The sequence below is a fragment of the Saccostrea cucullata genome, unplaced genomic scaffold, assembly GCF_032062105.1.
Source record: "Saccostrea cucullata isolate Sc308-1 unplaced genomic scaffold, CSIRO_AGI_Scuc_v1 ctg6454, whole genome shotgun sequence".
NCBI classification, from domain to species: domain Eukaryota; kingdom Metazoa; phylum Mollusca; class Bivalvia; order Ostreida; family Ostreidae; genus Saccostrea; species Saccostrea cuccullata.
Genome location: NW_026920701.1, coordinates 45,010 through 117,098, shown reverse-complemented (window position 1 = coordinate 117,098; position 72,089 = coordinate 45,010). Strand labels below are relative to the sequence as shown.

At 34.7% G+C, this 72,089-nt stretch overlaps 1 protein-coding gene, 1 long non-coding RNA gene and 1 pseudogene across 2 annotated transcripts; 1 reads left to right on the top strand and 2 right to left on the bottom strand.

The window, feature by feature from the left end:
* The first annotated feature begins 33,253 nt into the window (after positions 1-33,253).
* Positions 33,254-35,502, top strand: LOC134255988 (uncharacterized). The gene is made up of 7 exons (XM_062738588.1): positions 33,254-33,369; positions 33,889-33,971; positions 34,293-34,415; positions 34,521-34,571; positions 34,966-35,063; positions 35,146-35,285; positions 35,386-35,502. Exons 3-7 carry the CDS (start codon positions 34,303-34,305, stop codon positions 35,500-35,502), a joined length of 519 nt encoding a protein of 172 aa, XP_062594572.1. The 5' UTR covers positions 33,254-33,369; positions 33,889-33,971; positions 34,293-34,302.
* Positions 35,503-37,607: 2,105 nt separating this feature from the next.
* LOC134255953 (uncharacterized) lies at positions 37,608-39,464 on the bottom strand. The gene is made up of 4 exons (XR_009989640.1): positions 39,044-39,464; positions 38,760-38,887; positions 38,452-38,626; positions 37,608-38,277 (listed from the first exon to the last, which is right to left on the bottom strand). It is a non-coding gene; the product is annotated as an uncharacterized LOC134255953 (long non-coding RNA).
* A 1,583-nt stretch (positions 39,465-41,047) lies between these two features.
* LOC134255977 (uncharacterized) lies at positions 41,048-42,553 on the bottom strand (annotated as a pseudogene).
* Between the last annotated feature and the right edge of the window lie 29,536 nt (positions 42,554-72,089).

The following is a 72,089-nucleotide window of genomic DNA, read 5'->3' as shown; positions in this document are numbered from 1 at the left end:
TTTTTTGGTATATACAGAAAATACAACCATCGTCATGTATATCAGAGACGAACCTTGTCTTTGAAGACGTATTTAATCACAATTTTCATCAAATTTTTATTTGATATTAAAAAGCCATACCCACTCCTGCTGACTAGGGCCTTGTCATTTTACCACAATCATTTTTCAAAAATGTAGATATTACGATTCTTGTTATATGGGTATTTAAAGGCGTCGGAACCGGGGGGGGAGGCTTACCCCCCCCCCCCCACGTTTCTTAATATAATATAGATATATACATAATATAGGCATTGAAAATTAGGGTTTACCTTTTTTGTTGGTTTAGCCCCCCCCCCCCCCTAACTTTCAAGTTGCTTCCGACGCCTATGGTATTCATTGGTTTAGTAACTTTCACCTATCACCTATTTTAGTATCTTCGCCATACCATTTCCCCAGTAAATCAAGGTTTTTCATATAATCCCGTGCTAATCTGAATGGGTTGGGAGTCCATTCTGAAACCGCGTGTGTTCGATATTGATTGCGTGCTCGATATGTACAACGAGCGGTCAAGTTGAGCTTTATATATGACACAGCTGTGGGAGGAGTTTATTTTTAATCCATGCATTTGATTGGCTGAGGTTCTGTTCTAAGTCAGTAAGATCATATGAAGAGAAATCTTCGTCACGAAGAATTGGCTCCGCTTCGCTCCGCCCATCCTTCACGACGAAGATTTCTCTTCATATGATCTTACTATTACTTAAAAAATATGGTTTAGGTTTGCTTTTTTAAAGTAGGTCAATTTAGAAGGTCAAGGTCAAAGTTGGGTGTACACAGCTTTGGCCAACAGCATTCTTAATTATTCCCTGCATTTTTCAACAAGGAAACCTTCGGTCCCAGTGTTACTGTTAATTTTTGATGTTTTTTTGTCATTTACTTTGCTCTATCCTAATTAATTCATTATTTTTGTATGATGAATTCCTCAAAGCAGAGAGGGGGGATTATCAAGCTTCACTTGATGGAAACGTAAACAATGAACCATTGGCAAGAAAGTTTAATCGTGGAAGCGCTAGAGAGATGACGATGAATACCCTCCAAAACTATCTCATTGCATTTGGACTATTTGGGAAGTTAAGATAAAAGGGTGTGTCTGATAAAAATTGTGGAACTATCTTTTGTCGGGTTACGAAAAGTTTTGGACACAAAAAAAACCGTATGTTGATAGAGGCCTGGGGTGCGAGATCCGCGAAGCTGATCCATATTTTCCAGAAGATGAGAAAATACAAGGATGGTTTCAAACCACTGTAAATTATCCAATCAGAGAGGTTGAGTCGTTAGATGTCTTTTTCCTAATAAATATTTATAAAGAATAAGACAAAGATTAAAAATAAATAAATATGTGCTAAAACTCTGTTCCTGAGTGTTTATTGACTAGTGTTACCTTGTAAAGATCCGCATATAAAAGTCCGTTGCGGTTAATTCTTGAGGAGTATTCAATATTGTCAATAAAAATGAGTAAAATCGCCAAAACTGGGAGCTACCACGTATCCCCGCCATTCATGCATCCCTCCACACTGTTCAGAATATGGATTAAAGAAAAAATGTTCTGAATATGCTTCTCAAACGATTGACCTCAATCTATGCCACAGATATTTTAAAAGATCACCTACATTACATACATGTATTAAAATGTTTTTCTAAGGAAATAAATGGTGAAGCACTCGTCCCTTTTTTACTTGGTCACATGTCTGGTAAAACAAAAATAAATTTGATTTTTGTAACATATAAATTTATGTTTGTATGAATTGAACGCATAAAAATTGTATATTTCAAGTACCTGATGCAATTGACAATAAATGGTACTTGTATATACATGTATCTATTATTCTTTCTATACATGTATCTATTATTCTACAAGTGGTAATCCTACTTATACTCATACTTCTCTTTCTAAGGAAGAAATTCTTCAAAATCACCTGTCAGTTTTGAATACTTTTAATAGTTCACAGAGCCAAAATGAATTTGAACTACCTTATATATATATTGGATTCCGAAACTTCATAAGAATCCTTACAAACAAAGATACATTGCAGGTTCCAGTAAATGTTCAACCAAGCCTCTTTCGTTACTTCTCACTAAAATATTGACAGCAGTGAAGGAAAAACTTCAAGAGTACTGTACAACTATATATTCAAGAAGTGGTGTAAATCAGATGTGGATACTTAAAAATTCTAAAGAACTTTTGGACAATTTGAAATCTCAAGACTTGACAAAAATCAACAGCTTAAAAACTTACGACTTTTCAACTTTATAAACAACAATTCCCCACGACAAATTAAAATCCAGGCTTTTTGATATCATTGACAGCTGCTTCTTCAACAAAAATGGAACTCGTAAATTTACTTACCTCGTCATTGGTCATTTGAAAAATTATTTTGTTAAAACAGATTCTGAATGCACACATAAGTACTCTGAAGTTGACATCAAGAAGATGCTTGAGTTTCTGATTGACAATATCTATGTGGTTTTTGGAGACCAGGTATTCCAACAATCTATTGGAATTCCCATGGGTACAAATTGCGCTCCGTTATTAGCAGACTTATTTTTATATTCATATGAAGCAGAATTTATGCAAAATCTTATTCGTGAAAAGAAGAAAACACTTGCTTTGGCCTTCAACTCGACATTTAGATATATCGACGACGTATTGTCAATTAATAATGATAATTTCCATTCCTACGTCGACACGATATATCCTGGTGAGCTTGAGATAAAAGATACCACAGAGTCCGACACTTCTGCTTCATACTTGGATATTTTACTTGAAAAAGACACTGATGGTAATCTAACAACCAAGCTATATGATAAACGTGATGACTTTAACTTTTCTATTGTCAACTTCCCTTACTTATGCAGCAATATACCTTCATCACCTGCATACGGAGTATATATATCTCAGTTGATTCGATACGCAAGAGCATGCTCTACGTATGAACAATTTCTTAAACGAGGTAAATTATTGACAAGCAAGTTGATGAAACAAGAATATCAACAGTCTCGTTTAAAGTCATCATTTCGTAAATTCTATGGTCGATACAATGACCTTGTCAGCAAATACAATTTATCGTTGAATGAAATACTGACTGACGTTTTTCATACCAATTGTTAGACCATTATTTATACACTGAATTGACGACGGATTTTTTCCGTTATTTCCTGATTATGACAACGAGCACACGGCGGGTGTGACCGGTCTGCAGGGGATGCTCACTCCTCCATGGCACCTGATCCCACCTCTGATGTTTCGGAGGTCCGTTTTTGCTCTGCTCTTATTTTGTATATTGTTTAATGGACGTTGAGATTGAATACTGTTCGTTATTTCCATATCCTTCTTCTATGTCTTTTAAAATAATAATAACAGTAATTTCTTTTTTATGTGTGTGAATTTTTTTTCATCTAAGTAGGTAAAAAGTTCTGAAACTGCATAAGTACATCAAAAAAGTCCTACATGAAAAAAAACATACATCTCAACATCTGTCAATCCTCTGGATTTCCCCACTGCATGCATTCCTTCCTGGAACGTTTTATTTGGGAAAAGCAGCACAAGTTGTCCTGTTTTGAATATCTTAACAAGTTGTCCTGTTGGGAATATCTTGACAAGTTGAGGGTCATCCCGTCAACTATTATGTAGCTGTATTCTCTGGAAAGTATAAATGACAGTACTGAGAGTATTTATAAAGATTTTATTTAAAGGTCCTCCACTTATATATAGCTAATACTCTCATATTATCGAGCATTACTTTTAACAAGCATATAACCTTTAAAAAACTGACCAGGGGTGAAAATGTAATTTAAGATGAAAGATTATATTGGTTTTGGTATGAAGATGATTTAAATGGTTGTACTGGTATTGTCAAACCATTGGTTATTGAACTCGTAAATCATTTCTTTGGAAGAAGTTCTTGCTTTAAGCATGGACCTATGTAGGTCTATTTTTTAAGCAAATTGGTATGAAAATAATGTTAATCAGTAGAAAAATAGAAATTGCAACTTAAATTTCTATTTAATTCGAAATGAAAAAGAAACTTGCTCATAGGGTTCCGGGGCCTCCACCTCCCCTTAAAAGAGAATCTTTTCGTCCGTCTCCTAAATTTTATTAGAATAAAGATAAATGATATTGTTTAAGATTATTCAAACCTTTCAGTCATTATTTCACAATAAACCAACTGCAACACAAATAGTGGTGTAATGAATGCACCTCTCAAGATGTGTGTTATAAAAATTCTTAGTCAATAAAAATGTGAAAACTTTAAAAAATAAACTCTTTGTTATTGCAAGTTGTACAAACGGGCATAACTTGTTGAAATTTATTGAATTATAATTCATTTGTACCATTTACAAGTTGTGAGTTCATGTAGATACTCACTGTTGTGAACGAAAATCAATTCTAACAATATACCTACATACATTCAGAGTGGTGAGGACTGAAGAGTTAAGGGAGATGGAACCTTTCCACGCCGAAACCTCCTCAGTTTGCTGTAAAGACAGAGACCTAGGGAGGGGGGGGGCCAGGTCCACACTGTCCCTCCCCTCCAGTTTGCACGTCACACTGCTGGAGCCCTCCAGGGACTCAATGAGCAGCTCTCTTCGTGTAGAGTTCGGCGACTCAATTATGTCCGATGCCTGAAAATATCTATGAAAAACAAGAGGCCCATGGGCCTTATAGGTCACCTGAGCATTATGCAACAACTTTCCAGTGATTGAATTTGATTCCTGTTTAAATCAAGATGCTATAGCATTCACAATTTTGAAAGAGGCCCCATTGATCAACATAACAATACACTTAGCAGTTGCTTAGTTTGTTTACTTAATACCCATATGCAGGGTAGGGGAACAAAAAATGCATTTCAAGTAATCAGTAACATTCAGCATGATCAGTAATGCCCCAATCACATATGAACCCCTGATCCTTAGGCCTAGATCCACACATTGCACAATTTTTCAAAAGGCCCCCTTGCTTTTCAAAAATATTTGATTAATACCAAGGAGCATATTTCGAACAATTCATCCAGTTTCAGTATATAAGTACAGCCCCCCCCCCCTCCTTTATGGTACCCCTGACCCTGGGGCCTTGAAATTCACAATTCTGGAAGATTAGTACCCTTGCTCATCATAACTATATAGGTAGTTCATCTGCTTAATACCAAGGGTCAGAGAAGAAACTTTCAAAGATTCAATGTATTTTCACTATATAATCAATAGAGCCCCGCCCCATCACTAGAACCCCTGACCCTAGGGCCATAAAATTCACAATTTTGGAAGAGGTATGACTGCTCATCATAACTATGTAATTAGTTTATTTCATTCCTAGGAGCAGAGAAGAAGATTTTCAAAGAATTCATGTATTTTCAATGTATAATCTATAGAGCCCTGGGGCCATAAAATTCACAATTTTGGTAGAGGCACTCTTGCTCATCATAACTATGCACTTATTTAATTTATTTGATACCCAGGGGCAGAGAAGATTTTCAAAGACTTCATGTAATTTCACTATATAATCTATAGAGCCCCCCCCCCCCTACACCAGAACCCCTGACCCTGGGGCCATAGAATCCACAATTTTGGTAGAGGCACTCTTGTTTATCATAACTATGCACTTAGTTTGTTTATTTAATACCCAGGAGCAGAGAAGAAGATTTTCAAAGAATTCATATATTTTCACTATATAATCTATAGAGCCCCCCCCCCCCCCCACTTACACCAGAACCCCTGACCCTGGGGCCATAAAATTCACAATTTTGGTAGAGGCACTCTTGCTCATCAAGGCTATGCACATAGTTAGTTTATTTAATACCCAGGAGCAGAGAAGAAGATTTTCAAAGAATTCATGTAATTTCACTATTATAATCTATAGAGCCCCACCCTTACACCAAAACCCCTGACCCTGGGGTTATAAAATTCACAATTTTGGTAGAGGCACTCTTCCTCATCATAACTATGTACTTAGTAGGTTTATTTAATATTCAATAGCAGAGAAGAAGATTTTCAAAGAAATAATGCATTTCACTATATACTTATTTGGCCCCACCCTAGCACTAGAACCCTAGACCCCGGGGCCATGAATTTCACAGTTTTGATAGAGCACTCAATGCTGATTACAATCATGCAAACAGTTTGACTGCTTGATGTCAAGGAGTAAAGAAGAAGATTTTTAAAGATTGCACTAATTTTAGTGGCTTTTGCCCCACCCCCCCAGGCCCAAGGGGGGCAGGGACCATGAAATTCACAATTTTTGTTCCCCTTTACCCATAGATGCTATATGCCAAATTTGGTTGAAATTGGTTCAGTGGTTTCAGAGAAGAAGCTGAAAATGTTCAAATGTTAACGCACGACGTTAGTGATAGCAATAGGTCACCTGAGTTTACTCAGGTGACCTAAAAAATGTACACCGAGATATTATTCGTGTCATTTTCACTATTCAAAGGCGTAACAACACAAAATATCATTTTTAATTCAAATTTTATATTTCTATCAAACATTTTTATTATGTGATGTTATATAATGCCTTTATGTGTGTTTGTTTATTTGGGTGGCACTCTTCTCAATATATTTACAATTTCCTTATCGATTTTATGTAAATAAAAAAATGCAGTCATTTTACTGCTCAAATTTTATTTCAAAAATCTGTATTTTGTGATGAATTGATTAAAACAATCTTTATGGTCTTTGAATTAAAAGCATAAGTTCAGGATCCCCTTGACTGACACGGTTCAGTTGGACTTAGGAGAATTTCATCCAATGCTGACCCCCAGATGTCAAAAACAAATATATGGAAAAAAAGTATGACAAAACAGACATGCCTCTTGTTGTTGATTATTTTCGGGGGGCGGGGGAATTTTGCCAAAAAACTTTTTTAAGATATGGTAATAAATTGGAAGTAAGCATATTTATAAAAATTAAAGATGCTAACCGATTGTAAAGAATACTATGCACAAAGCCTTTTCTATTTAACAAAGATAAAGAAGATGATAACAGAAAGTTATGATTAAAGTTTAATAACTTCAACAATAACAGAGAAAACTATGGTTTTAAACAAATCGTAACTTAATTATTTTGTATCAATTAGCTAATGTATATTTGTTTGATATTATAGAGACTATGTGCATAGATTCTCCCATTGTTATGTTGTATTTAAGTCAAATATTATTATTCACATATTATGTTAACATCAGGCAGTATTTGAAACGAAAAGAAAAAAAAACATTGTTTACCAAATGCGAAAAACAAAACAGGAAATACCACAATTCAAAAAAAAGCCGGAATAATTTGATAAAAAATAAATATTCCGGAATATTTCGATAGACACACCTGATGTTTATTTCACTTTGAAACACTGTTAAAGGTAATAAGATTGGTTCAAGATAGTGGTTCACTCAAATAACTGTCGGAATTCACCTTTTTTATATTGTACCAGTGGTAAGAAACCCGGGGAATTGAGGCGAGATACTGGGGGTTGTAGATCTGCATAAGAACGAAACTCCTAGTATCCGCTATCAATAGGAACCTGGGGCAAGGTCCACGGTACTTTGTATTAAATAAAGTTACCAGGTCATAATAATTTTAACCACGCTTGTATATAACTTGTGAATAAAGGAATGAAAGTATAACCCAGATAGGTTAAAGGAAAATTGTTGTATTGTAAATATTTAAATCATTAGATCAAATACTCAGATAGAGTAACTCAGTTAGAGTAAGAGGAAAATTTCATCCCCTATAAGAACCCAAACTCAGGGGTACACGTTACAATACATAAAATACTGCATCGGTTTTTGATTTCGGTGAACGGTGTTGCCATGGTTACTAAAAATAGAATTTTCTGTGAAATTCCTTTAAAATACTATTCCTTCTACAGTTTTGGTCTGATTTCGTTATTACGTAACATACAAGTAGACTACACTAAGATACACAAAATAGTGCATTTGTTTTTGATTTTGATGAACGGTGTTGCTATGGTTACTAAAAATAGAATTTTCGTTGAAATTCCTTTAAAACGCTACTCCTCCTACAGTTTTGATTTGATTTCAATATTACTTGGCACACAAGTAGACTACACAAAGATACATAAAATAGTGCATTGGATTTGTTATAAGTACAAACCAGTAAAGCTACAGTCTCGACAGAGACTTCTGGTTTAATTCCTTGCATTTTATGACGACATTTACGAATTATGTAGAGAGAGAAGGTTTTTGATTGATTGGTTGCAACAAGTGGATCTTATCTCCCGTGGGGATCTGGGTTAGAATAGGTCCTCAGTACCCCCTTGCTTGTCGTAAAAGGCGACTAAATGTGGCGGTCCTTCGGATGAGACCGTATAAACCGAGGTCCCGTGTCACAGCAGGTGTGGCACGATAAAGATCCCTCCCTGCTCAATGGCCCTGAGTGCCGAGCATAGGCCTAAATTTGCAGCCCTTCACCGGCAATGGTGACGTCTCCATATCAGTGAAATATTCTGGAGAGGGACGTTAAACAGTATACAATCAATCAATCAATCTAGGAAATTTCAAAGGAGATTGTGAAGTTTGCCATTCAGGTAAATTAAATTTGGTTGAAGACGTCTCTTATAGCTCGGACGGTGTTGTGTGGCGCTGCAGTAATCATAAATGCAATAAGAAAACATCTATAAGAAAAGGATCGTGGTTCTCCGGGACACATTTCTCACTGTCTTGATCCCGTGCCGGATTGGACAAAACAAGATGGCGGGGGAAACAAATCGAAAAAAGGTAGGTATTTGAGATTTCGGTTATTTTCCCCGTTAACCGTCAGATATGCTTCCTCCGAAGATACTGTCGAATACCTAGTAAAATGTTTATCTGTGTGTTTGATTGCCACTTTTCCTATCGTCTCTTAAACTTGAACATTTAACAACTGAAGACTGCAATATTTTTCCGATTGAGTTTGAAGCGGCATGGTGTTGTTTTTTTCTTCGATTTTGACAGTTTTATACATCCAGCAGCCAATGAGTGGCTACCAATTGGTAATTTGGAGTAATTCTGTTTATTTGTTTTAACTCGTTTCGTTACAAAAAAATATTTCGATTTAAAAATTGTTTTGTCCAATCCGGCACGGGATCACGACAGTGTTTATTACTAGAACAGGCCGTAAATCTGAGGATGAGTATAATTTTATAATGATTAATAAATGCTTGCCATACCTTTTCCAATACTCTTTTCTTTTTTTCAGAAATTCCAGTTTGACTATTTTCTTGTTTTGGAGGAAGGGGAGGTCAGAAAATTTGTGACTCATAGTGGGGCAGAGTTTTCCCGCACTCTCACATCATTAAAAAAGAAGACAGACCGTGTCATCCTCCGATGGCACCTTTCCCAGGAAGAGGAGGGAAATCTTCAAGGTGCCAACAGAGGCAGTCATTGCTACTTATTACAATCATCGAATAAAACGAGGGACCATAGTGAGTACTTGTGTACAATTTGTAAATCCTTTTCTTTTAACATGTCGGAGAGAATATTCGAAATCGGGTATTATCCGTGAAATCGCGTAGAATACTCGATATTAGGGTATCGTTGAATCCGCGAAATCGGGTATAGGAGGTGTAATCACCTAATAAAACTTAAACAATGGGATGGCGCATGTTGCCGAGTATCTAGGTACACATCTAGATACACATGTTTTTTTTTAAGGTATCACTAGCCAAGTAAGAATTTGGGCGTCAAGATTAATACGCTCAGGAGAACAAATACCCGTGGAACTCAGTACTCAGGAAAGTGAATTGTGTTAATCATTTATCTCTTCTTGCCAATAATTGCTTTAAGAGTTAAATTTGCACATTTTCAATACGTGTACTTTTCATTTTATTATTTTTTTTTCAGTTGCAAAACCAGAAAGAAATTGAAAGGATTTGATGGGGGAGAGACTCTTCCATGAACTTTAATATGAACTGTATATATATAATATTTTCATAAATATTCAAATTTTGTATATTTGTAGTATTTTTTAAATTATGTTCCATTAATCAATCTTCAAGGTCCACGTACATGTAAGTTTATTTTACCTATGTCTTACAAGAAAATAAAGTGCCGCGCCACAGCAAGATACGCCCGTCAAAAAATACTATTTTCTTGGAACAGATTAGCATGCAAGAAAATCACGTCAACCTGGATTCTAAGATTTCCATGATTTTTCCATTCCTTCAAATATTTATCCATTCCCTGTGATGTAGGCATTAATTAGAATAAATATTACATCATTCTATGCTGGTTGTGTTAGACATTGTCAAATGCCCATCATATTAACCAATATCAAATTGGTCTTAACATCTTAATCTATAAAAACAAACGTTTCAAACAAAATCCTGAGATATAACCAATCCAGAAGTACTGTTCAGTTAGTTCCATACCATCTTAAAACCCTTGTGAAATTAAAGATTGCTAAGAAAAATGCAGATACTTCACAGAACATAATAACAAAAAAAGTCGTATGTAGAGGGACTGGTTCAACTAGGGTATACGGAAAAGTAGTTCCATAAAACCGATTAACATCTTTCAAATTTGATAAGAAATAGTTCCTTTTATAGTAGATAGTGGGAATACTTCAAATAAATCCTTTTAAAAATAGTCCAGAAGAAGTCCCCTTTACAATTTTTTTTTTACAATTTCACATTAAACCTACATTGACATTAAAATGGTCGACAGTTGACACCTCTTACTAATCAACAGTGTCACCACAAAGGTCGACAGGTCGACGGTTGACACCTCTTATTGGTTAACCTACAATGTGATCACAAATGGTCGACAGTTGACACCTCTTATGAATTTTCAAACCAATCTGAGATATAAGGGTTAGTTTTCGAACCCACTTGAGAGATAAGGGTTAGTATTCAAACCAGGCTGAGAGATTAGGTTTAGTACTAGAACCCCCTGCGAGATTAGGGTAAGTTTCGAACCCACTTGAGAGATTAAGGTTAGTTCTCGAATCCACCTGAGAGATTAGGGCTATTTTCAAAACCCACCTGTGAGATTAGGGTTAGTTATCGAACATGATAGATTAGGGCTATTCCTCTATCCAACCTAGGGGTCAACCAGTCGACCTGCCGACCAATCGACTTTTCAACCCGTCGACCTGTCTACCAGTCGACCTGTCAACCCGCCGACCTGTCTGCCCGTCTACCAGCCGACTTGTCGACCTGTTTAACAGTCGACCTGTCAACACGTCGACCTGTCTGCTCATCAACCCGTCGACCTGTCTACCCGTCAACCAGTCTACTTGTCGACCTGTCTACCTGTCAACTTGTCGACCTGTCAACCCGTCTTCTGCTGGAAAACTTCTTCTAATTTCCTTTTTATTATCCAACAACACGCATTAAGTCGAATTAGGCTCATGAATCCGATTATAAAGCAAGTAGCATTAATTCAAATTTGGCGTATGAAAATATTTTTACCGGGAAAACTTCTTCTAATTTCCTTTTTTATTATCCAACAACGCGCACTAATTCGAATTAGGCGCATGAATCCGATTATAAAGCAAGGCGCATTAATTCAAATTTGGCGTATGAAAATATTTTTACCGGGACTACTTGTCCATATATCCTAGTTGAGCCGAGGGACTGATGCAGAGTTTGAGAAGAAGTTCTACAACAAGGAAGTCCTTGTTTAGAACTTGGATGAAATCAAGAAAAAGGACATGCAAAAAGTTGACAGGTCAAATGTCATGACTAAGCTTTCTCCTGATTCCTCTGCTTGCAAGAGACTTGCTTCCAGGACAAAGACAGCGAGAGTATCTTGAAAATTTCCCGTTCAAACAGCTGACAGTATGTCAGAATATATCCCAGTTGTATCCGCCAACAAAAAGGTTAAACTTTTCATGAAAGAAAAAAAGGTCAAAAAAAGGGATAGGAAGGGGAAAATCAAACAAAGAATAACTTTTTATCACTTTACCGTACAAAAATGTTAAATTTTCAATAGAACTATGATTAAATTTAATTAATATCTAGATGTCTCAAATTTCTAAAACAAGCATTAAAATTAATTACTTTCAGGAATTTACAATGATCTTTTAAAATTTCTGAACCATGTGAATATATATATATTTACACATAAGTCTATTTTAATATTTTCATTTAAGAGAACCTTTTCTCTTAAATGAAAATATTTAAATAGACTTGTGTGTAGATATGCATATGCAACACAGAAATATTAAAAGGTAAGTTTCTCATATCAGAGTACCTCATTTCAATGGTTATGGTGTAATGCACAATATTTTCGTTCTGATCTTCAAAACACTGGTTCTATCAAATTGTATCGAGACGAGTACATTTTTTTTAATGTATGAATTTGCGTCAGTGCTTTGATTAGACAAGTAAGGGTGGTTTTTGCTTGACGGTCATGATAGAAAAATAGTTTAAATTGTAACGAGGAGCGTTACAGATGTACTGTTCAGTTAGTTCCATACCAAAACGCTCCTAAACGCTCCCCATATCCCCCTTTTGTCCGAGTAAAGGTCAAAATTCGAAGCCCTTCACCGGCATACGGTGACGTCTCCATATGAGTGAAAAATTCTGGAGAGGGTCGTTAAACAATATACAATCAATCATCAATCCCCCTTTTGTGCCTTATTCCTACTAGGAATTTTTAAACAAGAGGCCCATGGGCCTTATAGGTCACCTGATTATTATGCAACGACTTTCCAGTGATTGAATTTTATTCATGTTTTAAGCCAGTTGCTAAGTTTGGTTTTTTATTACCCATGGGCAGGGTAGTGAACAAAAAATGCAATTCAACTAATCAGTAATATTTAGCAATAATCAGTAGTGCCCCAACCACACATGAACCCCTGACCTTTAAGCCTAGATCCACATATTGCCCAATTTTGATAAGGCATCCTTGCTTTTCAAAAATATTTGTTTAAGACCAAGGGGGCAGATTTCAAACAATTCATTTATTTTCAGTTCACAAGTACAGCCCCGCCCCTCTATGGTACCCCTGACCTTGGAGCCTTGAAATTCACATATCAGGAAGATTAGGGACCTTGCTCATAGCTATTTATAAGTAGTTCATCTGCTTAATACCCAGGAGCAGAAAAGAAAATTTTCAAAGAATTCATATATTTTCACTATTCCCACTAAAATGCTATGCAATTTGATTTTTGTTAAAACGACATCCTCCACCCCCGATAATTATACCCCCCGCTTGAAAAGTGGGAGGGTACATGGCAATCGGCATTTCCGTCCGTCCGTCTGGTACGCTTTAACGCCATCTCTTATCCGCAACTCCCCTCATACAGCTGAAGGAAATTTGATGAAACTTTCACAGATTCTTAATTACATATTGCCATTGTGCGCCTCTTATTTAACTTCTTGATCCGACATATATTTTGGATTTTCCAGATCGAAACATGGACACTGCCATTATTTTCATATGGGAGGCCGGGGTATAATTTAGTGAGCTTATTGCTCACAGTACCTCTAGTTTTGTTAAAGAATAAATAGTGCTCAAAAACAATTTAATACTTAGAATATAATAAACTCTACTACCCCGAATTGGGTATCCATGTTATGCCCCCCTTCCCACCTTTAGCCAAGACGCTTTGCTCTTTGCATTTTGTAAAAAAAAAAATGGATCATCAACAACGTCCCACTAATATTTTGTCAAAAGTGAGGGAGTTGATCCTAATGTTGCGGGTTTGCATCCTTTTGTGGGACGTGAAGACCATGTAAACCAAGGGCCCATGTCCCAATATATGCTGGCACAAAAATATCCCTCACTGATCAATGTCGTCAGTTGTTATTAAAGGAAAGAATGTGCAGCCTTCCGCCGGCAAGTCTTTATATGAGCAACAAATTCTTGAGAGGAACATTAAACAAAATACATTGTACTATCAATATTTAACATGTTTAACGTCCATTGAGAGAATTTATCTATCTCTTGTGAGGTACTACCATAACCACTGAAGTTCCTGTCACAAGGGGATGCTCCGCTTGGCGGTGCCCTTGTTTAAACCTAAAGTAGGGTGAACTGCATTTATTTTGCGTGTCAGTATACGGTTACTAAATAGGCATACTGCACGTGAAAATGGACATTTTGACCGAGGTGTACGGCAATCCTCAAATTACTGGATCTGTCAATTTGTGTTTGAATTTATAAAACAATACGGCTCGGAATATTAACCTAAATTCCTGTACATGTCATTGCGTGTGCTTTGTTATGTTTCAAGCTTATGAAAGTCAAAAGCATTAATTTTTAAGCCCGCTGTGTAAATTTCATTTTGGATTAAAAATCGACGTGCAAAATTCATTTTTTTTTTATTTACGGAAGGCATTCCTTCACTTTAACGTGGATGTGTATTTACTTTTCCCCTCGGTGTAAGGTCATTTATCAAAATTGCCCTTCACTGGCAATGTCGACGTCTCCATATAAGTGAAATATTCTGGAGAGGGACGTTAAACAGTAAACAATCAATAAATCAATCGAACTTGTTCAAATAACCTTGCGAAAATAATGATACATTCGGGTTAAGAGCAAACTCCAGCTGCCTATTACAGACGTCTCAGAAGCACACATTTTCTAACAGTCTATTCATCCAGTAGTTAGAGCGTATGCTCCAGAGACGCGAAGAAAGAAGTTGATCCTTACGTGGAAGTTTCGAATCCCCCAGTGGGACGTGGAGAGAGGTCCTTTGGATGAAATCGTATATACCAAGGTCATGTGTTGCAGTATTTGCTGGCACAAAAAAAAAGATCCCCCCTGCTCTATGGCACTGAGTGTCGAATAGAGGACCAAATTTTCAACGTCTCAACCTGCAAGGGATGGGGTCTCAATAAGAGCGAAAAATTCTTGAAGTGGACTTTAAGATAAAATATTATTAGTCAACACAGGATGAAATGCAAGGTTCTCCAAATTTGGAAACCCGATGATAACATATGGGAATCTTGACATCAGTAGTTTCCATTTCATGGAAACCACAAAGTGGTTCCGACATGGAAACAATGAACATGTGGTTTCCCGTAAGTTTTCCAAGATAGGAAACAATGGAAACATGCCTCAGTGGTTTCCATATAGATACCCGACATGGAAGCCATCAATCTGTAGTTTCCCCCATGTTTCCCAGGAGAAGTCTGATTGCGTCTCGTAAAACTCTTAGAGATCATAAAACCAAAACGGGCTAGAAACTAAACTTTTCAGTAATTCGAAAGGATCGATGTCATTTTGCCCAAAGGTCATAATGTGAATCCATCATTCCTATCAGGCTTTTGGGTGAATACTTCTACACTGTAGATGATCTACACCCCCTTTATCTTCGAAAGTCATTTCAATACCCCGTATTCTTTTAAACAAATGGGGACAACAAAACGAGCCAGTTTACGAACGGGTTGATGAACGTGAGTAAACATGGTAATAATCAAGTCGTGCTGAAAGTATTCATGAAGATGGCAGAGGCTAGTTTTATGTAGACGACATTACCTTGTTATTTACAGGGGCGGATCCAGCAATTTTTGAAAGGGGGGGTTCCAGGGTTGGTCTTCTCTACCCCCCCCCCACCAATACATACTCTAAAGCAAAGGTTCACATTCACAGACTTGTACGGAAAGATCTAAGGTTGTGGTAAATACTATCTTAGTTTTATGTCCTTTTTTAAAAAAAAAAAAAAGCGTACCCCCAGTCCGAACAAAACAACAACAATAAAAAAACACATTTCAAAAACTACGGAAGCCTTAAAATTGAATGAATTTGTATCATTTCCGAAAAGTATAAAGAATTTTCTTGAAGAATTTGAAAATTTTTTTTGGGTGGGATGCAGGTGGGCTTTAAACCAGAGTGGCATGTTAGTTCCTTCAATAGATCTAGATTTATGATAAAAAACGGTACAAATATAGCCAACACAGCCAGAGATAGCTGGAATCCAGTACCAAATTAAACCTCGCATGTTACATATCATATACAATATATATATAAAAATAAGTAGAATATTTTCTACCATTCTTTCATAAAATTAGTATAATAGAGAAGGTGATTGAGGAAACTAAATGTGTGAGAATCTATCTATTAGTATTCAAAAAATAAGTAAAATGTACAAATATATAATCTCGGAAAACGTTTTATCTTGAGTTCTCTCTCTCCATTTGGCGAAAAATAAAGGGGGGGGGGGTTCCAACCCCCGGAACCCCCCCTCTGGATCCGCCAATGATTTAGTTGGATGTTCAATGGAAAATTTTGAAATACCTGTACATGTAACAATGATACTGTTTAGGCCCTTGATACTGTTTAGCCCCTGTTTGATGAATTTGAAGCTTTTAAGAATAAAACATGTTCAACATATACTAATACAGTGAAGTCACCAATTTCGTTGGCAAGCGGTAAATCTAGTTTTCCCAACGGTCACGGATTTCTAGGACTGACCTATGACATAGAATGGAGACCCTTTTGTTCCAACGCTCTGAGAACAGCCGTCATGGTTTAACATGCACCACTTTCCCGCTACACAGACAGTTAGATATCATTCCTTGCGAACTTTAATGAGTTATAGACCGCGTATTTTAGATATAGATTGCGTACTCGAGATGTACAATAAGCTGTCAATTCAGGCATTATATACGACACAGTTATTTCTGATTCATTCATTTGAATTACCTGTTGTAAGTCAGTAAGATATTTTAAAAGACTTGTTCTACATTTGTAGGTGTCTTTTCATGCATGTAAAGTTTCTTGGAAAGTGTAATCCAATTAATTGGTCTGGATGTGGCTTTTTTGGTTTTTTATAATCTTTATTTTAACTCGCACATTTTTATCGAAGTGGTAATGAGCTATAAAACAAAAGAAATATTACACACATCACAAACATATAATAAAATAAATAAAAGAGGAATTATTCAGTATGTGAATTCATTAAAACTCGTACTCCCAAAATATGGCGATGACACACTCGCATCACTCTCGTACACGTTCAAATCAGGGGCGTTAACACAGTGAACGTTATCAGATTTTCCTTTTAAGCATTTTAAATACTTGAGACTTTCTAGAAAGAAGATAAATTCACACTTCGCTCAAAATATGTAGAAAACAACTAGATAAATACTCAAGTAGAATTTTTTTTTACAGTTTTTCTTCTACTGTGCAAATCGAACCATTATCATAGTGTGTCTATCATTGGACTTTGTCCATTACTAATATCATTATCAGATTCCTCGTCTTAAAATGTAATATATGCGACAAAATTTAATTAAATCTAATCTTTCATTGATATTATCACCAGATGTCATAAACTGTGTGTGTTGCTGGTAAATATTGTGCAGTTATGCATGTCTTCAGAACAGTTGTCATACTGGATAGTACTAGCATTGAAGGTTGAGGTAATGATTCAGAATCTGTTTCTAATTAGTACCGTGCATTGAGTCTGTAATCGTAGTTTTCTACCCTTTGTAGGATCCATGATTGCTATCTAAAATTTTTAATGTAAAAAATACTTAAGGACAGATGATACAAACATTTTCTTCTTTGGAAGAAACTTACTATCATGACACAAGTTTAGAAATCAGGATACTTCTTAGGATTTTTTCTTCCAAGAAATAGAAATTGAAGTAGACTTGAAAAATATTGATAATATTTCAATAAAAAAATACAGACAAATCACACTCGGTAAAAGTTTACGAGTGAACACATTTTTCAGAACTTACACTTCTTATACCCTAGGAACTTCCACTCCTTCTTGACAAAGAGTTACTATTCAAGAGCCTAATGATGTTTTCTGCCTTCTCAATGGCGCTGTTCACTTTGGGGGTTAGTACCTCGAGATCCTACTTTCTTTCCTCTATCTCCTTCATGCTATCAACAGTATATGCTCTTCCAAAAAGGCCATGGATCTTCTAAAATTAGTCTTATATTCACTGTACAATTTGTCAATGGTGTTACGTGCTTCTGTTATTATAGGTGTTGGGGTTTTTGACGTAGCGAAAGAGAGCAACTCAGTTTGAATTTTCTCTGATATTATTTTCAATTGAGAATCAAATCATTTGCAATGTAGTTGATATACACCCAGTCCTTTCTCCGAAAGTTTTCTCATCTGTCGCCCGGATTCGTCAAGCTGAGAATCCGAGATCGTCTTGGAATTCTAACGCTGGATCCTCTGCATGATCTAGGGCCACCATACTTTGCACGTGGAATCAATATCTTACTGTTCTGTCGCCGACTTGAATGATTTACAAGTTCCAACAGAAAGTTTACGATTTATTAAATCCGTAAGAGCTACAAATAAACATCAAAGAGTGTGATATCAAAGCAAACTGAAAATACACACATGCGAATACACAGATGAAAGCAATGGCTATTTATCGAAATAATACTATAATAAATTCACTTAAACTGACGAAATGGGATATACAAAGGTTTCTTTAAGTTATTCATACTAATTATTTTCAACGTTAGGGCCGCAAAGTGCAGGAAATATGACAAAAAACGATCGAGACAAAGCTAGTAGAAATTTGGCGCTAGAAACGGAATGCATTCCACTACACGTATGCTATACCCCCGGTGTTGGCGTCCAAGGTTAAAGATTTAGGAGCAAGTCCATCCAAAGTTGCTATAACCCCAACCTGGACCAACATTGCATGGATTATGCATGCATCTAGGGATAGACATTACCAGACTTGCTTCGGATGCTGGATCTGACCTACATTTTGCAGATGAGTGACCAGATTAAAGTTTTTGGAGAAGGTCCATTACCAAGTAATATAAGCCCTACTTGGACCAAACTTGCATGGATGATGCGTCTAGGGAAGGACACTACCAGACTTGCTTCATATGCTGGATTTTACCTACACTTTCCAGGTTAAAATTTTTAGAACAGGTTCATTCCCAAGTAACTATAAGCCCTACCTGAACGAAACTTGGTTGAATTATGCATATAGGAATGGACACTACCAGACTTGATTCGGATGCTGCATCTGACCTACTTTTTAGCTCTATTGGTCAGAGACCAGAAGAGCTTATGCGATTGTAATGCGTCCATCCGTCGTCCGTTCGTCTGTCTGTCTGTAAACAACTTTTCAAAATGCTACTCCTCCTACAGTTTTGATCTAATTTTAATATAACTTGGCACATAAGTAGACTACACTAAGATACATAATTCTGTGTATCGGTTTTTGATTTCAATGAACGATGTTGCCGTTGTTACTAAAAATAGAAATTTTTGTGAAATTCTTTTAAAATGTTACTCCTCCTACAGTTTTAGTTTGATTTCAGTATAACTTGGCACACAAGTGTTTAAATCCCGTGACGAATAAAAATAGCACACTGAATACCGGTTCGTCAGAAATTCGATCACTAACTGGGGGGCTCCAAATGTACACCTTGGTTGTATACTGAAATAAAACAACAGGTTCCAAAGTTCAGCAGGTTGTATTATTTCAATTCCAATTCCTTTTACCCATGGCAATCAAGACAATTATGGCCCTGTAAAATCAATGTACAAAACCAGAGCAATGTATACAATAATCAAGTGTTCATATTATAATACAAAACACTAATCATAAAATAGTCTTTCACTGAAAATACGTATCTGAACGCATTTACTCAATACATTTATATTTTAAACACTTATAAATTTAATTTATGAAGTGATCTCCACTGAACCTATTTAACTATGAAAGTTTAGTGATAAAATAAAACAATTATTTACACTTACATTTACAAATAATATTTAATAAATGACTCACCAAAATTATGGAATTTAGGCTCTCTAAAAATATGGGAAATTTAAATGTTGTGCTGTTCTAAAAGAATTAAACATGCAAGTTTTAACTATTTGAAACTGCAGAAATCTCACCCTGAAACAATTCTCAAACTTCAAAGATAAAAACCAAACAAAAAAGTCAAACATACCATGAATGAAAAATCCGAGGTCCACGAAAGTAAACTAAAATTACAGACACAACCTGCTGGTACCACAGCAATGGACAAGAGTGACCAACACCCCAAATAAATTCAAAACCTGTCTATGGTCACTAGTCATGTGATATGTCCAGACCAATCGCTCAAGAGTTTTGGCGGCAAAATAAATTCAACAAAATTGTAAAATAAATCAACACAGACCCTTTTAATAACTTTGTAATTTTATATATTTGCAAAACTTTTATTTATCTACCTATATTTCATAATTATAAACGCATAAAAATAGAAACACAATTTTAAAGTTACATATACAAAATTCTGCTATGCTATATATAATGTGAAATTTTCAATAACTGTTGTCCATTGATCAATATTGTACTAAAAATTAATGTACTATGGTACCATTTTAATAATTTTGCATCCTAAATTGTAAATACTCACTATAGACTATTTGTTTTTTTAAAGGCTATGTACTTACATGTATCTTCATGTTTGATATTGGATTTTGGAATGTCAATGGTTTAAATTCTAACAAATTAGATGAGGAATTTTTTGAATCACTTTATTTACAATATGATTTAGTTTGTTTTGTGGAAACAATGAACAAAGAGTCTCCAGGAAATCTCCCAGAATACATGCAGCCTATCGTATTGTGTTCTAAAAGAATTTTAAAAAAGTTCTTGTGGTTTATTATTGTATTACAAACCCTTTGTAAGCAAATTTGTCAAGATTGTGAAAGAAAATGACTTTTCTATTTGGTGAAAAATTGATAAAGCAATTGGACTACCATTTGATAAACATCAACTTATATGTAAAAACAGCTTCATCACATTCATAGATGACATTGAACCATTGAGGAAATCCTGGAACAGCCGAGATAACCCGGCCAACATATTTTCCTTCATGAAAATGTGTGGGAAATTTTCCTGTCCACAAACAAGGAACGTCTGTCTTCATCTTGATGTTTTACATCTTTCAGTGTTTTCAGAACAAAGCGGGACAAATATAATTTTCTTGGTGAAATAAAGGTTCTCTTACCAGTGATCATTGACCGCTGAATTAGATTGACTACATTCGTGTTGGCTGTTGGAGTTTGCTATCAATATGCTGAAAATAAAAAAAATAATAATAATTAATATTAATAAAATTATATGAATTTATATAAAATCAGATTTTTTCATTTCTCGAAAACAGTTATTCATTATACAAACTATATTGTTCATGATAATAATTATTTTAAGAAGTAAAAATACTCTTACAGTTACAGTAAAATGTTGAAATACGGATTCATATTCTGAATTTCATCCCGTTTCGTTGAGAACAGAGAAAGTTACAGACATTTAAAGTTTCAGCCAATCAGATTGCAACACACGTGCATGCGCATGTTTTCGTGATAATTCTTATATATCATGCTGTTTATCTTTATAGTGTATGAATATGTTCAAAATTTCAAAGGATATTGTCGAAAAACAAGAAAGATGTTTCAGCCAATCAGAGCAAAGTGCACGTGCATGCGCGTGAGATCTTGCTATTTTGACCATGTCACCATGCAAGTGCGTGCGCGTGCAATACGTTAAATGGGATCCAGTTGATATCATTGTAGTTTTGATAATTCTTGATGAATTTTTTTGATACTGAGCATACTTTTTAAAAAAGTCTTGTAGGAAAATGGAACAAGAGGGGAGTTGGGGAGCGTTTGGGGAACATCTGTAACGATCCCCGTTACAATTAAAACTAGTTGACAATATGTAGTCGATTTATCTAAATGTCGAGTTGAAGGCCACATCAAGTGTTTTCTTTTCACGCATAAGATTTTGCACAAATTATGTTTCATATGAATATAAAAATCGGTTTGCTAATAATGGAGACGAGCGCAAATGGAACCCATGGAATTCCAATAGATTGTTAGAATACCTTGTCTCCAAAAACCACATAGATATTGTCAATCAGAAACGTAAGCATATCTTTGATGTCAAATTCAGAGATCTTGTTAATGGCTATGTATGTCTCTAATTATATTCTATTATCTAAATTGCGGTTTTGTGATATAAAGATAATTCGCAAACTTTTTGATCACCCCTCGTAGACATTTATAGTATTGCACACAAGTCCTTCATTTAGTGGATAACTCTTCAACTCCAGGGAAGAACCCAATAAAGTTCAAACTACATACATGTATGTATGTTGCATATGACCTTAAATTTAGTTTAGGCACTCACTAGACAGTAATTATATCTTGTAATTAGCTTGTAGACTAGTATAAAATTAAGTTTAACTTTCTTAAGATGAGCACCACTTATGTTTACATTTTTGCAGTCAATTTTTTTAAAGAAAAATATTTTGGTTACTTCAATGAACTCGCAAAAATTTATCTACAGTAAAAATATGACTTACCAAAGTGCATCCCTCCACATCATATCAATCCGGATCGTCCTATCCAGGTCATCCATGGATGTGTCAGCCTCCATCATCTCTGATGAACAGCTGAAAGGAGAGTATGAAATATAGAATGAACAGCTGAAAGGAGAGTATGAAAATTAATATGGAATCAACAGCTGAAAGGGGAGTAAGAAATGTAGAATGAACAGCTGAAATGGGAGTAAGAAATGTAGAATGAACAGCTGAACGAGGAGTAAGAAATGTAGAATGAACAGCTGCAAGGGGAGTAAGAAATGTAGAATGAAGGGGGAGAAATGAATATTGAGTACAATAAATCATGTTCGTTCAAGTTCTTATTGCTTGAGGTCAAATTTTATTGCTACCTTTTTTTGAGGTCTGAATCTCCACTTTTTCATCACAGTAGGTTAACATCGTATAGAATAAAGATCATAGTTAAATTTCAATTATTACCTGGTAAGTTTGTTATGACTGAATGCTTAAATATGACACCTGGCACAGCTAACCTGATATGCAGAACAGCTAGCACTGCATGTTGATCATTCACCATTTATAAGAGAGGTACACTGCGATACTTTACTAATTTTCGTGGGGGGTTAATTTTCATTCTTGATTATGAGACAAACATATTTATACCAACCACGAAATGTAAATGTTCATATGCACAACTATATAACTAAAAAGTCCTTCATCCACGAATCAAATCCCCACGAACCAACATTTTTTTCTCGAACCGCGAAAATTTGATCTCACGAAAATACGTGGCTTCACAGTATCTCGAACAATGATTTATCTCGTAAAGGTTGAACTCATCGCAAGTCAGTTGTCTATTTATATTCACCAGCAATATTGACAACAGGGTACATTATATGAACTTAAAAATGTATCCAAATGTTTACTTTGTTGTCTTTGAGAAGAAGTGTTTTAAAGATTTGTCTTATATACTTTAAATATATATATATATATATATATATATATATATATATATATATATATATATATATATATATATATATATATATTATATAAAAGTTTGATCATAAACTAGTGTTGGCAAATCGGTCGATTTTTAGTAACCGGTTACTCGCTTCATCTTCCGATCGAGTACCCGGTTACTCGGATGATTTTGGTAAAAGTATCAATATCTATTATTTATCTTATTTTATACTTATCGGTAGTAGTAATACACAAATATACTGTTTATAGGTACCTAATATTTACAGTACACACATACGATATCGTCAAAGATTTACAATTTTAAAATAAAGAAAATTAATAGGGAATTCGACACACAAAGACAAATAAATACGTCATCGTCAATCACCAGTTTACACTTTCTTTTTCAGCTCCCGAAATATGTCGCAATCAAGGAGAATAATTATTTGCATACTCCATAATTAATAGTTAATATGTGGTGTCTCCAGTAAATCGCTGGTTTCCTAATAATTTAAGCTCAGGGGATTTAACAGATTTTGAATCAGATGTTCTTTTGTTACAACTTCAAGCTTATTATGTCTGCGGCGGCATCTCGTTAAATTATCAAATGCGGTAATTATATAACTCAGGCCTTCAAAATATGTATACCCTAAGCAATCAAAGCTATCAATTATATAAACTGTGAAAACTAATCAAAACAATTTGATTCTCTACAACCATGCACTAGATCAAGTCTAACGGTACCTAAAATTAGGGAAATGTGTAAGTTAGTATACATTTATAAATTATAAAACATTCATTTTCTATGCCTTTACTATGTAGAATTTATTTTATCCAAGTAACCGAATAGCAGTTTTACTAACCGATACTCGTAACGTTCGACGATTAACCGGTTAACCGGGTACTCGTTGCCAACACTATCATAAACCCTTCCCAGAACTTGAATCTTCTCAACTCGAATTTACACTGCCATAAGATGCCTTTATATAAATATGACCAAATATATTATTCTTCAGAAGAAGATTTTTAAAGACCCACCATTCAGTGCTCCAAGTTGGGACAAAAAGTGCTCCACGTTGGGACAAAAATGGTCGCATTTGCGACCAAAAAATTGATTTTGCGACTAGAAATAAAAACAAACGCGCATTTTTGCGATTGTGAAAAGTTAGGCTGGTAACGTCCAATTTTAAGATCGGGATCGAGATTTACGTTTATCAAGATTCTCAATAAAGAAAAATGTTTGAAGACATTTACTTTAATACACTATTAAAGCGTTGCATGGATTTGGATCATGTAATGTTATGACAGGATGCTGTAATAATGACTTACATAAAGTTTTATAGAACCAGGGACATGTTTACATAATGTCCCTGATTGAATGGCATCCAAACTTCGTACACTTTTTTTATAGAACTTGACCTTGTTATTGAAGCATTTAGTCAATTGCTTACATAACACAATGAAGCATGCTAATAAAAAGTGTTTTGGCAATATTATAATGACTGTGTAATGATTGATTGATTGATTGATTGATTAATGTTTTACGCCGAATCGGCAATATTTCAGCCATATATCGGCGAGACTGTGTAATGGTTTAGGTACGTACTACGTAGTAGTAGTACGTAGATATGACAAACAGCTGGTAAAGTACTGTCTCAAAAACTGTCAAATTTGTCATGTTTGTATTTTCATTTGATAAAATCTTATTTATATAAATGATCAAACTACTTGTGTTATTCTATGTACTGTACAACTGTATTTATTAAAAATATTTCTTTCAACCTAGCAAATTGTATCTTAAGTCACAGTAATATGATTGATTGATTGATTGTACACTGTTTAACGTCCCTCACCAGAATATTTCACTGATATGGAGACGTAAGTCACAGTAATAAGTAATATCTTTGATTAAATAAAGACATAATACATACCCTTGTGTAAATTTACTAGTTTTATTCACAAAATGTCCTTTTTTATTGCAAGTGAAATATTTGATAATGGCGACAAGAAATTCTGAAATCGCAACCAAAAAATTTTTTAGGTTACCATTTAGCAACTTAAAAGCAAGTGTGACTTGGAGCACTGCACATATGGTTTTTAGATATTTTGAAAGATGCAAATAATTTTCCATAAAATTTTTAAATTTCTTCCCTTGGAAAAAGGTTTGACCCTTCATCCTTGTTCATATAGACAAAGTTGAATAACAATGGATACTTAATTGTTTCAAATTTGGTTGAAAATGGCCAAGTCTCACTTTGTGGATCTTGAGTTTCAGTTTAAAATGTAAATTAAAAGTTTACAGACAGACGGACAACTAGAAAGATGCCGGAAAAAATGTCAACAGAAAAGCTCTCTTGAGCCTTTGGCTAAAGTTAGATAATAAATAATGTAAACTCCTTTTAAGACTTGTTCGTTTTTTTTTTTGGGGGGGGGGGGTCTGCCACCAATCTCCCAACTCGACACCCCACCCCACCCCCGCCCAGATACCCGCAAGAATCTTAAGGATGATGTATTGTATGTATCAGTTTATTGTGCTACCTACATTGTAATTTGATAAATGTTTACAAGGCATGCATTGCTTCTGTGACTTGGCCATTTTAAAAATGGAGATATTCCAGCATTTCTGTTTTTTTTTTACCTCAATCCTCTCGTCGGCTGCTGTACAAAACTGTCCTCCGTGCAATCCATCCTCGTAGATCATGAAGATAACACGAAAAATGCAGGAAATAATCTGTGTGTATAAACTCTCAGAAATATCGCAGTGTTATCTCGCCAAATCAAATATCAAGTGAATGAGTACCAGTTCACGTGCACAAAACCCAGCGTAAAAGCCTGCTGTGGTCACTGTGCGTGAAAAGGGGGAATAGCAGGGTAGACTGTATAAATAAACAAAAATAGATATGGGTTACCTCATATCAAAAGATATTCTACTTTTAGATTTAATATGTTTAATAGTGTTTATAATGACTTTCTTGAAAAAAAATTGCACTGTCTAATTATGGAACGGATGTTTTGTGAGTCCGTAGCATTAAGGTCACCCAGTCTCCTAACAAACAGTGCACATACCTATGTCCGCAAGACCAACATTAGCCTTGGTCTACACACGTGCGATGGAGTTGTCAAACGCATAGATCTAGCGAGCTCGGAGAAGCACGTTTTGTTTTGCCGAAAAGTTACGATGGCAGGCAAAACTTTTCTTTTCTTAATTTCATCATATGAATACGAATTCTGATTAATAAAAATTATACAATCCCTGTTGAACTATATTTTGTTCTAACATTTGCATCTTTAACAAAATGTGTTGAAAATGGCAGGGTAAGGAAAATCAGGGCCGGGCCGGAAAATTCTAAACGGAAAACCTTTTTTGTTTTGAAAATTACTGAAATATACTAATGTATTCGTCGCATAAATTACTTATATAGTTCAAGTTCTATATAAAATGATATGCTGAACCTCAACACGAACAAATATCCGACCCGGTTCTTGTTTGCTACACATTTTATACCCTGCAGTTGATATTCTTCCTTCTTTCTACTTCGGCGCCATTGTTCTGAATGATTCCGAAAACGAAAAGAAAATCTGATAAACAGAGAAAACGATACACGGAAAAATGTTGCCGACAGTTCTTAAAGAGGCACCACTCTTAGAAAGGCGTGAGGTTGGTTCCCGCTATGAAGAGAATAAGGGCTGGACAGCCGAAAGCATTGATAGGCTTTGCTAGAATTCGCAATGACATACGAACAGATAATACGTTCTATTTCCACTACTGAAGAGTTATAGTTCTTAGTGCGCTCTTTTGTGAAAGTCGCAGAATGTACAAATCTCGGGGGATTTCAGGGACAAACGTAACACTGACATGTACAAAATGGGTTGAATGTCGATGAACATAATCCAATAAAATAAATATGAAATATTTTATTGTTGTGGACATGATTTAAATCAAGAGTAGAGATGACAAGGATATTAATTTACATTTTTTTGTGATCGTATGTATCTATTTGTCGTAAGGTACATTTAAAGAAAATACACATACATCGGAAATGCCGTATTGTTTATTAATGGACGATAACATTAGGATTTTCGCTCTTTTTCACGTGTTTTAGTTCTTCTAGTCTTTAGTTAGAATGTCAAATGCACTCATTGAAACATTTAAAATTGGATTGAGACTGGCATCATTTGTTTTATCCGCAACGCCATGCTGTCCCAGTGTGACGACCAAACGCGCCTCTAATTCTGAAGAGTTTACTAATGGAAACACAACGTATTTAGAAATAGCTGACACTGAGGTACGGATAGTTATTTGATATTCATTTATATATGTACATATGTATGTATGATAAATGTTTATATTCAATTTATGTATAAAATAATTCTAAAATATGGAATGGACCAAATAAAATTATTTAATATTGGATTAAAGTTTGGAAACCCTATATTAAATACAGTGTGATGTTGTGGTGGTATTTTTTTTGTTTCTATGCATCTTATAATGTGTCTTGTTTTTATATACTTATGAATACACAACGACTCTAAAGTCTTCTTCAGCCGGGACACTCCCCGGGCGATGAATAATGTCCTAGTTATTCAAAACAATGCCCAAATTACTTCATTCCTTATCAAGGTGAAAAAGCAAGAGACCTCTTTGAAAATAAGAGGTTAAGAATTTGCTTTTAAAATTCCTTATATCCTGCGAAACATCAATGATTTGCTGGCAGCCACTTTTGCTCAAAGGGACAACCTTGAAAAATCTAAAGAGTAACAGAATGCTTTCATCCGCAATACAATTCTTCTAGTTGGCTTGAAGTACTTTTTCATTGTGTACGATTTTTTTAAATTTTAAATCGAAGAATGTCATTTTTACTGGTGTGGTTTCTTCACTATGGCTGAAAAAATAATTTGATTTTATTTTCATTTATATATTTAGATTATTTATTATCATGTTGACCTGTACAAAGGACTATATTCTGTAATACCCCCTCACAATCTGACGGAGAAATCTCTAAATTTGTTCTAAAACAGGGGGATATCTGGTAACTTCAAAGCACTGAATTTTTTCATAAGCCATGGCGTCATATGTTTGATATGACTAAATTATGATTACATGTATGACTGAATAAATAAAATATAATTATAAAAAAAAAGTTTCTACAGAAATGAAGTGAATGAACAAGGTAAAACAAGAATCTGTGAGCCAATACTCATGTTAATATACACACGTTCAATTATGATACACGGAAAAAATATGAAATTGACGTCAGATTCATATAAAAATGAATTCCACCATATGGCATAAACATTATCATGTTAATATACACACGTTCAATTATGATATTTCATACAGGAAAAATCACCAAAAAAATATGCCACCCTATGGCATGCCTCAGAGAAGATTGTGTTAAAATTTTAAGCATCTGCGATGAGTAGTTGTTGAGAAAAGTGCGACGAACATTTTATGTATGAAACGGACAGACAAACAGGAAGTTGACATTTGATTTGACCAAAAAAGTATCCCAAAGTATGGCATGCCTAAGAGAAAATTGTGTTAAAATTTCAAGCATCCTCGATATATGGGTTGCTGAGAAAAGTGCGACGAAAATTTGTTACGGACAGACACACATGGTTAGAACGGTATACTCCTCTCCTTCGGTGTGGGGGTATACATAGTTGCAGGCAAGAAACAAAAAATACAGTTTGATTTTTTTCGGACTGACAGAGTAACAAGCAACTGGCAAGAACTATTCCAACATCATCAATCAATTATGTTAAGAGGAACTGAATACCTACCAGTAAGAAATCGAGGCCAACATCGAACATGTCAGATATTGATTTTTTGCATCTTCAGACAAAGAGAAAAGTATGACTAAAAGGCATTATCAGAGGCCAAAAATCTCTCAGAAAAATGAATGAAATGCAAAAAAAAAAAATTCTTTCAAAGATAGAGAATGGGTTTTAAAAGCCTCATAGAATCACCATCCCGAACCTCTCCTTGTATTTAAAAACTTTGGGTGTTGAAACAGGAAAATCACATCTTGCTATCACAAACAAACATAATTCTCTCTAGAACAGTAGAAAACAACGACAGCTCTTATAGCAGCTTTCAACATTGGGGGCATAAATCTCAATTCGGCATCAGCAAGAAAAATAAACTTCCTTTTACAACTTTGGGGGAAATATTTCAAACACATTTGAAACTTCTAGCTATTGATGACAAATCAATGGTGGACCATTAACTTCTTACCTATGTCTGTGGCAGATTGACTCAAATTGAGAAGTCAAAGACAGTTTTTGGGAATGTTTCAGTGTTTATATAATATATCAGCCTTTTATAAACTTATAGTTGAAGAATGTAGTTTAAGAATGTATGAGAGAAAGAGGGAGGGTGTGTGTGTGTAACAAGTGGTTTAAAAAGCCTAGTCATAAACAGATGACGAGGATGCTTTCCCCAAATTTTGCATCAAAACACAGCGAGTTTACAAATTTTCTTAAGAAAGAACTAAAGATTAACAAACTAGTGAACTTTGATGACAAACCTGAAAATTTCTTAGCATGGAAAACCAGTTTTAAGTCGGTGATTAAATACTAATAATTAATACATACCTGTCGTTTACAACTTCCAAGCATTCAACTCCTGCAAGTTTGCCATTTTCTTAGGTTTGTATTGATATGCCAAGATGGACATGACTGTTCCTATGGTAGGTGTAGCAGTGTCACTGTCTCTTCTGTGCCCCAAGTAAACATGAAGTGAGTAAAGGACAATGCACCTTCATCTCATCAAGGAAATCATTCCATTGAACTTCTCTCCACTCTTCAATACCTAAACGATCCCCAAACTTCGATTCTCAAAAGAATTCCCATCTCCTCTTAAACAGTTTCTTTCAGTAGAGTGGAGAAAGCTTTCAGGGCTCCTGATCTGGTAATCATAAACAGTTTCCTTTTATACTGCCTTAGTCTCAGGTAAGTAAATGCCTTATTGACATCTAATTCAGGTTTAGTTAACTATAAAATATTGAATATAAAATAAATTGTATATAAAAAATAAAACACACTTACATTTAACTTTGTACTGAACATAGCTCATTCAGTCATAACTTCTGAAATTGATATTTCAAAAAATCACAAATTTGGTAACATCTGAAAAGTTTAAATACAAGCATATATATACATGTACCTTTTATTTTTAGTCTGTACATCTAGTGTATAGGACGTGCTTTCCCCTGTTTCTGACGGTACTTGTTGGTGCTACAAAAAATTATATTGGCTTTAACAATTCATCTAATGTGAATTGATTAATTAAGAGGAATGTGTGAAATTATACATTTTGAAATATGTAAATTAAAGAAAAAGATTCCCACAAAAATTCATTGACAGGCAAAGAAATATTAGATTATTTTGTAGTACTGTAGCTGTAGGGACCCAACCCCTGACCTCGAACTAGCTACAATTATATATACAAAAAAAAATCTGAAATTATGTTAATTTCACAAAGTTTTACCTTTTGTGGAGACACAGTTCGCAACTTTTTAATTTTCCTTGGTGTGATCATAGGACTCCTAAGTTCTTTACCAGGTAGGTTGGTCCATAACTGGCATGAGCTGTCTCTTTGATCTTTTTGAGGGCCTGTGCACTAGCTTCTTGGGATTTAGCAAATGAATAAATGGTCCAACTACATTGTGGGCACAAAAATATCTTTTTCTTCTGCTCTGGGGTAAATTTCACACCCAAGTCTTTTTTGCAAAACATTTTTCACAGTTCTATCTATTCTAACCAATTTAGAAGAGAGGCTTCTCTTATTTCCAGGGTCTTTTAAAGATGAAAATAATTTACCACAGCTTATGCAGTTGTTGGACTCCATTTTATGAGTAATGGTATAAAAATAAAAAGTATATTACAAATTAAAAGCTGTGCATAAGTCAACATACCTGCTATTTGTTCTACTGCCATTACTGATTGAACAGTAATTTTTCTCTGTACTGGGAATGGGAAAGGCTGTTCTTGTTCATCCTACATGTACTATTATAAAACCGTAAATTAAATTTATTTTAAATCATTTGTACAATAATAAAATTATTGGGAATAAATTGACTCAGTAAGATTGTTTAAAATAATGAAAAGAAGACCTACAATGTCTTATAATACATAGATGTACGAGAAAGTCCGTTGGTGTAGGCCTTGGTGCGTGAGGAGACTCACTAGTGAGCGTGGCTTCCATCGTTGTACTAGTACATGTGGATTTTTTCTCAATTGAAGCAGTATCACGGGTCCCAATAGGAAATTTATACAGCCGTTGTTATATCGATACAGTTCGGGGTGGGCCTCACTAGGCCTGCCTTCAACAAAATATTTAGAGTTTATTCTGTCGGGACGAGATGGTTAAAATTCGCAGCGTCTAAGTCCAACCATTTCTTACGGATTTTGGGTGGTTTGAAGAGGGAAATGCGAAAAAATCGACATCGGCCATAAAGCCATATCTACCGCTTTTCCGAGAATCAGTTGTACAGCCTTCAACAACGCAGTAGTAGTGAGGTAGTTAGAATAATCTAACTGTGTCTCGGTACAAGCCCTCACCACAGTTAGAATACGTCCCATATACTTGCAATGTAGCGAATCGGAGCGGATCCGCTCCGAAACGATTTTGAAGAATATAAAATGATTTGCACAGGGAATAACTACCAAAATAATCAAAACAAACCTTTTTGAGATTGCTTATGCCTTTTATCCAAAAAAATAATCCATATAAATAAGAAAATCCAATTAATTTTCTCAACGTTTTTCTCTCGATTCAAATTACCTCCATGTTTACATTCGGAGCTCTCTAGATTGTTCCTAGTAAATGCACTATGCGAGTTATCGCCCGTGTTTCTTTTTGCTACATTACGAATACACGGAACGAATTCTATCGTTAAACCGGGTCCGTAGGACAATATCATTTTAACGATAGAACATTCTATCTAGTAGTGAGGCATATCGAAACAGACAAATTGTTTCTAATGTCAACAATATCACCGGAAGTGATGCGCCCCAGATTTTAATAAAAATCACGTGACTGGCGTACAAAGTAAATGTTGGAATCCTGCTGGAACATGTTATCTCGTAAATGGACTATTGTAGTTGATGATTTGGTCTTTACCTTTTCTATAAGATCTTTGTTCACTGTTGTTGCTGAGGAATGGCATTAAGACTCTTTTAAATGAGTCAATTGACATAGAATGCAATGCTGCAAACTGTGTCTTCTTTTTCTGTCATTGCCCAAAAATGCTATCTTCTCAGGGAAAATGTTTCTAAGAATTTTCATTAATTTTGATTTGTTGCTTTTTTCAAGTATTTTGAAAAACGGAAATAACCTTGGACACGTCCAACGCAGCGCATCCACAAAGTGTACAGCTCATTGCAAAATTCCATGTACACTCTACACCAACGTAATTTGTGTAAAGTGTCAGGAAAAGTTTCATGTACACTCTACATCTAAAGGTGGTATCAAGTAACAAAATGGAAAGAAAATATCTATTTTTTTTTTAAATGTTCCCCCCTCACTGGTACCCTTCTCCTATTTTAATTGGTTCGTAAATCATCCTTGTTTCCTAGTCTCGAAATACAAGACCACGTGATTTCTTTGTGCCCCAACAAGATGCCTCTTCAAACGTACGAGACTTGCACGTAAAAAAAAATGCCGCCAAGATCTTTTGGTAAGTTGAAATCAATTAGCACAAAGCATTATAACTGTATTTTGATTTTTAGATCCGCTGTTTTTATATATAATGATTTATTATCTTTTTGCAGTAAATGAAATTCTAATCGAATATTCCAAACGAATGTATACCTACCGCGAAATGAGCAGTTTACTAAAAAATAAGATATCAAATTAAGGTATGAAATTTAATGTCTTGCATGCATGTACATATAGTACAAAATTACGCTTTTATGAAAAGTTCAGTTGGTTATTTGGTTATATTGAATATGGTTAAACAGATCGAGCTATAAGCATAAAATTAACATGTATTTTATACATAATTATATATTTATATATATTCTATACTAAGTCAAAGTTTTACAAAGAAAAAATATTTACGATAGCGAAAATGCAATTAGGAAAAGGCTTAAAAGACTGGGCGAGCCCAGAAGAAGAGGTCCAACTGCCCATTTAGTTTCGGACGTGAAAAACATTGTAAAGGTAAATATACAAGTAGGTATGTATGTGTGTGTGTGGGGGGGGGGGGGGGTAACGTTACAACGTCATTATTTTAAACTGAATGTAAAAGTCCTAAGATGATAATGAAAGAGCTAACGTTTTATTAGTAGTGTTGCTTTTTTTTTCTTAATTTATTTTCATAAGTGTGTTTATATATAGTTTATCATATTGTGTTTAAAAAAGGTATAAAAAGTGAGACGGTTATTTTTTTAAACGTGATAATTACATACATTTCCACAGCATATACATTGTTTAATGATTCCTATTAACTTGGATGCTTATCAGCATATCTAGTCTGACCCTGCAAGGAAATGTCAACAGAATTTTTAATTGAATTTTCTGAGTAACAACCCGGCACATGAGAGTTAAAGCAATGTGCTATGACTCCTTCGTCATAATGTTGCAATAAAATATTTTTACTTTTTGAAGTATATGTTAGTAATATATACTAGTAAATGTTTAAAAATAAAAATTACTCTATACCAAAATATTTTTTTGTAGTCCACTTCGCAAGATTATCCAAAAACCGTTGGCTACCGATTTTTAACTGGTGTTTTACATCGCGAAGGAATACATGTCCGCAGGTATTTATTTCATTATTTTAAGTCTTAAATACTAGAAAACAGACTACTTTAGAGTATTTTGAAGATATTTGTTGAAATTTTCAATTTAAAATTAATTATGTTGAATGAATATCACTGTTGGGATACATATTACTTCATTTCAATCTATGATGAACAAAATGATAACTACAGTGTATAGAAATCTTGTGGAATCGGGCCCGAATTACCAGAAAACACCACAGTGAAACAATATAATATGTATATAAAGTATTAAGGGGGTGGAAGTGTATATCTCTTAACCAATGAGTATCATGCTAAATCACTTCTTTTGTGTCTGTGCAGAGACACTGTAATGACTGTTTTGAGAGAAGTTGATCCACTTGGAGTAGAGAATCGTCGTCGTCATAGAATTAACAGGAGATTGTACTCAAGCCTAGGACCTAACCATGTGTGGCATGTCGATGGGTGTGTTTTAGAAACATATGCAATGTTTCTAAATATATATGCATTAACCAGTTTGTGCTTTTGATAGATTGTTTTAAACTAAATTTTAAACAATGTTCTTTATAGTTACGACAAACTAAAGCCATACGGGATTTCAATCCATGGTTGCATTGACGGGTAGGTATCTTTTTCTCAAGAGACCTGGCAGATTTTAAGGTTAATAGTATATAATATATAATGTGTCCTTGAAGATGTTGTAAAATATATGTGACAACAACAAAATTCCCCTTCCTTGAATGGTGTTTAGAACTTGTAAGTTGCAAGAACTTGTTTCTAATCCTTTTGTGTTTTAAACAATAAAATTTTTTCAAACTGAAAAAAAACAACAAGTAACCTTTCTTGACTGTCATAAATAGAACGACTGGAAAATTTTTATCAGACCCTCCTCTGCAACATTTAAATTGTCTTCCATGTTGAAGGTAAAAATGTTTAAAAAATTGACTATTGAACAATATATAAAGAATATAGTTTATATTATACATGTAAATGCTCATTAACGACACTATTGCAGATTTTCTCGGCGTTTGATGTGGTTAACTGCGGGTTCAACCAACAGTGACCCTGCAGTTGTTGTTCAGTATTTCATAGGATGTATACGAGCTGTAAACGGTTAGTATGTTAGCGTGTTCATAATTATGAGTTTCATTTTCTGTTTTAATTTTGCATCAAACTAAATGCTTTCAATATTTAGGATTTCCTCTCATACTACAAGCTGATCCTGGAACGGAAAATTCAGATATGGGTGCAATTCAATGCACACTTCGACATGAAGCTGGCGACTGCTTTGCGAGACAGCATAGTTTTAGAGTTGTAAAGTCAACATTTAATCAAGTGTGATTGATTGTATATTGTTTAACGTCCCTCTTGAGAATTTTTCACTCATATGGAGACGTAATATTGGTTTTAAACTTGTTTTGATATATTTTTGCAGAGGATAGAGGCATGGTGGAGCATGTTAAGAAGGCTAAAAAGTGAGTGGTGGATACGTTTCTTTCACGACTTGGAGCTGTTTGGATTATTTCATAGAGGAAATGTGACAAATTTGTGAGTTATTAAAGCATTTGATAATATGCTGCTTACAAATACGTGTATTATTTTAATGCATGCGACACTGTTATCTGAAAACTTCAGAGAGTTCAAACATTACACATTTTGTTTGCTCAGAAGAATATATCAGACCTTTTAAATCCTTACAGGTATAGTCTTCGTTATTGCTTTACGCTGTTATTCAAAAAGAGCTTGATGATTTACTCGAACAATGGAATGACCATTATGTATCTCAAAGCAGACAGGCATCATGCCCAGCTGGAAGGCCTAATATTATACATCAGTTATCAGAAAATGGTACTAAATACTTTCATCCTACTAATTCAGTGTTTTTATTAAGGTCTTCTGTCTTCAGCGGAAGACCATATTGTTTTTCTTAGGTTTCTTTCCCACTATTTAAGGTCTTCCGTCTTCAGCGGAAAACCTTATTGTTATTCTTAGGTTTCTTTTCCACGAAAATAGTCTTATCAAGAATTTCAAAATTTTAACACCTTTTCTACGATAACTTTTTACCAGAAATATTTTGTTAAAACATGTAGAACAAAAGAAGTGTAGAATTACAAGATCTTTCATCTGATATCTCCAAAAAAGGGCTGGCCCCTTAAATGAAGGGCCCACAGGGGCCGAACGTTTTTCTTTATATCTCAAAAAGTATTGTCAAATTGTATTACGTCAAAGAAGCAAAGTTGTTCATAATGTTAAGTTTAATCTATTGGAGTCGTCAAAATACGTCCGTGACGTCACTTCCGGTTTCCGAAAACACGTATTTTTGCCGTTTTTGACAAGTTTTTCTGGGAGCATTAAAATTAATTTTCCGTCAGTCATCGTCACTTCTGGTCAAACCGGAAGTAGCAAAAAATGGATTATTTTTGCATTAATTAACATAGCTTTAGAGGATTCAAACCATTTTTGGGTGTTATTTTTCATTTTTGTTAAAAATGAAAGCTACATCCGGTCAAACGGGACGGAAGACCTACTCGTTGCTTTGTCTTCTTCTTATTTTTTCTTACCGATTTTGTGCACGCGAGTTCTCGGAAACGGCTCAATGGATTTTCATGAAACTTTCAGGTCTGATAAAACATCTAAAAATCTAGTAATAATTTTTTTTTATTTTGATGACGTCACTTCCGGTTCGGAGATTTTCGCGATTTTGTCATTTTTAGAGGGTCACTTTGTCCGGCAATGTTCTCAAAAATCGTTGAAGATAGAGGTATGAAATTTTCAGTGATGATAGAGCAACCTTTGGAGAAGTGAATTCAGTATATCATTTTTACCGGAAGTACGAAACGCCGACGCTCGATATGGCGCGAAAATAGTCCTATCAAGAATTTCAAAATTTTTGACACTTTTTCAAAGATAAATTTTTACCTAGAAATATTTTGTAAAGACATGTAGAACAAAAGAAGTGTAGAATCACACGATCTTTCAAATGATATCTCGAAAAAAGGGCTGGCCCCTAAAATGAAGGGCCTAGAGGAGCCGAAAAGTTTTCCTTTATGTCTCAAAAAGTATTGAGAATTTGTAATACGTCAAAGAAGCAAAGTTGTACAAAATGTCAAGTTTTATCTAATTGGGTCGTCGAAATACGTCCGGCAATGTCACTTCCGGCCCAAACCGGAAGTAGTAAAAAATTGCATATTTTTGCTGTTCTTGACAGGTTTTTGGATATCATATGTCACTGGAAGCTTAAATTTTAATTTTCCGTCCCTCGAAGTTGCCAAAAATGGCTTAATTTTGCAATAATAAACATAAATTTAGAGGATGAAATCATTTTTGGACTTCATTTGTCTTTTTTTCATAAAAGAAAGTTACTTTCGGTCAAACAGGACGGAAGACCTACTCGTTGCTTTGCAACGAGCTCGGCTCTAGTTTGTTTTAATTTTTTTTTTCAATCAACCCACTCCTTGATATCGTTACTGTTCTAGGTAGCACTGATTGTCTGACCAAAACGACAGAAGAAGACTACAGACTTTTCAACACCCTATCAGCAGAAGTGGACCTGATGAATTTGATATATTTGCTCATCAAATGTTTCTGTCAAATAATTGGACAGACGCCGTGGAATGGAAAGAAGCCTTGCATCAATATTGTCAATTAAAAGAATGATTATGTTGACATTTACCATTTTCTTCTTTATTTAATCAAAGTAAAACTATAAAGAAGGCTCAATAACAAACGAAAGAAACAACCTACGATTACATATCTCGCAATCACTGAGTATGCGACTTTTGATTGTGTTCAAATACTAAAAAAAATTGTTAACTTTTGCTTATATTTTGCTTATATTACATATACAACTGAAAATCTTATCCATATCAATTTTGAATTTTTCTCTGTCTTATTAGAAAAGGTTTACATTGTAGTCCAAAATTCCAAGTCAATTGAGAAAAAAATATAAGATATTTGACAAAAATGCAACGTTTTTCATAAAACGTGTCTGTACAAACGAAAAATCCATTAATCAACAAGGAAAACTGGAAAATAATACAGAAATACACTGTCAGTGACAAAAGAACTTTTTTTTCCAATCAATGTTATTGGAGTCCAAAGTAGGTATTTGAGAATGCCCACATGAATCTGTCTATCATGTATTCCTCACTTTTATCTGACAACGGAAGAATTAGTTGATTGATACAGGTTGATGCAGTTGGCAGGTCGCCTGAGAGTTCACTGAAGAGGATACTTGGTTCAATTTCAAAACCAAGAACTGGTTCCTCTTCAGAACCTGTTGCAAAAGCCAAAATCTGGCCAAGCGTTAAGCTTCCTTGTCTTCCAGCTGAAAAAATACACTCTGGCTTTAGGAATGTATAAGCTTAATAAACAGATATTTGGATACAGTTAAAATATGCATGTAAAAGAAATTAATTAGTTCATTGTTACTATTATTAATCTCAAATACCAAATATCTTTTACTCTATTGTCAGATCAAACTGAATTTAATTGTAATTACCTGCAACATTTCTTATGAATCTAATGAAGAAAGAGTATACTCTCTCCTCTTTGGACCTTTTGTTAGTTCCATCCTCGCTGAAGCGTGGCTTTAAAGTGTTTACAAACTTAGACACACTAAGTCTTACACTTTGCTCTCGGAAGAGATATAACAAGGACGGTTTCTGTCTGATGAGCTTTAATACAAATAAAAAAAAGTTAAGGCCTCAATATTTATCATTAGTTTAAACTAAATTTAAAATATTTAACAGCCATATTGAAATCTGTCGTTAGATCAGATAACAATAGCATTAGTTACAAAATCCGAACCTGCCATACTCCTACTCTTTCGAGTCCTTTCCTGAGCAGGGCATACTCTTATGGCTCCGACTGTGGCCAGTTGTCCATAAGAGATCCCAGGAAATTTGCGCATGGCCCATTTTGAAGGGCACTGAGACCTAAAATTATAAATTATCGTATTTGTATTCCAATTTCTTTCAGTGATGGATGGTTTAAGTCCAATCAACGAATTTTATACATGTATTTATCGCAAAGAGTTACTATTGAATAATTGCTAGTGTTAATTTAGTTAAGGAAAATATTCATGTCATTACCTACAATTACTCCTGCAGTATCATAGCTTTGATTTTCAATGAGAGCACCGTTTCGTCGGAGTTTGACTGGTACTCCTGGTTCCAAAATGGAGGACTTTAAGTAGGCCAGAACCAGTCGTAAAAATTCCTTTCTAGGACCACCTAAGTCCTCACTTTGCTCCCCGTGAAAGTTCACTTCTAGCGGAAATCGAATATTGGAAAGCAATTTAACCTCCGAGTTTGTGTCTTCCCATAGGTTGTTACGTCCAACAAATATCGAAGACGTGTCACCTTCAATAATTTCATCCACCTCGCTTATGTCCAATTTTCTTCCCATCAAAAATTTGTCTCTGTAGGTTTTCAAGATTTTTGTGGGCTCCTCAGTTGATCCCCTTTAAAAAAATAAACGGTTTATCGTACATGTATAAATACTTACTGAAACAACCGTATCATTCTACTAGTAAGTCAGTTAGAGGTGATTTCAATATACTTATCCAATTGTTGGTATAAATCCCTGATAAATAAATCCTTGTAATTCTCGTAAATCAATAAAAAGACAGTAAACAATGCACTGATTTATTTACATATACATGTATACATTGATGATGCACAGTACAAACAAAAGTTTTTATATTTATGCTAGCATATGTACTGTCTAAATCCTAGTAAAGCACTCTCGACTTCTGAAAATGTCACACTTATTGTAAACGAATCTTAGCTCCAATAGATGATTATCTGAAACATTAGCTTCAATCTATTAATTAACTAACTCCAACTCTACATATACGAGGGTTGTCCAAAAACTCCGTAGACAAACGTTGTTTTGTAAGAACCTTATGTCATACATTAATGAAACCTCGAATATAGATTAAGCACTCACTAATAAATTTATGGAGGATCATGGAGTAACTACTCAAATTATTCCAATTTAAAAGACATATTTCATTGTCTGGTGTAGGAAGGCGGCGCAATACCCAAAAGTTGCAATTAAAATTTGGTAGTTCATATTTAAAATCTTAAAGAAAAGTAATTCCTACCTCATAATTTTTTGATGGAAATAAAAATTCTTAATATTGCTCTGTTAACTATATTTCCCTCAAGGGTATGTCGTAGACCATCTTTTTTTGGTTCTTATTATGTTTTTGTTATGATAAAAATACGCATACATGTAAAACTAGTACACATTTTAACTTGAACATATTTTAAAGAATTCAGGTATCATATTTAGCTCACTTTAGTCTTCTGCTCAAGTGAGCTTTCCTGATCAAAATTTGTCTGTTGTCTGTCGTCGTTGTTGTCATTGGCGTCTTTGTAAACATTTCCAATTTATGATAAAATTGCCAAGATTTTTTTAAATTTTTGGCCCCCGAGTCGGTGGTTCCTGTTGGATGGGGTACATAACTGGTTATAAAGTGGAAGTGCATTTTGTTACCCTGATCTACCTCTTGGTACAGTATTACGTAACTAGAGTAAGCATGCTAAGTAAATATTTGTAATAAGCAAGCTGTTTCTTTCAAAATTTGAATTTCATGGCCTCTGGTTTAAAACCAAACTCAATTGTTGGAAAGTTGTTACATGATACCCAGGTGCTTATGGGCCCCTTGTTATATATTCTTTATGTAATGACGCACTTTTATTGTGCCTGTTTCGGATTAAGGGAGTTTAATGTGTGAATCTTTTTCCCCACTTAACAGCAAGTGTTGAATAAATTGATTTCGCATCAACCTTTAATGACATCATTGAGAAATCCTGTCAAACATCTAATGACATGAGGGATCCTATTTATATGGTTGTAGGTATGTATTGCTTAATATAGCATTATATATATATAAATAAAATTGCAAATGTAAATTTATGTCATACATTTGTGTTGAAACAAATCAGATGAATTATGTATGATGTATTCACATTGATCAGAAATCTTGTTAATAAAAGATTGAAATCCATGGATTCAATTAAATACCAAGAAATTACCATAAATACCGGTAGTTTAATATTTTTTATGAATTTAATATAAATTTCGTTCTACAATATATACCTGAAATTTGGATCTATTTTAAAAGTACACCAGTCACTGCACTTCGCATGGTCACCAAAAGGTGAGGTACAATCTGTGATAGGCCTTCTTGAACATCATCGCCTGTTCTAGCCCTGGACAGGGTATACATTAAGCATCTGAACAGGAATGAAATTACTAATGATTGCGATTTTAGTTCCTTCCATTTACAGCTAATGCTTAAATCTTTTTAGATATACCCCTTTTTTATATATGACTTTTTTCATCTTTCTTCTGTAGTCCAGGGAAGTCCAACTTTAAAGTAGATAGGGTGAGTCATTGTCAGCATGGATAATTTGTACTGGATGGCCGAAATCTCTCGTTCTATGTAGCATGGACACTGCCATATCTGGCTCCGTCGCCTTGATTGATCCATCCCAGTTTTTTGAACACTGATGGACTGGTATCACGTCCTCTCCATGGTGGTCACAAACACTGCAGCTTTTGCTTCGGATCTCGTACTGCAGGATTTTACCTGTCTGCTTCCCAATCAGTGTCCCATGCCCTGTATCATGAAAATTTTTTTGTTCATATTGAAGAAAAGTCAGGCTGAGCTGCTAACAGATTGAGGTAAGTGGTTATTATGTCATCTGTCACACGGGACATGATTTACTTACAAATTTCGAAAATCTAACAAAAAAAAAGCCAATTGATTTACTTGAAAACATAACTATAAATTAAAGTTGCATGCAGCTGATATTTTTGTTTGCAATTAAGCAATTTTGTTTGCAATTAAGCAATTTTGTTGATAATTTTACACCTATACCTTTATTAAACCTTTTCAGATTCACCTTAGCTGAAAGCTAAAATGTGCTTTTCTTATCACCTTTTGTTCGTCGCCTGTCCGTCTGTAAACTTTTACATTGACAACATCTTCTCAAGAACTACTTGGCCAATTTTTACTTAACTTGGTACAAAGCGTTATTGGGTAAAACGGAGTTATAAGGAATCCAAATATTACATTTATGTATCTAAGGAAAATCTTTGAAAATCTTCTTTTCAACAACCATTGAGCCAGAGAAATTGCAACACATAAAGAAGCATCTTGGGATAGTGTAAATTCTTGAAATCATGACCCTCGAGGTATGGCGGGATCACTTTAGATATTACAGAGGTAGAATCTTGTGAAGAACAGCATGGCCAAGGTTGCTCAAGTGAGCAATGTGACCCTTAGGCCTATTGTTATGTAACCTTTAATTTTTTTTATCATATCTGATAACCGTTATGATATCAAACTGAACCAGCATCATAGCTGCACTCCATTATGTCAGACATCTGTACTTCCTTCTGGAGGGATCTTATGCAGGATTTCATTTCTGGGCCTCCTTTTCTATAATATCGCCTATAATATTATCCTTTTTTGCAATGGTTTTCTGGTTGGTGGGTGGAATATCGCAGGTTGTTAAAAATTCATTGAAGTGGCTTGGTCCCATGCCAGAATTGATCATGCCTGAAAGAAGAAAAATGCAAGACATTTAGCTACAAAATAATTTTTAAAGATGGCCTTAGTACATAAGAAGTTTGAGATGACAAAAGGAGGGGGTGGTTATTATTATTTTTATAGATTGAATCAGTTGCACCTGTCCATATTTACTAAATCGTTCTCAATATTTAAAAATGAGGAAATCTTTTTAGAAATTTACAGAACACTTGTGATTTATAATCACTTCCTAAATGAGACAAGAGAGAGAGAGAGAGAGAGATGATGGGCTTTGCTCTAGTTACTTCGTAGGCCTATTTATAATTCATCCAAATAAGGGTAGGGGAAAGAGGGAGAAAATGGGGTGAAAACCTCTCCGCATACAGTATGTGCTGTTATGCTTTATTCACAGACCTCTTGGAAGAGGCAATGCATTTATAATCACTCATGTCATACTACAAATAATGTGAAAGTAAAATTGAAGGAATCAAGGTGTTTTCTATGGGTTATTTTCTATTTATGTACCCGGTATTTAATGTTTGGTGTTGTGAAACAATCCCATAAAATGTTTTCTTGGCCGTAAATGAATGCTTATTATCAAATAGTGAATATCATAAAGTAGCTACTTTCTTTATATCAATGTCAAGTTTTTAATTTTAAGTAGTATTAACCAAAACTAGATAAATACCTTATTGTTGAAGGTTTCAGAGAGAATCTTCGTGGAGATTTGCTTTTGTGAAAGGCAAATTTTCGAGAAGTTGGCTGGTTTGTCAAGCTCTGTGCATCGGTTGCCAGCGACGTTTGAGATGACGATGCTGTCGTTGTTGAAGCGACTGTTGTCGTCGTTCTTTGACTAACTAGCCTTGAGGCTAATGTTGACATCACGTCTTCATTCAAAATTTCGCTTATGATTTCTCTGGCTTCGTCCATTTGCATCCGTTGGTATCCGTTGAATGCATTCAAAACACTGACTTGAGTGCCTCATCAGCATCGACCCATGTGACCAACAGATTGTTTCAAAGGCTATCAGTCCCATTCTTTGTGATTAATAAAGGGGTATTATAAATTTGTTTAATTGCTAACATCGATGTGTACAGTTGTATTTCCTTGAAGAACCAGCAGGAGCGGGCATCTGCATGATACCTGTCATATGCATTCTTGTTCACTTCGTAGGTGCGCGCAATGGGCGATCGCAGAAAACAGTTTGACATGTCTCTTTTATAGAAAATTAAACAATTTTTTATTTCTAAACAAGGCCCCCCGAGAAGCATGAAAGATAAATTAGTAGATAAAGGCAGTGCATCATCAATAAGTAGATAAAAAAAATATAAAAGCAAATTGCATTAAAGTAAATTAAAGTAAAGTATTTTAATTCTAATACTAGTATATCTATCAGTTATACATTAATCGCAAAATTTGCTTTCATTTGGGTCTTTTAATTTTTTATTTTTTTTATTTTTTAAAGTTGGTGAAAAATAAAAAAAAAACAATATTGATTTTTAAAACCTGGATTTTAATTAAATTGTGTAAATTTATTTAAAATTTAATATGTTGTATTCACATGTAATGCTCTATTCACGTTCTAAGAGTTGTCGTTCTTGCTACTGTACGAACGATAACTCTTAATTGTTTCAAGCATCTGAAGCACACTGACCTGTTTTCTAATAAATATTAATAAAACATGCGTAATGAGGTTTCGTGCTCGATTTGTAAACATGTAGTAATGACATAGCTGTGGGAGGAGTTTATTTTTGATTCATTAATTTTATTTACATGAGGTTCTGTTCTAAGCCAGTAAGAGCATTTTTGCAGGTGTCTTTTCATGTTTCTTGGAAAGTCTAATCAAATTAATTGGCCTGGTTGTGGCATTAATCTTTATTTTAACTCTCACATTGATATCAAAGTAGTAATGTGCTTGAAAAAACTATATTGCACACATTACAAACAAATTACCAATAGAACACAAAGATATCAAAGTAGAGGAAGATACAAAAGAGAAATTATTCATTATGTGAATTCAAATTCAATCAAACTTATACTCACAAAATATGGCGATGCCACACGTGCATAACTCTACAATATGTTCGAGGCGTCAGCACAGTGAATGTTTTCAGATTATGCTTTCAAAGCAGTTTAAATCTTGTAGACTTCCTGGAAAAAAATTCTCACTTCTCTAAAAATCAATAGAAAATAGCTGAATAAATATTCAAAATTTTAAATAGAAATTTTCATCTACTGTGCATGTATTTACTTTTTCTCTTCGTTTTGTTTTATTTTCAATTTAATTAATCCATGATCTTGATCGTGAAGGCACCTTGAAGATTTCAACCCTCTTCCTTGAAATGGTGCCATCAGGGGATACAACGATGACACGACCTGTGTTTATATTTAGTATCGATGTGAGAGTTCTCGAAAATTCTGCCCCAGTATGAGGAACAAACTTTCTGGTCTCTCTTCCCTCCAAAAAAAGAAAATAGTCAAACGGGGATATCTGAAAAAAGAAGGGTATTGGAAAAGGTATGACAAGCATTTATTAATCATTATAAAAATTATACACATAAGTACTCTGAAGCTGACAGCAAGAAGATGCTTGAGTTCCTGATTGACAATATCTATGTGGTTTTTGGAGTTCAGGTATTCCAACAATCTATTGGAATTTCCATGGGCACAAATTGCGCTCCGTTATAAGCAGACTTATTTTTATATTCATATGAAGCAGAATTTATGCAAAATCTTATGCGTGAAAAAAAGAAAACACTCGCTGTGGCCTTCAACTCGACATTTAGATATATCGACGACTTATTGTCAATAATGATAATTTCCATTCCTACGTCGACACGATATATCCTGGTGAGCTTGAGATAAAAGATACCACAGAGTCCGACACTTCTGCTTCATACTTGGATATTTTACATGAAACAGACACTAATGGTAATTTAACAACCAAGCTATGTGATAAACGTGATGACTTTTAACTTTTCTATCGTCAACTTCCCTTACTTATGCAGCAATATACCTTCATCACCTGCAAACGGATTATATATATCTCAGTTGATTCGATACGCAAGAGCATGCTCTATGTATAAACAATTTCTTAAACGAGGTAAATTATTGACAAACAAGTTGATGAACAAGAATATCAACAGTCTCGTTTAAAGTCATCATTTCGTAATTTCTATGGTCGATACAATGACCTTGTCAGCAAATTTAATTTATCATTGAATGAAATGCTGACTGACGTTTTTCATACCAATTGTTAGTCCATTATTTATACACTGAATTTACGACGGATTTTTTCCGTTATTTCCTGATTATGACAACGAGCACAAAGCGGATGTGACCGGTCGGCAGGGGATGCTCACTCCTCCATGGTACCTGATCCCACCTCTGATGTTTCGGAGGTCCGTGTTTGCTCTGCTCTTATTTTGTATGTTGTTTAATGGACGTTGAGATTGAATACTGTTCGTTGTTTCCATGTCCTTCTACTCATCCTCAGATTGTTTATATTCAAAGAAGATGGGTGATTCTCCGAAGTTTGATTCATATATCATCTAATACTACTTAAAGTATACTGAATGTAAAATCTCTACAATTTACAAAAGTCCCACTAAGACAGAAAATATTTGCCTATGAAAGAGCATACACACTCTAAAAGAACAAAAACATCCATGTTTTCATACTTTAACAATTTTTTTAAATATGACTGGGTCTAAGCTAGATCTTTTTGAAAGATAAAAGTTTGCAATTAAATTTACATTTATTGGTTTACAAAAATATGGAGTGAAGACCCACTCTACCTTAAAAGTACATTTTTATGGTATAACATTTGCAGAATTACTTTAAGTCCATGAAGTCAAGGGTCATATCACAAAAATGAAATGCCCATCATCAAAGATGAGCTATGTAGCAGAGTGGAAAGCGTATCAACAAGATGACGAGATGCTTAACTATGTACTTACAAAATCTCCTTCCTCAAAGCTAAATTTTTTTAGAATTGGAGAAATTTTTCCAGCCTTTTGAGTTGTCTTCCATTCCCCCTCCCATGCCTTGTCTAGCCCAGAAGCGTGCAGAGATGCACAACAGATCTTTTCCCTTCCTATTCCTTTTTAATTTCAATAACGTGCTTATCCCAGTTCTCAAAGGGAATAACTCCCCAGTTCTCAAAGGGAATAACTCCTCGACTGACTTTTCTAGCTTTGGATCCAAGCCGAAATTGTTTTGAATTTGCTGTACTAAATTTAGCAATTTCCTGATTAGCATCATCCACTGGTCTCTCCGATTTTCTGTTTTCTCTCTATCATTGCGTGCGCACTTTGGCCAAGTTTGGAGACGAAGAAGCTCTATAATAAAGAGAATCAATGACTGAATAAATATATCTCAACAATATTAAACAAATGTATGTAAACCAAAAAAAGTTAAAATAAATTTGAGAACATTATGTGTCATTAATGTTTTGTCAAAAAGTTTTAAGTATAAAAACAATGGTCCATTAAAATTTTACCGATGGATTTGTCCAATCAGCATATATATTTTGCCGGATATTTTGCAATCATATTCCTCCCAATTGCTTGATAGTAGGAGTCATCTATAGTTGGGTATTTTGGTTGTGTAGAATATTTCGCACTCTTTTAAGGTTTGGTTGAATACTCGGGCACTTTTTTCTCCATATTGTAGAGCCAACTTTAAGGAGAGGTCCGGAAGGCCAACCTTGTCTGATGGAGGAAGTCCATTAGGAAGGACAGCTTAGAACCACAACTTTTTCTTCTGAAACTATGACCATAAAAATATGGACTGAACTATGCTCGCAAAATATATGTCTGACTTAAAGCTATTTTATATTTTATACTGTTGAATACCTCTTGATAAAGGAAATGTCTCATTCTCTAATAATAAATCTGCTTCCTTTGTATCAAAACTGTACTGTGTGCTGGAAGTTGGTAGTGCTGGTAAAGCTGACATTTAAAAATAAGAAATAAGGAACACTTGGATTACTTTAATGTTTCAGTCAATCTCTGTTGAATTGAAACTCGCATCGAAAATGCATTTTTCTTTTATCTCTTATATACTTCATTAAATAATTATTCCTTATACCTTTTGAATTTCATTATAAGTATTTGACTTTTAAGATTTTTCAATTTTAAAAATTGTTTTCTATATTCCTGTTTCATCACCATCCCTTCCACCCCCCTTTCGAAAAAAGATAAGTATATCAAATTTGAAATAAATAAAGAGTTATGTACATTTTACTGCAAACATGGTGCAGATTCGTAATTTTCTCAGCTTTATACAAATTTCAATTACCTGCTTTAATCCATTTAAATAAGCAAGGCACTTGCATCAGAACTCAAATTCTAATTTGGCTAAATAAAATGAAGGTACAGTACGTTAATTAACAAGAATAGATATGGGTTACCCCATATCCAAAGATATTCGACTTTTATACTTAAAATGTTTAAGAGTGTTGAATGACTTTTATAAAAATAAAACTGCACTGTGTAGTTATAGAACTTGTGCAAATTTCGTGAGTCCGTAGCATCAATGTCACCCAGTCTCCTAACCATGTCCTCAAGACCACTTATAAAGCCTTGGTCTACAACCGTGTGATGGAGTTGTCAAACGGACTCCAGCGAACAGAGAAGTAACGATAGCAGACGATACTTTTTTCATAATTAGATCACATGAATACAAATTCTGATTAAAAAAAATTAAACGATTGTCAGTTTAGAAATCCCCGGCCGAGTTCGGGTTTCGTTTCACATTTTATAGGTACTCTCCTTATGTGTATTGTGTCTACACACGTCCAGGAATCTGCACAGGGATTGAAAATTAGTCCGTCATTTATATACATGTATATACTACACACCCAGAACGATTTTTCTTTAAGAAGAAACTATATGAAGATTAACGAACAATTAACTTAATTTTACTACAGTTGTTGATTTAGTATAATCAATTCATCGGTGAAAAAAATATCAACCGAAGAATGACCTAGATATTCTCTGTTATCAAACATGTTTAAATAAAAAAACAAGCTGAGAAGGGAGGAGAGAGCGTAAACCTACATTTCTGTCTACAACTAGTCAATCAGGTCTGAATGTAAAGCCACGTGATCTAGGAGTTCAGCTTTTTCCCAGAGGCGTGACTTATGCTACACCACTTGACATTATTGATATACCCCCTCAGTAGTAATGTACTGTAAACATTCCTTTGATTTCGGTTTTTAAAGAAATACAAAAATAAACAAATAAATAAAATAATTGTATATGGCCAATAACATGTTGTTTTACAATGGTAAGATTTAATGAGTAATCGTTTTTATACAGACAACTATGCTGGCCAAGTCCGGACAAACAGATTTATACGTTAGAATTAATATCATCAATTACTTGACTTTTGTCCTATCTGTAGAAGACTTGTGGTAATGTTAACTATCTTTTTATTTATTTTTTAAAATGTAAATTAATTGAAAGACATGTAGATTGTAGTAATAATATTATAGTTGTTTTTTTTCCATAGAGACATCATCATCAGCCATGTCAATAATCACTCGACCTGTGTCGACAGCTAATGAAGCAGGTATGAAAAATGAAAGTAAGCCTCATGATTTAGGAGGTCAGCTTGACTTATGCTACGTCGCGTGACATTTTGTAGTAAAAGTTGTAGTAAAAGTGTTATTATAATAAACTGTTCATGATCCTTAAATTTTTTAGAAACAACATCAATCCTAACAATAGCAGGAATCACTGTTTAAACAGGTAAATACTTTTAAATGAATTAACTGATTTTAGATACTGATTATCCACAAAATGAGATGATATGTGAATCTCTAAGAGGTAAAAGTAACCATTGAAAGTAATTATGGATTATAAATCCTTTAGATTTTACTTTGAAGAACAATAGTAATTATTGAGCAACGTTGCCATATTGAAATCTTACATTTAAATTTTTTTTAGAATCAGGACGGGGAATTCTAAATGAACTGTTTGCGAAGTTGAATGAACCGTTGGAAGATGAGGAGACACTCTCAGATAAAGCTCCGGGTAATAATGTGGTCAATTGTATTACATTGGGTGTCTGTATTTTGATATTAATTTGTATTTTTTATTCAGTAGAAAACAAATGTCATTTTAAGCGTAAAAGTCTAATAAAAAAGTTAATCATATTAATAAGGCAAATAATTACAGGCAATCTTTCCAGTTTGATTTGGAAAACGAAAAGAAGATATAATATAAAGACTACCTAAAAATTGATAAGAAAATTAACAAGCTAATTCAGAGAATTCGTGTCCCCCGCTCAGGGCAAAAGTCGGATCCCCCTTACTGAATTTGTAGAATTATTAAATGTATACATGTATACTGAAGCAAATAAAATACATGTATATCAATATGCGTATAATGATTTGATTGCTTATTCTTTATTATGTGTATACATAGAAGATTCTTTTTATATTGAATATTTATCAAACTGTTATGATGATTTTATAACCTCATAAATTATTCTTTTCATTTGCTGAATACTATCATAAAAAAAGTTAAAAAACAAAACAAAAAAAAGGATCCGTCCGAGATTCGATCCCACTTGTGAAGCGGGAGACATACCACTGGACCACGGAATCGTTTTTAAATGAAGTCAAGTATATTCAGAAGTGAAGTCACATATATACATGTATATATTCATGTTCGGTATTATCACAATTTCACACAATTCATGGTGTTTGATTTATTTATCCTTTATTAAACAGTTCTAATAGATGTAATAAGAACATAAAGTCCACCGAGAACCTGGTTTATACGCAATTACTCTCCGCATGCCCCTGTGCTAAAAATAGCGACAGGTAATACGATAAATACTAGTAAAACAAACGGGGCGGGGCACTTTGAGAGGGGTGAAGAGAGGTCCTATGGGGTTTTGGTATAAAATTACATTACATAAGCTCAAAATCTTCTTGAAATATCGCCCGGAAATGATAGTGTTACACACAAACAGGACGTATAATTTTACGACCTTGAACTTTGACCTTTTGACCTCAAAATCAATAGGGGTCTTCCTTAGACCACAGGGAGTTGTTATATTTAATTTCATTGCAATAGCTTAAATGGTTCTAGATATATCCTGTGGAAACGAAAGTGTTATAATAGACAAAATTTGCTTATTTATGACCTTGACCTTTTGACCTAAAAATCAATAGGGGTCTTCCTTAGGCCACAGGGAGTTTCATTGCAAAAGCTCAAAGGGTTCTTGAGATATCGTGTGGAAACGAAAGCGTTACAGACAGACAGAAAGACGGACGGACAGACCCAAATTAATATCCCCCACTTTTCAAGCGAGGTACAATAATAAAACTTCAGTTGATTTTTTATAGGGCTCTTAGCATGGGCGGTTGCAACCACCTTTGCGGTTGCAATTCTGCTGTTAAAAAGGTGGATTACGAAAAAGTGTGAGAACTGTGTGAGAGAGGATGATGATGTGCCTACACCCCCCCCCCCCCACCACCAATCCATTGATGAAGATCACTCTTCCTCCTCCTTTACATTCCCTGATCCTGACCTATCTACCATTCACCCCTCCACCCCAACTACCCTGAGAATCGGTTTTTGGCTCACCTAAGCCGAAGGCTTAAGTGAGCCTTTCTTGTCACATGTTGTCGGTCGTCCGTCCGTCTGTAAACTTTTCACATTTTCGACTTCTAAAGAACCACTGGGCCAATTTTGACCAAACATGGTACGAATCATCCTTGGGTTAAGGGGAATATAAATTGTGAAAAAGAAGGGCCAAGTCCCCTCACAAGGGGAGATAATAAAGAAAAGACAAATATAGGGTGGGGTCATTAAAAAATCTTCTCAAGAACCACTGAGCCTGAAAAGCTGAAACTTATGTGGAAGCATTCTGGGGTTGTGAAGATTCTAAATTGTTCAAATCATGACCCCCAGGGATAGGGCGGGGCCACAATGGGGAATCAAATTTTTTCATAGAAATATGTAGGAAAAATCTTTAAAAATCTTCTTCTCAAGAACCACTGGGCCAGAAAAGCTGAAACTGATGTGGAAGCATCCTTAGGTAGTGCGGATTTTAAATTGTAAAAAGCATGACCCCCGGGGATAGGGCGGGGCCATAATGAGGAATCTAAAATTTTACATAGAAATATATATGAAAAATCTTTAAAAATCTTCTTCTCAAGAACAACTGAGCCAGAAAAGCTGAAACTTATGTGGAAGCATCCTGGGGCAGTGTAAATCTTAAATTATTCAAATCATGACCCCTGAGGTTGAGTGGGGCCATAATGGGGAATCAAAGTTTTACATAGAAATATATAGGAAAAGTCATTGAAAGTCTTCTTCTCAAGAACCACTGAGCCAGAAAAACTGAAACTTTTGTGGAAGCATCCCGGGGTAGTGTAGATTCAAAATTGTTCTCATCATGGCCCCCAGGGGTAGGACGGGGCCACAGTGGGGAATCAAAGTTTAACAATGTTGAATCAAAGCATCCTATGGTAGTATAGATTTCAAATCGTTTAAATTATGATCAGTGGGGTAAGGTGGGGTACAATTTTTATTACAAGAGGGAAATCTGGTAAAAAACGGTGTTCAAAGCTTCTCAGGTGAGCGATGTGGCCCATGGGCCTCTTATTAATAATCTTTTTTACAAATTGAAAGTCAAATAACCCTTTGATGCATTAAAATTTCAGTTGTTTTTAATATTTGACTTTTACAATATTGAGATTATGTCATTATCTATTTAACAACATTGAGATTCAATTTTTTAAATAACCGTCCAGTTGTTTTATTTCAGAATGGGTAGAGATTAAGTGAGTTGTCTTTCTTGATTTGAAAGGATTTTAATGTATATTTTTTACCAAAATGTTTAGAGGTAATTTGCTGTTGTTTTCAACGTAAAAAGGTCACAACATAATTTTGTTGCTCTTTTTGGCATAAAAATGTCTGCAAACAATTTAATAGATTTTTTTTACCATAAAATGTTCTCAGATATTTTTGAGGATTTTTTTGGGGGTTTTTTGACAAAAAATGTCTTTAGGTATTTTTGTAGTTTTATTTTTTTGGTGATAGAAAATGTCTTAGTTAGATTTTGAGTTTTTCATTGTCATCTACTCACATGCTGTTAATTTTTTTCATAAAATGTCTTAAGGTGTTTTTAAACATTTTTGTCTGTAAATTTTGTTGATTGATTTTGTTGAAAGAAAATGTCTTAGTTAGATTGTGAGTTTTCCATTTTCATTTGCTTACATGATGTTAAATTCTTTTTCATTAAAAATGTCTTAAGGTGTTTTTATACATTTTTGACTGTAATTTTTTTTGTTGATTTTGTTGCAAGAAAATGCGTTAGTTAGATTGTGAGTTTTTCATTGTCATTTGCTTAAATGCTGTTAAATATAAAGGCAAACCGACTAATATACGAGTATATATGGTATGTCTGTTTACATTTTCTTTATGTACACCTGACTTTTACTTTCAAAAAAAATAATAGGACTGTGATATTTATAACATTATTTCTTTTTAATATACACTGCATGTATAAAGAAAATATAAATCAACAAGTTTTAAACCAGTGATATGTATTAGCACTTAAAGATAAGAATTTACTTTTTAACTTCAACAATAATTATGATTGTTTCCCCACAATAAAATGAGTAGTTATGTGTTTCAATGTTTAGTAATTTGGTAGCTTTCATTTGTAGCTGAATAAATCTCGTTCTTTGTCACCCGGTACATATACCTAGAGACACATGAGACGCAAGGATGCTAAGCTGAAACGAAAGCGCCTGAGAAATGCACAGGCAAGCGTGAAAAGAAAAAGACTGGAACTGAAAGCTGAAAGGCAATATAAGAATGCATCGCAGTCTGTTCTTGAAGGTACATGTGCATGTACATCTATTTAATATTGGCTAATTAATTTTTAGCGGTTTCATTATCTTTAATATATTTTACTCGTACATGTATATTGATACAATCTAAAAAAAAAATTGTTTTTCAAGGAGATACATATAAGCCAAACATCTGTTTAGAGGCTGAAGAGAACATAGACATAGATGATATTGAACTGGATGCCCCTGTTGACAATATCCATACACGACCGTTGGTGTTCTTTGATTTGGAAACGGGGGGATTAGATTTGTTTATTTTTTGAATTTCAGTCCATGTAAAATTTATAGATGTTTGTTAATCATACAATATATCATCAAAATCCTCTTGTTATCCTTACATTGAATATTCCAATATCATAATATCACACATTTTGATTTTTACTATAGGACGAACATCTGATATACTCCAAATTGCAGCAAAGTGCCAAGAAAAGAAGCTCTCAGTTTATGTTTTGCCGACTCGATCCATCAGCAAGGAAGCATCTGAAGCAACCTGTTTGACCTTTGATGGAAATAACCTTTGCTATAAGGGAGACGCAGTGGCTGCAGTTACTCCAGCCGAAGCACTTACCAAGTTTCTGATATCTTTGGAGTCTTTGACCATCCAGTTTAAGTGGGGCATAACATTCAAAACTTTGACCTACCAAATTTGCGACACCATTTGGGAGATTGTGATCTTCTTGAAAGATTTCGTAAAAATGTAACTGGATTTTTAGACATTCTAAAGATTTCCAAGAAATAACTGAAAGATGTCCAGCTTCCTAACTACAAACAACAGACACTAGTTCACAGTCTATTAGGAGAGGAATATGAGGTCCATAATGCGATGGAAGATGTGACTGCATTAGAAAAATCAATATTACTTTAATTTAAGTTTGTCAGAAAGTGCAGTGTCTGAAAATGTTTTTTATTTGTTATATTACACATGTAAAGAGTAATATTTTTCTAAAGCATGTTAACGATTTCTCTTCTCGTGTCTACAGCCTTTTCATGCTTATCAAATTTTATTATTATTTTTTTATACATCTTAAATATCTAATAGATTTTGGAAGCATAACAACATGAACAAACTACCGGTAGATGGATTTTCTTTAGCAGTGAACATGGTGAATCGAATAAAGCTCAGCAACATTATTTTTCGTCATTGATGTGTTGATTTTTAACAATGAGAAGAAGAGAATAAATAGTTCAAATATCTCAAAAATTTGGATAAATGTTGAAGAACATAATCATGTTAATTAAAAGAATATCTCAAAAATGAACGTAAATGTTTAGCCTGGGTGCATTATTAGTGTGTTGGGAGGCAAATGTTTTTATTTAAGTGTGACCGTGTGAAATGAACATATTTTGAGTGATAATTATATTTTCTGATCCAGTGCTTAAAATAACATAATTATAGACCTTGACCGCTAGACATTTGATGCCACCTGTACTTGACAGTCTCGTTTAAAGTCATCATTTCGTAAATTCTATGGTCGATACAATGACCTTGTCAGCAAATACAATTTATTAATTGAATGAAATGCTGACTGACGTTTTTCATACCAATTGTTAGTCCATTATTTATACACTGAATTGACCACGGATTTTTTCCATTATTTCCTGATTATGACAACGAGCACACGGCGGGTGTGACCGGTCGGCAGGGGATGCTCACTCCTCCATGGCACCTGATCCCACCTCTGATGTTTCGGAGGTCCGTGTTTGCTCTGCTCTTATTTTGTATATTTGTTTAATGGACGTTGAGATTGAATACTGTTCGTTATTTCCATATCCTTCTTGAGTTAGATTGTAAATTATTTTCCAATTATGTCAATTATGCATTAATGCCTTTCACTAACTCTTCATTATAATTGTTCTTTCATTATTGTTATAAGTTGGTTGTTCTGTACACGATCTTCAGTTGGAAACTGGACCTTGCACTGTCCACGCCGACATACCGATCGTGTAGTAAACACCAAGTTTGGACTGTTAATAAATAATTTAACGAAGCAACGACTTGTGTATTTCTACCGGGTATATTTGGTGGAGAATTCTAAGGGTAATCTACCCAAGGCTACTGCATATACTTTGTAGTAGTTAATATAGATCCCAGTAATCTCATACAGCTGAGCGAGTTCGCTACCCTTCGTACCAGAATTCCCCTAATCATTGACATGTTTCCATTTGTTCATGCATGGATGCAACCAGTCCAACTGCGCTTCACCTTGCAACACTGTGGACTAAGACACGGATGGACCGTCTGAACGCACTGACTTTATCATGTGGGAGAAGAGGACACTATGCAAGGATGTGTAAAACCAGGAATTCCCGTACCATCTGTGCTGTCTCTTCAGTACCGACGCGCTCAGTTGCAACGCAGACTGACAAAACACATACAGTGCGAACTTCAAGGAAATCAAAGAGGAAGCAAACCACAGACCGCGAAAGAATAATAAAATTTTGGACATGCCGCAAAATCGTAAAGAAAATTCTACAGTGAATGAAATGCCATTTTCATTTGTCAGCGTTATTGAAATTCATAAGGAAACTTTGGAGACCCAAGTTAAAAAATTCAGGGACCAGGCAGCATCTAACAAATCCGACGCCCAGTATTACCAAAACAAATGGTTGCATGAGCGGCAAGCGTCTCTAGCGCGGCTCTTAGATAAAGACCAGAATATCAAAGAACTCCATAAAAAAAATATCTGCTTTACAAAAAGACCTCGAGGAATCGAAAAAGGTGATCGATGACTTCCAGAACGACACCAAAAAGAAACAGGAGGAGATAAAATCACTCCGGAAATTGTGTCAATTCTGATAGATATGCAATCAGGGTAGGTTTAAATGATACTTAATGCAATGCTAATTGAAATGAGAAAATTAAGCAGTTTCATTTTTTCAGAAATTCACAGGGCAAATAAAGGCCATAAGTGAACCTTGTTCTTTCACACAGATGACTAATTTTGAATGTGATTTATATGTATTGTAGCACTTATAAAGGAACTTTTATATCTCCTGCTTGCTACCTGGAATTATATAACCGCTTTACTTCTGTACCTATGGATGAGCGTTAGGAAGTACAAGTGGTCTATAGGTGCAAGGTATCATTTCATGTATCACAATCATATATATCCTAAAATTGCTAATATGAATATCATATTAACCTTTAAACCCTATATGTTATAGTATCCGAACACCTGCATCGCTATTTGAGGGTTATAAGAAAAGTTTGCGAACAGTGATTTACTGAAATCTTCTTGATTTATGGAAAATCTATTGTGCAGTGTGTGAAGAATGTTCAATGTCTAATTATAACCTATCTTTTGTTGATTACTATCTGCACGTAGAAAATGTCCATTTGCAAAAAAGTATCATGATTTATGAGATATGTTTTATCAAAATAATATACCTGTATATTTTAAGGATCAGCAGAAAGCACAAACTCTTATATATTTATCAGAAAATAGGTTAAGTTTAACTGACTAGCTTAATCGACTTCATAAAAATGACTCACTCACAATATAACTTGTCCTTAAACAACACTCGTACATAGTAAATGTGTATATGCAATTAGTAAACATATGAAAAAGCTTGAGTGTCTTTCATTGTCTAATTATGTAACCTCTATGTTCTCAAAACTTTCAAATTTGGTATATCATGCTCTATTTCAAGAAGAAGCATTTATTTGAGAATGTTTCAAAATTATCTCATTGATTATAAGTAGCCTTTTCTTAATCATTCAACAAGTAAACCCTACGAGCATGGTATGTAACTGTGTTAAACTATCTTTATCGATAGTTAAAAAAAGACCTTCAGGAGCACACCATGCAAACGACTCAAACAAGCCATAATGTGCGGGACCAGTCCCGGCTGGGACGCGGGAGACTGTTTTGTAGCAGAACTACAGGACACAAACAATTCAGGAGGAGACCTTATGAACACTAGGAGTGTAAATACAATGTATTAATCCTCTGAATCAGTCTACCCTGTAGTGATTTAATTGTTGCAATTACGCTTACAATTTAAAGTGATTGGAACTTTAGTTCACTCTAAAGGTACTACATGTAAGTGCTAAAACCTTTTTTTCACTATTGACACTTAAGTTAAAGTAATAACCAATATTACTTGTGTCGTCAATTTAAGACTAGAGTATAATTTTATACTTGTATACCTTATTCGTATGCCTTTCAAAAATTTGGCATAAATATTCATAGGTCTCTTCATAAGAATAAGGCGTATCTAAAACCACATGGTATTCCTGGCTTCAGTTAAATTGTCCAAGGACAACCCGTCGCAGCATGTTTCCTCGAATACAACGAACAGTCCTTTAATATATGGAATTTTTAGACTCTCCACGAAGTTTTTAACATTAACTTCCCTTTTAAAATGGTAGGTTGTTTTAATAAACGGGAAAATTTAGAAAAATCCTAACAGATCTCAAATTTCTTGACTTCAGATGAAAAATGCGTACAAAACATGAGAGTCGCTCGCAGAAATAATACTTAATTTATCCTTGTACAACATCAATAGTCACGAATACTCTGCACTTTACAAAGGCTTAAAATTCATACCAACCCCACAAAAAAGAAGTATCAAAAAAGTTATTTTGAATGACTTTGCAAACTCAGATGCAAGTATCACTATGATAAGGGAGAAAACTCCCCTATACATCCTTTCAGAAAACCTTCGGGTCACAAACCCCCACTGGCTTGTAATACTGTAGAAAAATACATTAATAAAACGAAATTAGAACTAACATCTATTCCAATCAGGAAAATACACAACTGAATTAGAAGAGAAGTCCTTAATTCTCGGAGACACAATAATAATATTGTTTTTAAAAAAGACGAAAAAAGCAACACAATTTTAATTATGGGCAAAGACATTTATCTCAGGGGCATTGCGCCAACTGCGATCCAAATAAGAAGGGGGGGGGTGGTACATTTGTGTTATAGATGTTTACAGTGTTTTTTTTAAATTTTTTTTAAAGGGATGGACTTTGACGACTTGACTCTAGGTTTACTCGTCGATGACCATGATATAGATATAGCATGAAATGGAAATTTAAGAAGACATCCGTCTTCAGGTCTTATGCTACATGTGGTCCTTCATCTTCTTAACAATCTGTAGATTCTGGAAAGAATGAAGAGTTCTTCTCTTCTGGCATGTCTCGCCCAGTTGACGGATGTCCTCCGGCGCTTACGTTCAGTACTCAGGCCAAGTTCCAACGGCACTGGACGGAAAAGCATCTGCCGGAGATTGTTTCTTATGCCTATCCAGTCGCCAAGTGCAATATCTCCTGCCGTAGACGATACGATATGAAGATGCATCTTCTTAGAGTCCATGGGACCAACAAGGAATTTGTAGAAAGTCTACTTGTATGCCAAGTTATATTGAAATCGGACCAAAACTGTAGGAGGAGTAACATATTGAATGTTTTTCCACAGAAATTTCTATTTTTAGTTACTAGGGCAACACCGTTCATCCAAATCAAAAACCGATGCACTATTTTATGAATCTTAGTGTGCGAAATTATAATAAATTCAAACCAAAACTGCAAGAGTAGCGTTTTGAAAAAAATGTTTACAGACAGACAGACAGACAGACGACGGACACCTTACTATCGCATAAGCTCTTTTGATCTCTGACCAGTAAAGCTAAAAAAGCTAGAAATACTGATTTGAATTCGTGATTACTATGACAATTAGCGAACCTAGCCACCCAAACAGATATTTTCGGTGGAGGAATTTTTAGAAATTGTTTTACCTATTTCATTTGATATCTCTTTTTTATCCGTTATAATTTGATTTCGAACATTGAGATGTTGATATTTTTCAGGACCTTTACCTTTAATTTTTCTAATTGCATTCCAGACCTTATTGATAGGAGTGTGAGAATTAAGGCTGGAAACGAATTTTTTCCAAGATTTTTTGTTTATTAAAGGATGAAGGGGGAATTAATTTATACCTAATTCTGCAACTTCGTTCTTTCTTTTGTAACTTTATCATATTCAAATATGCCCAAAGTTTCCAACTCGGGATTATGAATCTATAGAATAATGATATTTTCTTTCACATGCAGGCAAGAGACTCGGAGGTTGTCACAGGTTGCCAAAGTGCAGCCGAATATAGAGGGGCTATCGGGAGCAAAATATGTATATGGAGAGGTTGTTTTAATTTTCATGTTATTAACTCTCGATTCCCGCCTACATTTTGGAACCATTTAATTCAATATAAATAGCAATTTGGCCATAAAATCTTTGTTTAATGCAAAGAACAGTTCAATGGTAATTGACAAATCGTCTTAATACAAGCGCTAACTAGTAAATTATCCATTATTCCAGCTCTTGAAATAAGGGGGGTAGATGATTTTTTCCGGAGTTTCAAGCATCACCGTGTTTTGAAATAGTCTTGGATAGGATTAAATGTTCCTTATATCTTTTCTTATGTTTTGGGCAAATTAATAAAACATAAATATATCAATTAAATGTAATGTTTCAGTTGTATATCGTTTTGAAATTGGTGGAAAATAAGCATTTTTATCGTTTTTTGTCAATAAACATATGTTCCACCCCGTGTCACACAAAAAGCTTTGGTATGAATTTGTGCAACAACATTCCATAGTACCTGTTAAAATGATTTTTTGTGACACGGGGTGGAAAGATGTTTTAAAAATATTTTCCGTTTTCCGTTGATTTCTTTAGTGAAAAACACAATTTTTGCCAAAATTTAAGAGTTATTTCTCTTTGATTTCCCAAAAAAGTAATGTTTTATGAAAATTCAAATAATTATCTATAATAAAATATTAAAAATTCATCAAATATGTTAACTTTTAGAAATTGACTTTGAGGTAGGCGGGAGAACAATACTATCGTTCGCAGTTCTTCCGAGAACTGATATGACCTACCATGCATGGTCTATCAAACATGTAGCTGAGAAGTTCATCCCAACAAAGACAGACAGAACCAATCAGATGAAGAGATAAATGACATAGAAACAACAAGAGGCCTTAAAAGCATCTAGGGACAACGAGTATCGAAGGATAAGGGAATTGGAGGCGCAAATAGACCAACAGCCTCAACCCGTGGCGCAACCCAAACAAGTTTGAGAATCAACGCCTAGAATTCCTGTCCCGCAAATGGATGATTTTGACGGCAGCACACCGATGTCGAAATGGTGGACGACCTTTATGGTTTACATAGCCCTAAAGTCCATCACAGAGGCCAAAGCCATCAAACTTTTACCATTTAATTTGAAGGGAATCGGCCTTAATTTTTTTACACACTTAGACACAATGTCCAAAACATCACTAACCCGCATCAGGGATGCCTTCTTTTTTTGGTTCCGCCCGACAGTCCCCATTAGCCAAGGCTTAATGCAGAGGAAACCTTGGAAAAATACTTTATCCGAGTACGGAAATTGGCTGCTGACAGTTTCATAGACGAAGACAGCATCACTTAGTTGGCTAAAGAGGGTCTCCTTCAGAAATTAAGAGTGATCGTGATACCACAGATTCCGAAGTCTCTGGAAGACCTCAGAATACATGTATATTCACGACATTGAGACATCCATTATAAATATTATGATTCATTTTACATGTATATGTATAAAGACAATCAGTGAACAAACTAACATAGAAAAAAAACCAATCAGTGAACAAACTAACATAGAAAAAAAAACAGGAAAGGTAAAATAAAGAAAATTGTACAAAAGAGAAAAATATAATGAACAAAAAACAAAACGAGCAAATTACAGAGGGGAGACAAAATACAATTAAGTACCGGTTTGGAAGTGCTTATAACAAATAAAAATTACATCTATATGTTTCTTTTGCGTTTCTTTTCTCTTCTTTTGTATATTCCTTTATTATCACTATTTGTTTTGTACCTTAACCTAAATGTAGGGAGAGGGCTAAAATAGGCTGCGTCCGCTGCCCGAAGCTATTCACGATTACATCTGGAAATGAAATATTGTTTAAACTAGAAAACTGACCAGTCAGCAAGGGCCCCGCCATAGGGTAGAATTAAAAGGGTGCAGCTTACGGAATGATTAAAAAATGTTCGAAGAATACTAGTAAGTAAGTCCTGTAACAGTAAACGTCTGAAGTAAAAAAAAAGGGTAAATTATAAGTCCAGCTGTTTCAACAAAACTGTTATATGACAGATTTTTTTATTATTATTATTATTATTTTAATACATATTTTGACATATAGATACACATTTTAGATAATGTTCAGAATGATGATTTTCTTGATTAATAATTTGAAAAAAAGACTGTTTTAATATAAAAGTTGTTGTGAAATATACATGTACGGTAGATCACATAATTTTTGCAATTATTTTACCTTATTTTCACAACATTGTCATTGACTCTTTTTTAAATAGACACATTTTTCACAAATTGGTGTCAATACTCTTTGTAATCTCAAAAAATACTAGTTAGAAAGCAAAATACATACACAATGTCTCAATAATTTCCGAACAGCCCTCGTATTTTCCCGAAATTGAGCTTTGGTTTGCTAAAAAATAACTTGAAAATTGGCCATATCAGACATTTGGTACAAAATCGTACATTTTAAAACACATTTTTAGGTCACCTGAGTAAACTCAGGTCACCTATTGCTATCCGTTTTTGTCCGTCGTCGTCCGTCGTGCGTTGTGCGTCCTGCGTTAACATTTAAACATTTTCAGCTTCTTCTCTGAAACCACTGAACCATTTTTAACCAAATTTGGCATATAGCATCTATGGGTGAAGGGGAACAAAAATTGTGAATTTCGTGGTCCCCGCCCCCCTGGGGCGTGGAGGGTTGGGCAAGAAGCACTAAAAATAGTGTAATCTTTAAAAATCTTCTTCTTTACTCCCCAACATCAAGCAGTCAAACTGTTGGTATGATCGTAATCAGCATTGAGTCCTCTACCAAAATTGTGAAATTCATGGCCCCAGGGTCAGGGGTTCTGGTGTTAGGGCGGGGCTCTATTGGTTATATAGTGAACATGCAGTAAGTCTTTAAAAATCTTCTTCTCTGCTCCTGGGTATTAAATAAACAAATTAAGGCGAGAGAAATTTGATTTTTAGTTTTACGGATTTTTTTTCAAAATATTTGGGTAGGAGGAGGGGAAAAAAAAGAGCGAAAGAGACTGCAAGTTTTATATCATTCAATTTGTGTTGCTGGTTGGCACATGGAACTCATCATAAGCATTAAGGACTGACTTATAAAAATATCACATACAAGTGTCAATGTCTTGGACATGCTAATTTACAATTTTTCAGACACTCAAAATATAATGTAACTAGCTATTGGCATTTTCCAACACAGCATAGGCACATTTCTCAAAGATCATGATTTTTAAAACAGCAGTAATTGTACAATGATAAAAAAATGTCATCCATTTTAAGGACTAAAATTAACAATATGTTTTATTTCAATTACATGTAAAAATGGCAGGGTGATCAAGTAAGGCTTACTATTATTCACAAGTTTTGGATTAAATGTTTATCATGTTTATGCAGTAAACAAGCCTAACAACTTAAATAATCTGGTCTTCAAATCAAAATTCCATCAAACTACATGTAATCCCAAAGAGAATAAAGAGATTAATTGAAGACTGTGCATAAGTGGGAATCATTATGAAAGAAGCCTTACTACATACCTTTCTAAAATAATGCTATAGACGAAACTCTCTTTACTTTTGATTGATATGAACCTTTGTCTAACTCAATAATAAAGTATTTTAATAATTTAAAACTGAAAATATTAACTGTAAATAACAGTAGTAAACAAAGTACTATCCTGCGTATTATTATGACTGTGTACGCATCATCCCGTGTTTACTTCCGGAAAAATTATTAGATCGTACCTGATGAAATTCGGAGCAGTTCAAAAAGGTTTCTAGACTGAGGAATTATTAAAATTTCTACTTCAAATCAAATTAAATGAAAAATGTGAATGTATATTATTCATAGTTCTGTTTTTAGTATGTTAATGGAAAAATAAAGTTGTTATTAAAACTCGTAAAAAAACACATTAATTTTGTGAAATCTAGCATGAAGATTATTTTGACCCCGTCTTTCAGTACTGTCTCAGTACTTTGATTATTATATTTCAAGCAAATTTTATCAAATAATGTAGTTGTACAGATGAAAAGTAATTTAAGCAATTCAACATTTTCTCATTATGATATATATTGATTAACTACCTTGAAAATGGTGTTTTGGGAAGAGTTATAGGCTTGTTGGCCTTTGAACTCGTTGATTGCTTTGATGGCAAGTATTTGATACAGATGTCCAGTTGATGTGGATGGCTCTTCTGCCTTTCTGCCCCAAAGTGTCAGCAAGGCAGATCTGCCCCAAAGGGTCAGCAAGGCAGATCTGCCATCCATACTGACCTTAACCCCCCTCTGTGTAAGGTTGGTGGACATGTCCCCGATCTATAAAAAAAAATGTTAAAATATCGTATATATGAATTATAATTTAAAATAATTAACTAGTTTTGAGATTGCATCATAATAGTTTATAATCACATATGGAAAAGATAGCTGCAGAACTGTAGTGTTATGCTTTTTTATATCAGTCTTTGACCATAAAGCTACAGAACAAATCCCGTAATGCCTAAAATGTGCAATTTACGGCGCAAGTTTTAGGAGAATTTTTTCACTTTCCAGCATAAGTCAACCTACTACCTTTCACTCGCTAATACTAAACACATGATTCTGTGATCATTTTGTATATTTTATTCACCTTGCAACTCTTTATATTCTTCTGTACAGAATATAAAATGGCTTGAAGTGAATTTCAGTAAATCAACAAATAATTTTAATCGAGCGAGTTTTTCGCCTGTAGAGACGACATTTAAGGGTTGCAAGGTGGATAAAATATACAAATTGATTACAGAATGTGATTTGAGTTAGGGAGTGATTGACTAATGCTGGAAAGTAAAGAAATTTTCCCCAAATGTCCGCTAAAAATCTTGTGCCTTTTTGCATTTCGGGATTTGTAGCCTCTTGGTCAAAGACTAATATATAAAACCATTGCGCTACAGTACTGTAACTAATGGATAAGAGTGCAGGATGACAAGGATGTTGAGAAAATTTTGATTTAACATATTGCGAATTTCTTTTTAAAAAATAATTTATTAATTTTCAAATTATTCCAGTGTGATATTTCAATTGAAAAAATCATTGCGTACATGAAGTATCTCCACTGGCCCAATCGATAACCTCGAATGCAGTCCAGTCGAGGCTGCTTCAGCAAGGGTTATAACTGGCAAGCTATCCTCATTATCTGAATAAAGTCTTTTTTTGGCCTTTAGAGCTTTTGAGGATTTCAACTTTGGCAAACACAGTTCCTCTGAATCATAACCTTTATCTTCCTATGGGTACAAATTGCGCTCCGTTATTAGCAGACTTATTTTTATATTCATATGAAGCAGAATTTATGCAAAATTTTTACGTGAAAAGAAGAAAACACTTGCTGTGGCCTTCAACTCGACATTTAGATATATCGACGACGTATTGTCAATTAATAATGATAATTTCCATTCCTACGTCGACACGATATATCCTGGTGAGCTTGAGATAAAAGATACCACAGAGTCCGACACTTCTGCTTCATACTTGGATATTTTACTTGAAAAAGACACTAATGGTAATCTAACAACCAAGCTATATGATAAACGTGATGACTCTAACTTTTCTATCGTCAACTTCCCTTACTTATGCAGCAATATACCTTCATCACCTGCATACGGGGTATTTATATCTCAGTTGATTCGATACGCAAGAGCATGCTTTACGTATGAACAATTTCTTAAACGAGGTAAATTATTGACAAGCAAGTTGATGAAACAAGAATATCAACAGTCTCGTTTAAAGTCATCATTTTGTAAATTCTATGGTCGATACAATGACCTTGTCAGCAAATACAGTTTATCATTGAATGAAATGCTGACTGACGTTTTTCATACCAATTGTTAGTTCATTATTTATACACTGAATTGACCACGGATTTTTTCCGTTATTTCCTGATTATGACAACGAGCACACGGCGGGTGTGACCGGTCGGCAGAGAATGCTCACTCCTCCATGGCACCTGATCCCACCTCTGATGTTTCGGAGGTCCGTGTTTGCTCTGCTCTTATTTTGTATATTTGTTTAATGGACGTTGAGATTGAATACTGTTCGTTATTTCCATATCCTTCATGCAGCATACGACCGTTCACGGTAGCTCAGTCGGTAGAGCGCTCGCTCCGTGATCGGGAGGTCGTGAGTTCGTATCTCGGCCGCGTCGACCTAGTCGTTTAAGTGGGTAGCAACTGTTCCTTCGCCATGCGCTCGGCACTTTGAAGTGAAAGTTGCGGGTCCTTCGGATGAGACCTTAAAAACCGAGGCCCCGTGTCAGCGGCAGGCGTTGGCACGATAAAGATCCCTCACTGCTCAATGGCCCCGAGTGCCGAATAAAAGGTCAAAAGAACTATATGCGGTATTAACCAACATTTGCCCCCCCAAAATCAAACTTTGATGGAGTAATATTTAATTAAGTCCTTAAATAAGGGAGTATATGCTGACTTCAAAGCACGGAATAATTTCATAAGTAATGACGTCATATGTACGTAATGACGTCACAAATATGACGTAAATTTCAGTTTTTTATGAATTTTGCAGAAAAATGTACATATTTCGTCGATATTTTAAATAAAAGTCACCGAGCGCATGTGTGTTCAGGATAAATATTTTGATATAATGTGTAGAATGATAATATCAATGAAATATGTCAATATTGTTCCTGAACACACATGCGCTCTATAAATTTTAAAGCTTGAATTGTTGAAATTTTGTCCTCTTTCTGAAAAAGGATATAAAATCGGACTAGTTTGTGACGTCATAAAAACAGAAATCGTGAATACACTGCTCTGGAACTATAATATTTTCTGTTAACTTATATTTCTCGTACAATTTATTGAATTCAGCACATTTCAGGAAGTTTTCAAAATTTGACTTTTGTGGGGAGGCAAACATATGCAATATACCGCATATAGTGCTTTGAAGCCCTTCACCGGCATACGGTGACGTCTCCATATGAATGAAAAATTCTCGAGAGGGACGTTAAACAATATACAATCAATCATGCAGCATACGCTTGGAATAAAATGGAATAAACAGACTCCTGTCAGTAGGCTGGTCATCTGTAATATGTAATATTAATGCAATGAATAAGAGTGTCAACAGAGAATTTTTTCTTTGGAAGCAATGTCGCATTCATTTTTTAGGCATAAAGTTGCAGTGTTTTAATTTCATCAACTGTACTTATTTACTTATTTGTATTTCTTACTAACCCCCCTCCCCCCCAAAGATAAAATGAAACAGAACTACTATTTGTCATAATTATGTGACTTGCCACCTCTTACATATCATAACGTGTAAATTGGAAAATCTTAAGCCAGATATGAAGTCAGATGGTTTCAACCAATCATCAGCAAGGTCAGAAAGGTTACCTGGTTATCTGAATTAGGCACAATTAAAACATATTTCCCCCGAACTTTTGCAGGCACGTAGCATCGTTTCTGAAAGTGGGGGATCACACATATAACATAATGCAATGATATACTGATTTGATATAGTGTTTGTCAAATTTTATTTCAACGTGTATTATTAAAGTAAAGTCATGATGAACATTTACTATAGTAAAGGTTATGTTGGGGAAAAAAGTGTGGGGGGGGGGGGCGAAGCCCCCCCGGGGGGGGGGGCGCCCCCCCCCCCCCGCCCCCCCGGATGCTACGTCCCTGTTTTGCTCCAGATAATTTATGATTTCTGTGATACATGTATATTACATGGCCAAATCATGCAAGGAGGAATAAATATCATTCCGTGTACTTGAATTGATAATGCCATGAAAGTGAATTGGTTAACAAATAATACTACGAAGTAAATTCATCTGAAAAAATTGAAACAAAGTTGTTCTTCCATTACTCTTTACTTATTGCATAATATGCACCATGCCCTAACCAGTATTTTTTGTGTTAAAATGGTACAGTATAAGCTGTTTTCATAAAGAAATAGAAAGGTAGTACGTTACTGATAAATTATACAATGTAAATAAAACACTGGTGTCCGAGGTGAAATCACATCTTACAAGTCAGACCGTGTAAATAAGGCTTAATAATAAAAATTGTACATGTCCTTGAATGGTAATAAAAACACTTACTTTCCAAGATCTTTTTCATTTCTTTTTCTCCCATGAACGTTCAAATATGCTATCTCCGAATCCCTTCAGTAAAACAAAGTTTTGGTCTTAGGAATTCCCGCGCCCGCTAAGCTATTTCAATAACAATACTTCTCCCTGGATATATCGACAAATTTATGTCAAAATATCTAATATATAAAAATTTTTATTGCTTCATGTATAATTTCATATATCGATATAATTTCAATGTCAATATTTTTCAAATAGATATTTTGTTCACACGATTTAACTTTTAGCAATAAAAACTATCAAACAGAAATAAACGCTTTAAATTATGTAAAAATATTTAGATATAACACAACATATAGGTAAAAGTAAAATAGTCATAACACGTTACATGTCAATAAGACAATAAAAATTAAGATTATATATCGAGTTATAACACAACAAGTGTAGAGCCATTTACGCTTCCGTAGGAAACGTATAACCGCCTCGTGTTGTTGTGTTAAAACGCGATATGTCATCATAATTTTATTGTCAAATATAATTGCTTCAAAGTTTTGCAATTTATTTATGACACCAAATCTCTAATGAATGACATTTTATGAGATGTTTTGGACGACTTACACACTTTGATTTTTCAAAGTTGAATTTGTCCATGTCGCACTTAAATAATGCGTACAAATTTTGTCGCTTAATTGAATATTGCAATCATTATTACAACGGGTCGCAGATACTATTGCAATATGTAAGACATGATGACTTCACGTAGGCAACTTATTTCAATGAAAGAGGCCAATTCGTCCAAATTTCGACGACTTGTAAAAGTAATTGCAGCAAAGTTGACATAAATTTGTCAATGTAATGTATTGTATCAAATTTGAATCGTTTGAGATACAGTTCATTTTTTTTTTGCCTCACAGCGGATAGGATCTGTAAGTATAAAATGAGGAGAACTGGTTATTATTTTCATTTGTTGATTCTTAATCTTTTGGTTTGTTATTTTTTGTTTGTTTTTTTAAAGAGTAAATCTTATATGGAGGCGGATGCATAATCTTAATCCAAATTTCTTGTGTGAATTTTCAAAGTGCACCATGGCCCCGAAACGTTTTAATTACTTTCAGAATTTCAGATGAAACTATATAAAGCGTCCTTGTCGATGTTGAAAATACTGAACAGATCTAATTAAGATAATAAAACTTGTTTTCAGAATCTCTCCATCGCTCTCTCTCTCTATCTCTCTCTCCTGGCAGAGGCATATATTTTTTTTTATTTCCTTTGAAATTAAACCCGCATGATAACAGAGACAAATCAATCGGGATCGGGAATCCGTAAACTTAGTATATTAGAGGAGTTGAGAGCGAAAACAGTTTTTAAAAACAGGCAAGTTACCTAAGAGTAAAACAAAACGTTTTTGCTTCCTTATGTACAAATAAGAATCGGAGAAAACTTGTATTAAAATGAAAATTTAGGCCTAATGCTGAAACTGCTTCATCTACACCTGTACATGTCAGCATGACAAAATAAAAGTATAAAGAAAAAATATCGCTGTTCAATGAACCTTTCACGGTTGTAACATGAATAAATGCATTAATATCTGCTAGAGATATATAAATACATATTCAATTATATAACTGTACAATTTTTTTTATGCAGTCTTGTTTGACATATTTGAAAATTTAAAGAATATGCTTATAGCCAAACTTACCCATCGTCTCAATATGCCACAAATCACAGATCGCTCCTTGATCTCAATATTTGTTGTTTCTTTTTTGCAATTATTTTTCTGATATCTACTGTTTTACACTTTTAAGAGAACGTGATTGAGCTATTCCACTATTTAACGGCGATCAACGTTTTCCTCCGATTTAGCGAACTTTTTTCAGTTTTTGAATGTGATGACGCAATATTTGTATGTTTTAGAGTACTCGCACGCGTATGCGTTTTAACAGTTGTCAGTTATTCTGAAAGAAAGATGTGGGCGATAACGAGAAATGAAAATGTGTACTTTGCAATGAGAAATGATGTTAGGATGCGCTTTTCGAACAGAATGCCCTCCACTTCAAAGACTGGACGTTCCCTCTAAGGAAGACTTGCGATCAAAGCGCCTGAGCTGTGACGCTCAGCGTGCTGTCATCGTAAGTTAAACTATCTACAAGGCATATCTTTTAAAAGCAAAGGAAACTTTTGAAATATTTTTTTTAAATTTAAATATTTTACTCCTTCAATGTCTTCATCTCCACTCCATATCGTCTATTCACGGAAGTACGACAACTTTAGGGGATTTCCAATGTACAGATGCGTCCAAAAAATATATGCTTTCACGGTTTCGTAAATAAGAAACCGGTATACTATTTTTGTTTTGCAGATAAATCAGATAATTATTCATGTGAATAAAACAAAATATTGTATATCTCTCTCTCTCTCATATATATGTACTATATACAGTATTTCCTTCCCCAACCCCCTTCTCTCTCTCTCTCTCTCAGTGAATGCAGTATTTTCATTATTTATATGAACAGATGACATTCCAAGGAGGGAGACGACAATTTGCGTCCAGATCTAATTTTGATTGGAGTTACAATGATCTATGCAGACAGTTTAAAAATCTAACCGAAGTAAAGAATTTTGTGGAGGCGGTCAATGTGGTCATTGTTTTGTATTAATTATGTAATTCTGAAAGTTTTTACATGTATATAAATATATAAATCTACATGTATATTACAAGAAAATAGAAAGAATGTTCATCTAGAGAGGACAACAAATTAACTTTAATGGGGAGGGGGGTTATTAAGCCCCCCCCCCCACCTCTCCCTCAACCAATAATCATATGTCAAAAATAACACAATTAGCAATTTCTGAAATCGATTGTACTTTTTGTTAACTTGTACGAAACTCAACTTGCTCTTCTAATTTAACATTTGTAAGCAATTCAGCTAATCCTTCTCACCTTAATGACCTTGAGTGCCGAGTATAGGACAAAATTTTAAGTTCCCCATCGGCAAGTGGTGCCACGTCTCTATGTGAGTGAAAAATTCTCCTCGAGAGGGACGTTAAACAACAAACAATCAATATCTATAAAATTCAATATCTCTAAAGTTCACGTCAAAGAGCTTCTATATATTACGCTACATAAAGGCAAGTAGAATATTTGATTGCAGTCTGAATACATAATTGGGTCGAATCCCACGGTCGACGTGGAGACTTGTTCTTCGGACGAGACCGTATAAACTGAGGCCCCTTGTCGCAGCAGGTGCTGTCAGGAATAGAGCACCCCTGCTCAATGGTCTTCAGTGTATAGGACAAAAAAGCTCTTCACCGGTACTTAGTGGCGTCTCTATGTGAGTGAAAAGTTTACGAGAAGTACGTTCAACAGTATACAATTAATCATCCATTCCCACGAGCTCCTCTGATCTGAGAGGAGAAAAACCCATTAAAAAATATCACGAATTGTTTGAGAACAATTTACCTCGCTCCTACTGAAATCTCTAGGAGAGATCGTGCAATTATTATTCGGTTTGATAGGCATAGGAAATCATTTCCGGAGTTTACATCTAGTCTCGTTTTCCCCAGACTCTCGCTTTCGAGACTTGGACCGAGCGAGAGTCTGGTCTGATTCCTATTTAATTTTTGTAATTTCAAAACGAGGCTTACCGAGAAATCGGTATGGATTTTCATTGGCTGATACATTCTCCTCGATGCTAAGATCTGTATTCTTTAAAAAGTCTGAGGCTGCGCCTTTACTTTTAACTGGTTTTATAATAGAATACCTTTGTCTGCTTTACAATGAACAAAAAACGCACATATCTCTGTTTAAAAAGTAAATTCTCACATGTATTTTCATTGGAGTCGCCATCTTGTTAGCCGGTTTAGCGACCTCTACTGGTTACAAAAATTAAATAGGAATCAGACCAGACTCTCACTCGGGCAAAGTCTCGAGAGCGAGAGTCTGGGGAAAACGAGACTAAGTTTACATCCTGAGAAAACAAAGCTTTCAGTCTACTTTTGATTTTAAAGTACGTTTCTATCCGTTACATAAAGGAGTTAGGAGTTGATACTCGTGTTGCGGGTTTGACTCACATTGTTGGACGTGGAGACCGGTCCCTCGGATAATTGGTGGCAGAGGATAGTTTTTTTTTGCAATCAAAACGTTTGACTGACGGTTTACTTAATATTGAGCTGCTTTCAAAATGTGCATTGAAAAATTTTAAATTCCCTCTTGTAATAATAGTATGATGTAGTCCCTGAGAAATTTGAAGCTTTTAGGAATAAAACATGTACAAATTACACGATGAGCCCTAAAGATGGCGCAGGGACAATCTCAAAATTTCATATGAATCAAGCCTACTTCACTATTTCGCCGCATCTGCTTCCAGGCCCGTGCCCCTAACCTATGCTACCACACAAATTGCAGAACATTTGTACATACCAATGAACAGCAAGAGATAATGGCTCAACCACCTCGTTTTCAAGCTACAATTCATCCTGTGAACCCACCCCGCTTTTCTGGTGAAATACCGGTAGAGCGAGTTTTGAGCTTAGTTTCGTATTTC

Excerpts from the sequence above, each read along its gene's own strand:
- LOC134255988 (XM_062738588.1), top strand. The coding sequence starts at position 34,303 with ATGACTGTTTTGAGAGAAGTTGATCCACTTGGAGTAGAGAATCGTCGT. Across the intron at positions 35,064-35,145 it reads ATGTATACGAGCTGTAAACG|GATTTCCTCTCATACTACAA; the intron begins GTTAGTATGTTA and ends TTCAATATTTAG. Across the intron at positions 35,286-35,385 it reads TAAAGTCAACATTTAATCAA|AGGATAGAGGCATGGTGGAG; the intron begins GTGTGATTGATT and ends ATATTTTTGCAG.